The sequence below is a fragment of the Bos grunniens genome, chromosome 3, assembly GCF_055505025.1.
Source record: "Bos grunniens cultivar Pamir isolate PY7600 chromosome 3, Bosgru_T2T1.0, whole genome shotgun sequence".
Taxonomy (NCBI): domain Eukaryota; kingdom Metazoa; phylum Chordata; class Mammalia; order Artiodactyla; family Bovidae; genus Bos; species Bos grunniens.
The window spans coordinates 107389384-107446276 of NC_141167.1; the positions used below are offsets into that span (position 1 = coordinate 107389384).

General features: G+C 47.2%; 4 protein-coding genes across 30 annotated transcripts; 3 read left to right on the forward strand and 1 right to left on the reverse strand.

Moving 5' to 3' along the window:
- The first annotated feature begins 363 nt into the window (after positions 1-363).
- TTC24 (tetratricopeptide repeat domain 24) lies at positions 364-12413 on the forward strand. Of its 8 annotated transcripts, none has more exons than XR_015161169.1 (11): positions 364-504; positions 2313-3022; positions 3215-3418; positions 4016-4144; positions 4280-4392; positions 4732-4830; positions 7538-7635; positions 7771-7868; positions 8468-8564; positions 8754-8886; positions 8987-9123. XR_015161169.1 is itself a non-coding variant. In XM_086393344.1 (11 exons), exons 2-11 carry the CDS (start codon positions 2317-2319, stop codon positions 9066-9068), a joined length of 1782 nt encoding a protein of 593 aa, XP_086249470.1. In that variant the 5' UTR covers positions 364-504; positions 2313-2316; the 3' UTR covers positions 9069-9892. The 8 variants fall into 8 exon arrangements, 7 of the variants coding, with proteins under 7 accessions (XP_086249470.1, XP_086249472.1, XP_086249471.1 ...); XM_086393344.1 differs by having other exon boundaries at positions 8731-8886; positions 8987-9892; XM_086393346.1 differs by having other exon boundaries at positions 8734-8886; positions 8987-9892.
- Positions 12414-13613: 1200 nt separating this feature from the next.
- On the forward strand, positions 13614-19881 carry NAXE (NAD(P)HX epimerase). Of its 3 annotated transcripts, none has more exons than XM_086393362.1 (7): positions 13614-13829; positions 13964-14072; positions 14223-14333; positions 14412-14525; positions 15297-15444; positions 15782-15990; positions 18170-19881. In XM_086393362.1, the coding sequence occupies exons 1-6, from the start codon at positions 13648-13650 to the stop codon at positions 15982-15984; spliced, it is 867 nt and encodes a 288-aa protein (XP_086249488.1). In that variant the 5' UTR covers positions 13614-13647; the 3' UTR covers positions 15985-15990; positions 18170-19881. The 3 variants fall into 3 exon arrangements, with proteins under 3 accessions (XP_086249488.1, XP_086249487.1, XP_086249486.1); XM_086393361.1 differs by having other exon boundaries at positions 19507-19881; XM_086393360.1 differs by lacking the exon at positions 18170-19881 and adding an exon at positions 16304-16536.
- GPATCH4 (G-patch domain containing 4) lies at positions 16415-24484 on the reverse strand. Of its 13 annotated transcripts, none has more exons than XR_015161172.1 (10): positions 24422-24484; positions 23384-23462; positions 21105-21214; positions 20579-20652; positions 20379-20471; positions 20198-20284; positions 18679-18862; positions 18426-18517; positions 18146-18196; positions 16415-17622 (listed from the first exon to the last, which is right to left on the reverse strand). XR_015161172.1 is itself a non-coding variant. In XM_086393352.1 (9 exons), exons 1-9 carry the CDS (start codon positions 24450-24452, stop codon positions 16869-16871), a joined length of 1371 nt encoding a protein of 456 aa, XP_086249478.1. In that variant the 5' UTR covers positions 24453-24484; the 3' UTR covers positions 16415-16868. The 13 variants fall into 13 exon arrangements, 8 of the variants coding, with proteins under 8 accessions (XP_086249478.1, XP_086249477.1, XP_086249481.1 ...); XR_015161170.1 differs by having other exon boundaries at positions 21105-21241; XR_015161171.1 differs by having other exon boundaries at positions 17056-17622; positions 18146-18293; positions 21105-21241.
- Positions 24485-44392: 19908 nt separating this feature from the next.
- HAPLN2 (hyaluronan and proteoglycan link protein 2) lies at positions 44393-49660 on the forward strand. 6 transcript variants are annotated; one of them, XM_086393368.1, is made up of 8 exons: positions 44393-44515; positions 45068-45126; positions 47072-47258; positions 47340-47445; positions 47754-47998; positions 48196-48312; positions 48450-48632; positions 49039-49660. In XM_086393368.1, the coding sequence occupies exons 3-8, from the start codon at positions 47192-47194 to the stop codon at positions 49317-49319; spliced, it is 999 nt and encodes a 332-aa protein (XP_086249494.1). In that variant the 5' UTR covers positions 44393-44515; positions 45068-45126; positions 47072-47191; the 3' UTR covers positions 49320-49660. The 6 variants fall into 6 exon arrangements, with proteins under 6 accessions (XP_086249494.1, XP_086249490.1, XP_086249493.1 ...); XM_086393367.1 differs by having other exon boundaries at positions 44396-44515; positions 45065-45126; XM_086393364.1 differs by lacking the exon at positions 47072-47258 and having other exon boundaries at positions 47645-47998.
- Positions 49661-56893: the final 7233 nt, after the last annotated feature.

A 56893-nucleotide genomic window follows, 5' to 3' on the forward strand; every position in this document is an offset into this window, starting at 1 on the left:
CATTGCTGGGACAACCCACACCTCATTAAAACTTGCAATCACGGTTAGTGGAAAGGACCTTAGGCTAGTTAGCCCAGAATCAGAAAACCTGGGCTCTAATCTCAGCCTCATGACTGCTTTGTGACCTCAGGCACACCTGCTCTTCTGAGGTCCCTTCCTCTGTGAAATGAGGGAATGTGATAGATGATCTTTGAAGCTATAACTAGCAACAAGCCCTTGCTGCTTTGATTCTTGCTTGAAGTGAAGGACTTGAAGCATGTGTCTGCAAGAGTGGGGAGAGGTGAGGCAGGAAGGGCAAAGAAATCCAGGTATTCTGTGCCCAAGCACCAGCAGAGTTCAGCACTAAGATAGGATATTTGAGCTGTCAATCAAAGAATTCCCTAGGCATTGAGGGCGGTACCTGGTTGTCTGGTAACCCCAGGGGCTCTGAGCTAAGAGCTGAGAGAGGTAATCCTAGCCAGAGGGACCATTCCAGAAAGTCAGCTACAGAGAAGATCAAAGAAGGTAAGGCGCCTGTGCCTGGGGCCCCAAGGTCTGGTGTGGGGGTAGCCAGGAATGCCCAGGAAGGAGGGCCTCAAAGAGACAGAATTTCTGGGTGCTCTTAGGAGCAGGGGTAGTTTCTTTAAAAAGAGAATGTATCACGTTTGCTTGCTTCTCCTAAAAAAAAAAAAAAAAGCAGCAGGGAAGAAGAAGAAAATGGGAGGGACTGAGAACTGAGCTCTTGGGCCTTTTCCACTCCTTTTCCCATCTCTTGGGAGAAGAATTCAGGAAAAAGGCTTTGCCTTTCTTGGGGAGAGATACTAACGAGAAACACATGCTGACGCGAGAAATATACTTGGGTTTAACAGTGCCCCGGAGACAACAGCAGGATGTTAGGCGACCAAAACTAGCAAGCAGACAGAAAGTCAAGGAGGTAGCGGGGAGAGAGGTTCCCCTTGAGATAGGGAGTAGGCAGTAAACGGAGACACAGAAGCCTTGCTCCTGAAAGTTGGCTCGTCGCCAATTACATGGCCTAGTCAGCTTTGTGCCCCTAGTGCCTTGTATGGCACCTGGCATACAGCAGGAGTGCACTGAGCTTTTGTCGAACTGACTTGAACTCTACCTTGAGATTAGACAGCAGGAGTATGTAGATTATGAGTGGATGTCTTCGGATGCACCAAGTGAAGGAGATGGTGGAGCAGAGGCCCTGTATGTGCTCTGTTCGTTCATCCATTCATTTATTCATTCAGTATACCTTTTTTATTGTGGCAAAAATCTATATATAACATGAAATTCACCATTTTAAACCTTTTCTAAGCTTACAGTTCAGCAGCATTAAGTATACTCCCATTTTTGTGCAGCCTTCACCACCATCCATCTCCACAACTTTTTCGTCTCATTCGGGAAACATATTTTGAGAATCTACTGTTTTAGAACATTCAAGTTGCTCCAAATCTCGTAGGGGAAATGGTCAAGAAAGTCAACGACCCTAACCCGGTGTGAAAAATGCCATAAAAGACCTAAGGACAGATAAGCACTATGGGAGTACAGAAGAAGGACCCAGTTGGTTGAGGGGAGGGCCTTTCTGAAGGAAGCTGTTACTTGAAACTGTTGCAAGAAAGAGAGTGGTTCGAGAGAGGATGGTCACATCCCAGGTCCGAGTCCCTGGGGTGGATGCCAAGTATGTGTTCTTAGCCTCATGCAGGAAAGAATTCAATGTTGAGCCATAGTAAAGAGAAAGAAGGTTTATTCAGGGAAGAAACACCCTCCATAGACAGAGTGTGTGGGGTTGTCAATTTTTACATAGGCTCTTGGTGGGTATTGTTAGTATTGAGGTGATTACACAGGCTAATGATTGGGAGGAGTATTCCAGTTGTTTTGGAAAAGGGGTGGGGATTTCAAGGAATTGGGCCACACCCACTTTTTGACATTTCGTGGTCATCCTTAGAACCATCATGGCACCCGGGGTATGTTACATTGAGAGTATACTGAGGCTCAAGGTCAAGTGGAAGTTGAGTCCGCCATCTTGGACCCAGTTGGTTCTAATCAGTTTATGTTGTGTCCTCAGGCTAAGTCACTTTTTTAAAGACTGTGCCCTGCCCCCTCCTTGTCTTAAAATGAGTCTTGGAGGATGAGCAATTAGTCAGGACATTGGAGTGAGAGTTGATGTGGTGTCCAATGGGATAGGCGGAGCAAAGTGAGATGGCAGAGAGAAATCCTTGAAACCCTGAGGGTCACACCAGGGCAGAAGTAGAGCTGAATTGCTATAGAGGGACAGTGGTCCTTTGGAAGACCAAAGATAACATACTGACTCCTCTGCTCCCTATTGTCAGCACTATGTCTTCCCTCAACACTGAGGATACCCCCCAAGAACCCTCACTCTCGTCCTCAAGCTCCAAGAAGAAAAAGAAGAAAAGAAAGTGGCCTCAGCAAGAGGCCACCATCCAAGCCCTCACCAGGGCTGGCCACAGGGCCCTATTGGCTGGCTGGAACCATGAGGCCTTGACCAGCTTCCGGAGGGCCTTCCTCCTGGCTTCCAAGTCACCACAAACCAGAGACACCCCTGTTCTCCGGGCCTGTGCCTTCAACCTGGGGGCTGCCTACGTGGAGACTGGGGACCCAGCCAGAGGCCTTGAGCTGCTCCTACGTGCTCAACCTCAAGAGACAGCCCAGGGCGGGTGTCATGGCGACCAGTGTTTCAATGTGGCTTTGGCCTACCATGCCCTGGGTGACCTGCCTCAAGCTTTGGCCTGGTACCACAAGGCCCTGTGCCACTACCAGCCACTAGGTGACCAGGGACAAGCCCAGGCAAAAATGGGAGCCTGCTACCGAGCTCTGGGACAGCCTGGGCTAGCAGCCCACTGCCTGCAAGAAGCGAGCCAGGCCTATGCCCAAGCAGGGCAGCCCCAGGCTGCAGCCCTGACATTGGGGGCTGCAGCGGGGTGTATGCTGAAGAGCGGGCAGCATGGGGCGGGTGAAGTCATGCAGGTGCTGGAGGAAAGTCGGAGGCTTGCTGAGAGAAGCACTGAGCAGGGACTGCTGGGTGAGGCCTTGGGGCTGAGAAGGTGTGGGATCTGGGGGATTTCTGACCGGGTGATACTCTGAGACATGGGGTGGAAGCAGAGGCCTTTCTGAGGGCTGGGAGGGGCTGGGAGAACCCTGGGAGAGTGGGACAGAGGCTGCACCAGTACAGCTTCAGCAGCATCTGGCCAGTGACCTTGGCCATGCCCTCTAGGGCAACTCTATAACGATCTAGGCCTGGGCTACTCCCAGCTCCAGCTGTTCCCGCTAGCAGTAGAGGCCTTCCTGCAAGCCCTGCCCCTGTGCCGGGAGCCAGGAGAGGAGGCCACGGTGCTAAGGAACCTTGGGATGGTCCACAATGCCCTCGGCAACTATCAGGAAGCCCGGGAGCTCCACCAGAAGGCTGCCGACCTGCACGGTGGGTACCAGGGACTGGGGAGTGAGACTGAGACCGAGGGGCTAAGAGGGGGGTTCCAGCTGGGGCCCCAAGGCTGGAACTCTAGAGCTAATTGTGGTTATACTTTAGAACTAATTAGACTGGGAAGTCCAGAACCAGGGAAGAGAGAGTGGGGGTGGTATAGCCAGGCAGGACAGAGGGTTATGGGCCCAGAGGCTGAAGCCTGGGGTTGGGAAGGCAGCAATGGGCAGAGAGAAGAACCTAGCTGGAAGGGGAGGCCTGAAATGGAGCCCAGTGCTTCTTCTAAATGATTGTGTGACTTTCAGCACATTACCTTCACTTTCTGAGCTTCAGGTTGCACGTGTATAAAAATGAAGCTATTAATACCTGCCTTGCCTGCCTCCCTGGGTTTTTATGTGGCTCAGAGTAGCCTGGGGAGGCATTCAGACCAAAACTCAGGCTGGGTTTCAAGAGTTCAAGCCTTCATGGTGCCTCTAGAGGTGTGCCAGGGTTGCACACCAGGACTCCTGGCAACCCTCCCTTCCTCGTTGGGGGGCAGGGTTCTGATGCCCCAGCAGGCCAAGTCCTCTCTTAGGATGGTGTGGGCTCTGTCCCCAGGCTCTGTGGGGCAGCGGAGGGAGCAGGGCTGGAGCTTTGGCAGCCTGGCATTTGCAGTGAGCCAGCTGGGAGACCACAAGGCCGCCAGAGACAACTACCTACATGCTCTGCAGGCTGCCCGGGACACTGGTGAGGGGAGTGGCTTGCAGGCGGCTTGGGGTGGGGCAAAGCCTGAGGATCCTTGGGGCTGGTGGGAGGACCTCTAGAGGGGAAGGTTGGTGGGGTTGGGAGCCAGGGGAGGACTTCTCAGACTGTCTTCCCCAGGGGACGTGAAGGGGCAGTGGCAGGCCTGTGAGGGTCTGGGGGCTGCTGCAGCCAGACTGGGACAGCATGACCAGGCTCTGAAGTACTATAAGGAAGCGCTGGCCCGGAGTCCGGTGAGACCCTCCATCCCAGAATCGAACTGTTTCCCAATAGCCCTCCAGTTGCTCTCCTGACATGCTTTCTCCAGCTAATATTCCTGTCTCTCCCCACCATCCATTCACCCACCAAATGTGCACTGGGCACACAGTGTGCTGGGTCCTGGGACACTATTGTGAGGAAGAACCCACCTCTGTCCATGGTTCTGGGTAGGCGGTGGCAGGATGCTGGCAAAGGCATGGGGATGGGCTAGAGAAGAGAAGAGACAAAGGCCCCTCCCCTCCTCCTCTTCTATTTCCTCCCCGGTCCTGAAGCCCAGGCTTTTCCCACTACCCCATTATCCACTCTCTCCCCAGAAGGAGTCAGATTCTGTGCGAGAGCGGCTGGTGGCCAAGCTGACAGATGCCATAAGGACCCACTTGGCCCGGGGTGGACTGCTTCCAACTCACACCCTGGTGAGATGACACCTGAGACAAGCAGTAGTGGGTGGGGGGGAGGTTACCCGGAGAAAGGGGTGGTGATAAGTGGAGCTGATGTCAAGGATGCTGCACTTGACTGCTCATCTGTGTTCATCTGCCCCAGGGCCTACGTGTGGGGCACATACCACTTTCCAGAGGCCACCTGGGGGTGGGGAGGTGGGTGGGGGATTGTGGCACGTCCCCAACACCAGGGCTGTGCTAGGGCTTTGGCTGATTGGTAACTAGCCCAGTGGGTGAAGGCCAAAGGCCCCATTGAAGATGGGGCTTCCCAGGTGGCTCAGTGGTAAGCAATCCACCTACCAATGCAGGAGCCCCATGAGACACAGGTTCCATCCCTGGGTTTGGAAGATCCCTTGGAGGAGAAAATAGCAACCCATTCAGTATTCTTGCTGGGATAATTCCATGGACAGAAGGAGCCTGGTGGGCTACAGTCCATCGAATCCCAAAGAGTCAGACATGACTGAGCACACTTGTATGCACGCACACCATCAAAGGTAACTGAGCCAGACTTGCAGGACGTGGTTTTGTCTCTAGCTGCAGTTCCCCAAAGAGCCACAGGATGGGAGCAGTGCTCCAAGGATGTGCTCTCTCTCCTCTCATTCTCTAGGGGACAGTTCTCTGTGGGTCTCTACCCGTGTGCCTCCTTCTCTGAACTCCTCCTCCCTCCCTGTCTACCTCCCATCCTCTCTCAACAGGTCAATGTCTCTTCAACTGCCTCTTCCCTCACACTTTGAGATTTCTCAGGCAACCTACTTACCCAAGGAATTGAAATTATGGTTGAATATTTGTTATATTTATTTGCTGGGTTTTATGTCTCCACCACACGATTGCACTCATCTCACATGCCAGCAAAGTAATGCTCAAAATTCTCCAAGCCAGGCTTCAGCAGTGCATGAACTTCTAGATGTTCAAGCTGGATTTAGAAAAGGCAGAGGAACCAGAGATCAAATTGCCAATATCCACTGGATCATCAAAAAAGCAAGAGAGTTCCAGAAAAACATCCACTTTTGCTTTATTGATTACGCCAAAGCCTTTGACTGTGTCGATCACAACAAACTGTGGAAAATTCTTCAAGAGATGGGAATACCAGACCACCTTACTTGCCTTCTGAGAAATCTGTATGCAGATCAAGAAGCAACAGTTAGAACCGGACATGGAACAACAGACTGGTTCCAAATTGGGAAAGGATTACGTCAAGGCTGTATATTGTCACTCTGCTTATTTGACTTCTGTGCAGAATACATCATGCGAAATGCCAGGCTGGATGAAGCACAAGCTGGAATCAAGATTGCTGGGATAAATATCAATAACCTCAGATACACAGATGACACCACCCTTATGGCAGAAAGTGAAGAGGAACTAAAGAGCCTTTTGATGAAAGTGAAAGAGAAGAGTGAAAAAACTGACTTAAAACTCAACATTCAAAAAACTAAGATCATCTGGTCCCATCACTCCATGGCAAATAGATGGAGAAACAATGGAAACAGTGAGAGACTTTATTTTCTTGGGCTCCAAAATCACTGCAGATGGTGACTGCAGCCATGAAATTAAAAGATGCTTGCTCCTTGGAAGAAAAATTATGACCAACCTAGACAGCATTTTAAAGAACAGAGATGTTACTTTGCTGACAAAGGTCTGTCTAGCCAAAGCTATGGTTTTTCCAGTAGTTATGTATGGATGTGAGAGTTGGACTATAAAGAAAGCTGAGCGCTGAAGAATTGATGCTTTTGAACTGTGGTGTTGGAGAAGAAAGACTCTTGAGAGTCCCTTGGACTGCAAGGAGATCCAACCAGTCAATCCTAAAGGAAATCAGTCCTGAATAGTCATTGGAAGGATTGATGCTAAAGCTGAAGCTCCAATACTTGGCCACCTGATGCGAAGAACTGACTCATTGGAAAATACCCTGATGCTGGGAAAGATTGAAGGAAGGAGGAGAAGGGGACGACAGAGGATGAGATGGTTGGATGGCATCACGGACTTGATGGACATGAGTTTGAGTAAGCTCCAGGAGTTGGTGATGGACAGGGAAGCCTGGTGTGCTGCAGTCCATGGGGTCTCAAAGAGTCAGATACGACTTAGTGACTGAACTGAACTGATGTCCTCTCTTGGGAAGATCCCCTAGAGAAGGAAATGGCTACCCACTCCAGTATTCTTGCCTGGAGAATTCCATGGACAAAGGAACCTAGTGGGCTACAGTCCATGGGATTGCAAAGAGTTGGACACAACTGAGTGATTAACACTTGCACTTTTTCATCCATGTCCTCTCTTATTTGAAAGACTAGGATATCATATTTATAGTTTGCAGGTAAAATTATCTTGGTATAAGCAGTTGACTGGATTAGGCATCAGAAAACCTGGGTTCTATCCGAAGTTGGCCACCAACTTTCTATGACTTTGTCCCTGGAGGCCCCAGGAAGGATGAGGTGGTCATCAAGCTCTGGCTGGGTCTGATAGTCCATGAGCTTGAGTTCTAACTTGAGAGTTACTCCTGGGGACCTTAACAGAACAAAGGGCCTTGCCCTGTAGTTTCATCCTTAGACACAAGGCACAGCCCAGCTGTCTCTAGCACTTCTCTGTCTCTCTGGGGCCATTGTGTGTGGAAGGAACGTACATTCACACCACAACCACAGCTGGGATAGCCATTTTTCTCAAACTGATCCCATTTACCCCTCTTTATTCCTAGACCTCAGCTCCAGAGAGATCCCTGGCTCCAGGTGGAGGCGGCCTGGTGGAAGGGACCCCAGCCAGGGTAGGCAGGGGCACACCAGGAGTGCAGCATAGGTAAGCAGGGCGGAAGCAGAGCTTCAGGGATGGATGTGGTCTCAGGGTGTGTTGGGAGGTGTCACAGCCTGGCACAGTGGGTAGGAAGGGAGCTGGCCAGAGTACCACTCTGCCCCCTGTTTCCTGCCTCTACAGATCTTCTGGTGGGTGGGAAGATGAGTTAGAGGAAGACCACGAGGGGAAAGAGGAAGAATCCGTGAATGTTCCCACATCTCGGGCACCAAGGCTGGAAGGTGAGTCTAAGGAAGCTGCTTCTAGCATCGCCGCCCCCCAAATGCGAGTGCTCTTACTTCCTTTACCCCACCCTCCCACTCGTTGTATTCCCAAGGCCAGGACCAGCCCTCCCCGCTTTCTGCTCCTCTCTCAAGGCCCTGGACCATTTTGCCTAAACCCTTTCCTGAATCTGCCTCTTCCCACCTGCTCCTGAGGCTTTTCTAACATCTAGAACTCTGTATCTTGGAGCACCAAGGTTTCCACACCTACTGCATGCCAGGCACTGGATGCTTTTCTCACCTTGGCTTACTAGGCTCTTCCCCCAAAGGCTTTGCACTCTGAGGACAGAGTTCCTTGCTTCTTGGTGACTTGAATTCACTGATGTCTTCTTTTCAGTGTGTTTTCTTCCAGGCACCAGGCTCACTGGTGAATCATTCCCATCCAGTCAGTCCAAGTTTGCTAAGCACCTGCCCTATACAGGGGGATCCTCTGCATACAGTGACCAAAACATCCCCTGACACCCACCCTCCTGGTTCTTCTCCCAAAGATGTCTCTTTCCCCCCATGATGGTTCTTGGGGCAGCGAGGCCCGTGATGAATGTGTTTGTCTCTCCATCCAGACCCAAGACCCAAGGCTCATCTCTCATTTGGAGGCCAAGGCCCCCTCAGAATGGAGAACCCTGGCCTTCTGGTACCCAACGTGCCCCGTGGCAATAGGTAGGTACCTGGGAGGAGGGATGAAGCCTGGAGAATGGATAAAAGAAGTAGGAGAGGATGTGAATTTGGATGACTTTAATGGAACATGATCTCTTAAAGTTGGGGGAAGAGGTGGTCTGTTGCTTGGGGACATGGTGCTTTGAGCCTCTCTGACTTTGCCCTTTAGCAGTCTGCATAACCTTCACTCAGCTCTGGAGGTCCGGAGTGTCCCCCGCCTCCTGCATGGCCTGAGTGTAGGCCTCGGTGAAAGGGAGAATCCTGCTGAATGGGGGAACGCATGGCTTAAGCATACTCCCCACTGCCCTGGAGCCCACCAGCAGAGGTAGGGCCAGAAAGGGTTACAGAAGTTGGAGCCAGAGCAAGCTCCCTTCTCTTCTCTCCCTAGTCACTCTCACTGGCAAGCCCCTCTCTGCCTCCTTCAGGTCATTCAAACAGCCCAGGGAACCCCCTGGCAGGAACCCTCAGAGGAGATCCATGGAGTCTGGCTTCTGCATAATCATGTGACCATCCCCGGCTAGCCACAGCATGGCCTCTGCAGTACCCTCCCAACATGCACACTTCAGGGACTTCTAGGGCTGAACCCCTTCCCCGTCATTTCTGGTGAGCACTGCATGGGCATGGAATGCAATGTCTGCAAGTAGGCCCCCGAGCAGGCTGCACGAGGGCTTGCCGGTCTTAGCACCAAGGCGTTCTGGGTGCTTCTCATTGGGATTTTTGGATTCAATAGGGAAAAGAAAAAAGGAAAACGGATGGTACATTTCTCCCCTGTCTTTTTGGCATCAAACCTCACAATCTGGCCTTGCCAGTTCTTAAAAGCATGACATCTTGTTTAAGACACTTTAGGGTCACTGACTCCATTTTCTCATATGGGAAATGTGTATCTCATGCTACAGAAGATACACCTTAACGGAGCTTTTGATGTACTCCTCTTCCTCCACAAAATAAAAGCAGATGCTGGCTGCGGGGCCCCTCGGGCCTCTAGCAGCTTTACTGCTGCTGCAGCAACAACAGTATTTTGTAACATTGCTAACTTGGCACATGCCACACCCTGTTGTAAGTGCTTCACAAGTGTCTTCTCCTTTAATCCTCACAGCAGATGAATCCCCTTTCACACGTGAGGAAAAGTAGGCACAAAGGTTAAGTGGTCTACCTGCCAGGTCACACAACTAGTAAGTGAAGCTGAGATTCATACCTAGGCAGTGAGTACCTTGTAGGATGCTGTGCAGTTCAACTCCCCCAGTTAAGCCATTGCTTACCAACAGTTGTTCGTGTTTGATACCAAATGTGTTTATTCCAATTGTATGTGTTATCGTTGTTCGTAATTAAACTGATGAATTAAGAGTGTGGAAACAAGCTGTTTCTATGACAACTAAGTTGAATCTTTAGAAGACACAATTCAGGTGAGTGACTTTAAAAACTGCTGTTGAAGTAGATATGAGTGGAGAGACTATTACAAATTGGGGGAAATCATAAAAATCTAGGTGAATTTTGCACTCAGATTGCTTTAAATATACCATCAATTTTTTGTTCCACCTTAAGGAAGCAAACTTCAAACTGTTAGGTGATATGTAAGTGGTGAAGTTTATGCAAGAAAGAAGATGGATAACTACAATCTTTGTTCTTATCCTCAAAGGCAAGACCCTGGTCACACTTTGACAGATGGCAAATGAACGTTTGTTGAAATAAAATAATCTAGTCCCAGTCGTGTCAGATAAGAGGCATTCTACTGCACTGTGAATTACTTCACAGTGAGATTTTAAGGATTCATTAAAATACTTGTAGATAGAGGACCTACTAGGTTTCAGGCACAAAACCAGGTTTTGTTAATCTTCCTTATCTCAGTGGAGCTTATTATCTTGTCAGGCATTGGAGATGTCTTGACTGAGATGTAGATTACATGACTGTAAAGCCAATCAAACTGCCTTTAAATGAAGAAAGAAGAAAGGAGAATGATTTTGAGGGACAAGTAGCAGCATCTGCCACACTGTCAGGATCAAGCATCACTGGCTCTACCATTTTATAGCTATATTACCTTAGGGAAATTACTTTACTTCCCTCTGCTACTCAACTTCTCATCTATAACATAAGGACAAAAATACATCATAGGATAGACAGGATCAAATTACATAATATAGGCAGAGCATCTGGAACTTAGCAAATACTCAATCCTCATGCCCCCTTTCTTTAAAAATTTTTCATTTATTTTTTTACTGTGCTGGGTCTTCATTGCTGCACAGGCTTTTCTCTAGTTGCGGTGAGCAGGGGCTACGCTCTAGTTGTGGTACTCAGGCTTCTTATGGCAATGGATTCTCCTCTTGGCGCAGAGCACGGGTTGTCTAGGCACATGGGCTTTGGTAGTTGCAGCCCCTGGGCTCTAGAGCACAAGCTCAGTAGTTGTGGCACACGGACTTAGTTGCTCCTCTGTACATGGAGTCTTCCCAGACCAGGGATTGAACCTGGGTCTCCCACACTGGAGATAGATTCTTTACCACTGAGCACCAGGGAAGCCCAACATGCCCTTCTTAAATTGATTCTGAAAGCATTTTCTAGAGTACACTCCAAAATGTGAAAGGCAGCAAGGTGGAGTAGGTTGGGCACTGCCTTCCTGAAGATAGCCTTCATTGGTTGTTTCATAAATTCTAAGTGTGTATGGTGGGATATATTTTGTGTTATTATTTTATAGTTACATCTCATCTGAATGAAGTCAGCAGTTGATAACTGCTGACTTCAGATATATAGCTTCAGATATATAGCTCTGCATTTGGAGAGGCATTTAAGCATAGAATAATGCTTAAGACTTCAGACTTTAGGTCAAGCTGCTTGGGTCCTATCTCCACTGACAGCTATCAGTGTATCATTGGACATATCATTCAACATCTTTGAGCCTCAGTTTCCTAATCCACCTTCAGTGCAGGAGACCCAGGCTTAATTCCTGGGTCAGGAAGATGCCCTGGGGAGGGGAATGGCATCTATTCCAATATTCTTGCCTGGAGAATTCCATGGACAGAGGAACCTGGCCGGCTACAGTCCATGGGGTTGCAAAGAATCGGACACTACTGAGTGACTAACACTCTCACTTCCTCATCTGTAAAATAGGGATAATAACAGTTGTTGTAAGGATAAAATGAGAAGACTCACGTCAGCACTGGGTACATATACTCAAAATGTTATCTATGTCAAAGACACATTCTTCACATTGTGTTTTGGAAATGAATCTTCAGAATTGACCAATTTTCTCAAGTAGGCCTGTAGGGAGTCTTGTTGTTCAGTCACTAAGTCATGACTAATATATAAAAGTGAAGCTACTTATATACTGGTGAAGCTATAAAACAAAATTAGTGAAGTCTTAGATAAGATTATGCAATTATAATGTAAACTCTATTTCAATTAAGATGAATAAACTAAAAAACAAGAATGAGTAAACCACAAACATAGTCTAACCAAAGCAATTTTCCACCACAATCACAGTCTGATACATTCAATTTTCCACATCAGACATGTAAAATAAACATAGATGAAGGCAAGGTACAACCCATAGACGATCATAAGCCTCTTATAATAAAAAAAGGAGACTATCAGAGGAATGGGCTTCCCAGATGGCTCAGTGGATAACTAAATAATCTGCTTGTGATGCAGGAGACACAGGAGACACTGGTTCGATCCCTGGGTTGGGAAGATCCCCTGGAGAAGGAAAATGGCCTCCCATTCCAGTATTCTTGCCTGAAAAATCCCATTGACAGAGGAGCCTGGTGGGCTACAATCCATGGGGTTGCAGAGTCAGACACGACTGAGCACAGCACTCACTAAACAGCATCAGAGGAATACTTAAAAGTAAGAGGGGTTCTGGCTTCTCTTGAGGCTCAGTGGTAAAGAATCTGCCTGCCAATGCAGAAGACATGGGTTCGATCCCTGGTCCAGAAAGATCCCACATGCCGCAGAGTAACTCAGCCCACGTGCCGGAACTACTGAGCCTGTGCTCTAGAGCTGGGGAACCGCAACTACTGAGCCCAGGAATCGCAAACCACTGAAGCCTGAGTGCCCTAAAGCCCAGACTCTGAAACGAGAGAAGCAACCGCAATGAAAAGTCCAACTAGAGTAGCTCCCCCCCAGCCCCCCGCTGTGAATAAGGAAAAACCCTTATTCAGACTCAGCAATGAAGACTCAGCATAGCCGAAATAAATAATTTTTTTTTAAAGTAGGAGGGATTTTTGCTTTTCTCAGTAAACTAGCCAGGAATGGAATTCATGTTACAGAAAAAGAATAAACTAGCATAAAAACACCCCCCTCGATCCTGTTGTTGTTTAGTCGCTAAGTCGTGTCTGACTCTGTGACCCCATGGACTGTGGCCTGCCAGGCTCCTCTGTCCGTGGGATTCAAGAATACTGGAGTAGGTTGCCATTTCCTTCTCCAGGAGATCTTCCCCATCCAGGGATCCAATTCGCCTCTCTTACTTCTCCTGCATTGGCAGGCGGGTTCTTTACCTGGGAAGCCAGGTAAGCAGAGATAGGCGAGGCTAATTGAGTGGGGAGAGGGGTCCCAAGTTATATGAAACGCTTAGTAGTGTTAATAAGAACATTCACGTATTGAGCCCTATGTGCCTGACGCTGTCTACGGCTTTGCATGGAATACAGCCCCATATGTACTCGTATCCCATTTTATAGACAGGCAACAAATCTGGAGAGCCAAGTTCACTCAGTAAGTGGTAGGGCAGGAACCCGGGTTAACTGCTGTGCTGTACAGCTTAGCAGTAACAGAACTGCTACACAAAAACATGAAGAAATGACGAATTATTACCGACGGGCGCTTGAGAGCAAAGCACTTCGGGTCATTTGTGAGGCAATATGAAAATGCTTCGGCGATGGGCAGGGACCCAGACCGTAAGACCGGACGCCCTGACGGAGGCGGGGCCGGGGTGGGAAGGCGCCCGGGCGTTGGCGCACACGGTAACACGAGGAGAAGCGGCGGAGTTGCCAGTCCTAGGTCCACTTCCGGCAAGGGTGAGTGCGGGCCCGGCCCCTCGGGGGCAGGGCTAAGTGCTGCGCATGCGCCGGGCGGGTCGGAGGGCTCCCTCCTGGCTAGCTGGATGTCCGGTTTGCGGGCGCTTCTGGGGCTCGGGCTGCTGGTTGCAGGCTCGCGCCTGTCACGCGTCAGAGTCCAGGCCGGCTCCTGTCGCGCAGGAGCCACCTGGTGGGTACCGCAGCGACTGATCTCGGGTGGCCGCGGGGACTCAGAAGTCATGGCGAGTTCAGCAGTGAAGTACCTGAGGTAGGCGAGGTTCTGAGCGGGCAAGCGGGGCGTAGGACTTGGGTGGAACCCAAGGGGGCGGGACCTGGGGCGGCAGCGCCGCCCGCGCGAGGGAGCACCTGAGGGGTGGGGACTCAGGCCGTGGGTTTCCTCAGCCAGGAGGAGGCCCAAGCCGTGGACCAGGAGCTGTTTAATGAGTACCAGTTCAGCGTGGACCAACTTATGGAGCTGGCCGGTCTGAGCTGTGCCACAGCCATTGCCAAGGTCAGTGGCACAACTCTCGACCTTTGGGGCAAGCCATTGTACAAGCTCCCCTGGCCTAGGCACAACGAAGTGAGGGGAGGGACGGCCAGGCCAAGCCTGGTCTGTCACTGCCCAGAGTCCCCTCTGAATCCCCTTTGACTCTGCCTTCAGGCATATCCCCCCACGTCCTTGTCCAGGAGCCCCCCTACCGTCCTGGTCATCTGTGGCCCTGGGAATAACGGAGGAGATGGCCTGGTCTGTGCTCGACACCTCAAACTCTTTGTGAGTACGCAGGGAAGGGCTGTGGGGGAGAGGTTTCCAAGACCTGGGCTTGACTTAACCCCCTTCCTTTCCTCATAGGGCTACCAGCCAACCATCTATTACCCTAAAAGGCCTAACAAGCCACTTTTCACTGCACTGGTGACGCAGTGCCAGAAAATGGACATCCCCTTCCTTGGTGAAATGCCCCCAGAGGTAGGTGGCTCCTGTTCACTGCCCTCCTCAGTACTGCTGCCTGCATCCTGCTCTTCCCTCACCTTTCCAGGCTGAGCTCACTTAGGACTCTTCCTCTCTAGATTAACTCTTAGAGGGCAGGGAGAGTGCCTGACACAGGTGCTTAAAGTATGCTACCTGAATGGAATTGGTGTCATAGGGTGTACTCCATTTATGAGTTGCCGGGGGAAATAAATAAAGCTTTATTTCCCCTTAATCTCCCCTGGTCACTCTTTTCACACTGTAGCCAATTCCTCTTCCCCTAGCATGTGGTAAATACATTATGTGCCCCTCTTGGGAACTGAAGTGACTACCTTATCCTTATCCTAAACCCTTTCTTCAGATGATGGATTGAGGAGTGGGTAACTTGAGAACGTTTTAAAGTTCCTTAGCACGTTTTACAGATGAAGAGACTGAGGTGCAAAGGAAGGTTAAGTGATTTGTCCAGAGTCACACATCAGTTCACAGCAGAGGCAAGGCCAGAGCCTGTCCCTCCTGACTCCAGGTCTCAGGCTGTCCTACACTGTAGCCTCTCCAGTGGTTGGCAGACACTCAGAGCGGAAAATGTGACTGGACTCAGCTTGGCCTCAATCAGTGACTTGCACTGAACTCCAGGCCTCAGAATGCCATTAGAATGAGATTAAAAATTCTCCCTGTGCCTATGGCCTTTGGGTACAGAGGACAGCCCTTTTCTGTTAAGGGTTCTTTATGAAGCTGCTAGCTGTGACATCTCCTTCTCCTGCTCTACCACAGCCGATGCTGATTGATGAACTGTATGAGCTGGTGGTGGATGCCATCTTTGGCTTCAGCTTCACGGGTGAGGTTCGGGAGCCATTCCGCAGCATCCTGAGTGTCCTGAATGGACTCACTGTGCCCATTGCAAGCATCGACATTCCATCAGGTGCTGGGTTCAAGGAGGTTGGGGGGATCAGGGCCCTGCCCTGTCTTGAGGTAGGTAGGTACCTAGGAGTTCTTGTTTCTGATTCAAGGTTTCTGATTTCAGAGTCTAGAGGTGCAGAACAGAGCCAAAGTATGGCTGAGGAACAAAGAGTTTAGGAATGCCCTTTATATGTTGACTGTGAGACCAGAGCCCAGGAGTATGTGCAGCTCCAAGGACATGATTTCCTCATGGGGTCACCCAGGGGGCTTCCCACTCCTTTAAGATTAGACCAGAGCAAGGTGTGGAAGGGGACTGGACATCTTGGTCCCTTCTGCTCTGACTACCACCACCTTTTCAGGATGGGACGTGGAGAAGGGAAGCTCTGGAGGGATCCAGCCAGACTTGCTCATCTCCCTGACAGCACCCAAAAAGTCTGCAACCCAGTTTACTGGTCGTTACCACTACCTGGGGGGTCGCTTCGTGCCACCTGCTCTGGAAAAGAAGTACCAGCTGAACCTACCACCCTACCCTGACACGGAATGTGTCTATCGTCTGCAGTGAGAGAAGGTGGGGGGCATTCTTTTCAATAAAGACTTAGTGCCTCTCTCCCAGAACTGTGGAGTCCTAGGAGCTCTTCTGACAATAACGGTTAAGAGATGGCACAGCCAGAGAGCAACTCTGGAGAGATGGTGCACTCTCTCTGGGAGAACAATATGCATGAGAGGTTTCTATGGCATTTGGGGGCAATGACAGTTGACTTTAAGATGCTGAAAAAGGCTCCCAGCTGAGGTATGCGTCCTTTACACGCACAGAGTTCTTATTAGGGATGCAGACAGGGAGCTGAGTGAGGTTCTGTGAACTCTCTCTTTTCACTTAACAGCATAGCAAGACTACCAGACTTAGAAGGAATTTCTTCAGAGGCCTCTAAGGAAACTAGTTTGTATTCAAGACCTTCCCGGGCTGAGAATGGAGATGACAGTCACAACTTATCTACAGGCTAGACGACCAAGCTGATGTTTATTCAATTTGGTATAGTTAGAAACTGGCAATCTATGGGCTGAATTTACATGTTTTTCTTAGCCTTCAAAATAAAAAGTCAGTATATTTTCCATAGATCTACATTTTCAGCTTCTTTTAGCCAAGATGTCTCTTCAGATGTCTGCATTCCCATTGCCACAGCTCCCCGTATCCTGGTCCCTTAGCTGCCTGGCCCCTGCAGGTGCCTGAGTGCACCATCTCTGGGTTAGATGCTGTAAGGGGGACTTGCCTCTCCCTTGACTCGGACACGGCACTACCACTCTCCTCTCAGCAGACGGCTGTTCCGCAGCTGATTCCTCCTCAGGAGGGACTCCTCGCTGAGAGGGTGCCTAAGACTGCGTCAGCTCAGGCCCCTGAGGCCTCAGCTCCTGGAGGGGCATCAGTTGGGCCCCGCCGTGGCCTGGCCTTCAGTCTCTCTTCTTCTGTTTCTTCTTTTTTGCTTTCTGCGCAGTGTTGACTCCAGGTCCATCCAAGACTTCCTCCTCCTGATACTGCCGTCTTTTCTTCTTGCTTCTCCCCCTTTTCTGATCACTGCACGATCTGCTTTCTGCTTCTCTGGTCCCACTATCTACGAGAGCCTCTTCAACTTCTTCATCCTCTGTGTTCAAGTCTTCTTCCTCATGCTGCCGCCTCTTCTTGCTTCTGCCACATGGGTGAGTGTATACTCTCCTCTCTGCTTCCTCTGTCCCAACTCCACTGACAGCCACCTTGCCTCCCTCATTATCTAAGACCGCCAGCTCCGCCTTCTCCTCTTTATGGTGCTGCCCCCTCCTCTTCTTTTTCCTGAAGGACCGGTCGACGTGCTCTCTGTTTTTCAATTCCCCAAGCCCACCTGTTCTTATGGTCTCTTCCTCATTTTCTGTGGCTGTGCCCTCTCTCTCATCTGTGACTCTTTCTTCTTGATGCCGTCTTTTCTTCTTCTTGCTTTTTCTGATGCTCTCGTCAGTGTGTTCTGAGTACTTTTCTGCACTCCTTTCAGTTGTTGTAGGCTCTTCCTCCTCTTTCTGCTTCCTTTTCTTTTTCTTTTTTTTGGGGGACTTGCTCTCAGACTGCAGTTGAGGGACCCCAGGGTCCTGGCCTTTGAGCCGAGCCAGGAAGGCCTGCTCCTGGGCCTCTAAGCGAGCAAGCTTAGCTTTCATTGTGATCCCAAGACGGGCAGCCCTGAAATAGATGGGGCCCAAGTCAGAGGGGGAGAAGGCAATGGCAACCCACTCCAGTACTCTTGCCTGGAAAATCCCATGGACGGAGGGGCCTGGTGGGCTGCAGTCCATGGGGTTGCTAGGAGTCGGACACGACTGAGCAACTTCACTTTATTTTTTCACTTTCATGCATTGGAGAAGGAGATGGCAACCCACTCCAGCGTTCTTGCCTGGAGAATCCCAGGGACGGGGGAACCTGGTGGGCTGCCGTCTGTGGGGTCACACAGAGTCGGACACGACTGAGGCGACTTAGCAGCAGCAGTAGCAGCAGCAAGTCAGAGGGAGGCTATCAGGGAAAAGAGGCCTAATCTTTCCCTAATCAGGCAAAGTTGGTAAGGAGGAGCTACCTATCTTCAGGCAGCTTCAGAAATGGGCAAAGAGTAGGAATCATTTCCTCTGGGGTGAAGAGTGGCACAGGCCACCCTCAATGGTGGGCTTGTGATGGGGAGAACAGAAGGGAGCCCAAGAAGCCAACCACTACTTACTTGTGTGCTGTTCGTCCCTCGCAGGCCTGGAGCAGCATCTCATCGGTCAGACTGTTGGAGAGGGGTGGGAATCAGGAATTACAAGTGGTGGAAAGGCTTGACTTCTCCTTCCCTCTAAAACATTCACCAGTGAGTTCCTATTTAGAACCTGGAAGTGCCAAAGATTAGTACAACAGTTCCACCCACCAAGAAGACCACAGTCAAGCATTATACTGGTCCTTTCTTCTGAGATTTGAAGGCATCTCCTCCCATATGCCCCAGCACTAGAAAGAAGTCTCACACATTTGGAGGCTTGGGCTCCTGGCTGTCGTCATCACTGCAGCCTTCCCAGTCCTTGTCTGGCTTCTCCCCACTTGAAGTCAGTGTGGCCATCTAGAAGGAGGAATTGTGGGGATGGACAAGGCCCACTCAACACCACCGTCATCCCACTTCCCTCTGGAAACCACTCCCAACCACCATCTCAAGTAGCCAGAGGCACAAATCTGTCAGCCCCCGACGTCATTCCTTACAGACCCCCAGAGAGGTGTGCCAACCTGCATATGTCAACTTGGGCAGGAAGTGGGCTGCAGTTGGGAATGGGTGGGGCAGGCGCAGTCCTGGCTCCCTGGCCCACAGCCAGCTAGCTAGTGGGCAAAACAAGGAGAAGGGAGGGACAAGTGCTTGGGTCATCAGGTCTTCACAGTGGGACAAGTGCCCCCTGGCGGTCATCTCATGGTTCTAGCAACAGACAATGAAGATGGTTCTTTTCACAACCTGTGCGCCCCCTGACCCTGCCCCAATACCTATGCACAGTTCTTTATTTAACCAGGTTAAGAACCTACTATGGATTAAAAGGCTAGGGATACAGAGTGGAATAAGAATGAAATGGGTGCAGCCAACATAGATCCTACGTGCTTAACAGGGAAGGAGATGTGGCAGAACATAGGCAACTATGAAGAAAATACTGGCAGACTACAGTCCGTAGTGTCCCCAAAGAGTCAGACGTGACTCAGTGACTGAACAACAATTATCTCTGCCAGAGGAGGGGTACCTGACTCAGGCTTCAGGGTTTGGGGAATAGTTCCTACAACTAACTTGGCTTTGAAAGACAAGGAAAAGGTCAGCAGGTAAAGGAAGCAGAATGTCCCAGACAGAGGGAGCATATGCAAAAATTTGAAGGTGAAAAAACATGGTACCTGAAAAAGATTCAGAATCAATCTGGCTAAAGCGTAGACAGAGGTCCTGAGAAGTGGCAAGAAACAGGCTAGGGAAGAAGGCGAGGACAAGGCCTGAAGGGCCATCCGAGTCAGTCTGACACCTGTAGACTGTGTCATCCTAGGTCAAGGAGGAGCCAGTGACACAGTGAAACTTGTGTTTTACAGAGAACACTCTGGATGCTTTGTGGAGGATGAACTGATTGGCATGGGGATTGAGACTACAGTGAGGAGCCTAGCTAGTTATGAGGCTGTGAAAGAAATCATGCAGGAGATGATGGACTGAACTGGGGCTGAAGATGGCCACAGGATGAATGGGAGAGATCTGCTGGATAACATGCAGAGCCCTTAAGCGGGTAATGGAAGATGGTTAAATGTCAGCTCCCTTCCATTGGCACGCCAGAAAAGGGAAGTCTGAACACCTGGGTTCTAGTCCTTGGCTAGAACAGGTTTTTATTGTTACTAGCCACCTGTGGGCTCTTCGGTGAGCCACCTGCCCCCTTCTGGCCACATCTGCAAAATAAAAGACAATGGGTCCAATAATCTCTCAGGTCTCCTCTGGCTTCTAAGTCCTTTGAAATAGATGTCCCCACCCTGCTCTCCTCTGGCAGCTCCTGACTGTCCCCCACCTCCCACTCCCTGTTTCAGCCCCCTCAGCAGATGGCAGGGATCCATGCAGCCTGAAGATTTCAATTCTTGCTGAGGATCTGGGCAGTCTGGGTCAGCAACAGCGAGGTTAGTCACAGGACCCCACTTAGGACAGTCCTGAGAACAGGTAGGGCATGCAAGGCAATTGTTCAGACCCCAAGAGACCAGGGAAGGGGAAAGGGTGAGCCCTCTCACCCCCAGCCTCTAATACCTTCACAAACTTCTGATACAGCAAGTTGGGCTTGGCATGATCCTGGCGGGTGGTCTCCTTAGATAGGCGTCTTATCTGTACTCCGTCCTGGGGGAAGTATGTGTGAGTGGATGCCACGTCACCCTCACCCCGACGTGTCCCAGGCCCTCATGTTTTACATGCCTACTATTAGAGCTTATACCTGCCGAGTTTCCACCACCAAGTTGGCTGCAGTCTTGTTGAACAGATCATTCCACCAGTGATTTGTGAACTCCTTGGCAGGGTCGTGTCCCACCTGCCAGAGAAATGTGAACTCAGGGCTTGTCATTCCCCTCCCTCATCCTATTTTCAAGGCCCCCATCTCCCATCCCCACTGACCTCCCGCAGTCTGTCCAGTCTTACCCCATAAGTGTCCTGCTTCAGCGTCACCCTGAGGGCCTGGGTGATACCATTCTCCTTCCGGCCCAGGCCTTTGCCTGCAGAAGACAGCGAATGACCTGGCTTATTCCACTGCCTGCCCTAAGCCCTCACAAAGCAACCCTGGCACATGCCACTCCTTGTCATTCCACACACCTAGCATTGGGCGTGCCCTGTCCCTCTCAGAAACCCTCCCAGTTCACTCTTTCTAGTACCTCTCCATACGGTCTGCATGTCTTTGAGCCCAAACTCTCTTTTCCCATAATTCTCTCAGGACAGAGGTCATCTCTTTCCCATTCCCAGTTCTCTCAGCCACTTCCTTCTCACTATCCACAGTCATATTTCTTCCCTTTTCTGGAAATGTCAGCAATTTTCTTCTGCAAATTTTCTCTTTAACTTTTCCTCTTCCGTTGAACAGACTACACAGAGGTTAATCCAGGATAACGCCTCTCCCCTGGGCACAGGGTAGTGAGGGAGTTGGGGGATGTGGAAGGGGCCCCACGGGAATCACCTTGAGTCCATCCATGCTTTAGCAACTGCTCCTCAGCAAACTTCATCCCCGGACTCTTGACCTCGGGGGTGATACTCATGGTGAGAAAAGTCACTGTCTTCAGGCTCTCACTGGAGAAGAAGCAGTCACTGTCATCCCTTTAAGAGCAGAGGAGAAAGTGCTCAAATCATGTACCAAATCCGTCCTGACTGCTCTTAGAAGAATTCTTTCCTGGAGCTGAAGCAGAGACCAAGCTGGGAGGCCTGGTCCTTAGGGAGCTCCCTGACCACTGAGAGGTCAACATGCTGAAAGTCAAGGAGGACCAATATTAACGATAATACCTAAATTTATGGAGAGCGCACCACACGCTTTGCTAAGCTTTGCACGGATCATTTCATGTAATCGTCCCAGTCCAAGAAGATTTCCTAAACTTTGCATTCAGGAAAGTATTACTACCCTTTTGTACCAATGAGGAAACTAAAGCCTAAAGAGGTTAGGTGACTTGCTCAAGGTCACACAGCTGATGCACGTAGAATTCAAACTCAGGCAGCTGGTCTGCAGAATTTCCACTCTTTACCGCTACCTGACAACATCTCCCATGATTTATTACCATGTTAAAAACAAAGCAAAGCAATGAGATGTTTGTTAACCTGAGTGATGTCTGTCTGTGCTCAGCTGTGTGATTCTTTGTGACCCTTTGGTCTGTAGCCCGCCAGGTTCCTCTGTCCATGGGGTTCTCCCAGCAAGACTACTGGAGTGGGTTGCTATCTCCTCCTCCAGTTATAAGACAGCAGTGCTTAATAGAGCCTGTATCCTATACCTGTGCCCAGCATTTACACTGTCCTCTTACTTGGTGTGGGGGCTTCACCACCACGGTCTTTCCATCTTGTTGGAGCACCCTTTTTGAAACTGTCCAGCTTGGAAAGGTGCTCTTATATTTAACAGGAGGATTACACATACTATTATACTGTCTCATTTAACCCTGACAGTTCTATAAGACAGATATTATCCTTATTTTATAGAGGAGAAAAATAAAGTCTCAGTTTCTTGCCTGGCTTCTTATACAGCTGGTAAGAGATGCAGCTAGAAATATGAGCCCAGGATGCATGACTGTATAGTAGCCCTGCTTCTATTACATTCCCAGCTACAAGTCATCCCTTAGTTATCAGCGGGGGACTTGTTTTAGGACCTGCCATTGATACCAAAACCCAAATTCTATACTCAGCCTTCCACATGCCAGGATTCAACTAACCACAATGGTACTACTGTAGTATTTATTGAAAAAAATCCACATTTAAGTGGACCCATGCAGTTCAAACTCATGCTGTTCAAGGACCCACTGTAGCTGCATTTCTTTATAGTCATTCAGGTGTTCCTCCTTTTTGGACTCCGCAATGCCATTATCCAATGCCATCATCCAATGCCATCATTGGAGGGACCGATGTTGAAGCTGAACCCACCTGATGCGGAGAGCTGACTCATTTGAAAAGACCCTGATGCTGGGAAAGATTGAGGGCCAGAGGAGAAGGGGAGGACAGAGGATGAGATGGTTGGATGGCATCACCGACACAATGGACATGGGTTTGGGTGGACACGGGGAGTTGGTGCCTAGAGTGCTTCAGTTCATGGGGTCACAAAGAGTCAGACACGACTGAGCGACTGAACTGAACTGAACTTATATATCAAAATCTGCCTTGAAATGGTTAAGATGGCTTATTACACAGACATTCAAAACTAAGACAATCACTGCTGCTTTGAGTTACTAAAGTTAACTTTTGTATTAAGATCACTTATTAGAGGCATTGCAGAACCATTTTAAAAGTTGATTAATGGCAAAACTGGGGCTTCCCTGATGGCTCAGTGGTAAAGAATCAGATTGCCAATACAAGAGACGCAGGTTTGCTCCCTTGTCTGGGAAGATCCCTTGGAGAAGGAAATGGCAACCCACTCCAGTATTCTTGCCTATAAAATCCCATGGACAGAGGAACCTGTTGGGTTACAGTCCATGGGGTTGCAGAGAGTCAGACACAACTTAGCAACTGAACAACAACAACGGCACTACTGGAGTAATCCTCTAGCGTCCCCAAGTGAGGACTTTGAAAGCTAAAATTTTCATTTGTGTTTAAGAAGGTTTACTAAGTACGCTAGTAAAAAAATCAGACACATCGTTAAGTTACCTACCCCTCCTAAACATTACATATTAAGCTTAAGAATGATGACTAGTCTGGTTAGATATGAAAAGTAGCAAATTTAGGGTGACTCACATTTCTGTTCACACTTCTACTTTGAAGGATGATTACCTGAAAACATAACTTTCACCCTGAGAGTCCCAACAGAGAAGCATTGAGTGAAGAAATTGCCCTATCCTGCTTCTTGATACTGCAAGAGAAATAAAATTCAAACACTGAGGGCTTTAAGGACATTTCAAAACTCTGCCTCTTCTCATAAGTTATTTCTGATCTATTATAACAAAAACAACTAACATGCATTTACTCAGTGCCAGCATGTTGCTGTTTCACGCATATTATCTCATTTAATCCTTCCAACAACCCCACAGGGAGGTGTTTTGGGTTTTTGTTTTGGCTGCCCCAGGTTCCTTGCAGGATCTTAGTTCCCCAACCACGGACTGAACTCTAGCCCTCTGCAGTGAAGGTGCAGAGTCCCAGCCACTGGACCACCAGCGAATTCGAAGGTGTTTTTACTGTAACTTACAACTGAAGAAATGGCACTGAGAAGTTTAGCTACCTGCACAAATCAAATAGCTGGTTAAGTAGCGGATCTAGGATCTCAGGCACTCCAGAACTGGTGTTCTCAATCACTACACACAGGTTCATAGCCATTTACGCTTTAAACTCTAAGACTTACCACAGCCTATGCCTTGTCGCATTAATTCGAAATTATATTATATACCACAGCCTATGCTTAGTCTTATTCTGCAATCCCTGATGCACTTAATGCAGCTCCTGAATGCGTTCAGTCCTTAATTGTTGAACTGAATGACACAGGTAGGAATTTCCTTAACCGACCTAGAACAGGTAACTGTGGACAGAAGCTAGATCTCAGGCTGTGCTCCGCAGTCTTTGCGAAGGCTGGGAGCACATTTTCAGGAACTGTCTTCTTTCCAGTCAACGTGAGTTTTCTGGAGAAGGGGCCCTGGGCTACCATTCTTACAGAGGTTCTTAAGAGCTGGCTCCTTTCCCTAGGGTTCCTTCCTGTGGAGGTTAAAACTCCAGCCCTCCGACCGCAGCTTCACTTGAGTAGAACTATTCCCTTTCTGTCACATTTGCCCCTGAGCCCGGGCTATGACAGTCACCATTCGGGGGACTGTAGCCCCTTACCGTCATTGCGAGGTCCTCTCCGCAGAAACATGTGACAAACGTGACTTGTGCGCAGCCATCTTCCCGGAAGTGCTGTTTCGACCCTTCTAGGCTGTGGAAACCATAGAGATGCACGCTGGATCTGAGTCTCTGTGGTTCCCAGAGAAACTATTTCGGAGAGGCTGGCTAGCCATATGGTTGCCATAGAAACTCCGCCCCAGAGCGAGCCCATTTCTGGAGATTCGAGTGGTATTCTACTTATTGCCTCCCAGCAGGCCCTGAGCAGCTAAGGGACTTCAGTCCTACCTGGCTTTGTTGGGGTTCGGAGAATAGCTTTGGGTCCGACATTGACTAGTCCCAGGCACAAATACGAGAAAGGAAAAATTTAGGTGAAAGCATTGAGAGTGGCCTGAGAGGTTCGTGGAGGCAGAGAAGGAGGTAGTACCTCTGAGGTGATTAATAATTCAGGGGATGAATACTCAGCCTACGGGGACAGTTTTTTGTGTGTTTTTTTTTTTTTTTTTTAATAAAATCCTAGAGGTAAGAGGTTTCAATAGGTTCATCAAACACATTTTGATTCACCACTGTGTGCCAGGACCTGTTCTTTGGTACTGGTGATACAAAAATGCATAAGAGACGAGTCCTGACTTCGAGGAGCACTTTGTCTAGCCCAAGCAAAGTTGGAAGCTCGAGTGGGACTGGAGAGGCAAAATCCCGAATGCATGATAGGTTGAGGAGTTCAGACTTGGCTTGTAAGTATGAGAATCCATTGAACAGGAGAGGGAAAGAACATATTGCAAAGAAGTCAGCAAGAGAGGTTGCACATCCTCTCATCCCCACAGTGTTCTTAGGGGCCACTGAGCCACCCAGGAACTAAAATCTGAAGGGAAAAGTTTTCCCTTATTTGCGTCCCTATATCAATATTTACGGTAACTTAGCACCGCCCCCCGCCCCCCCTCCCAGGATCTTCAAAGAGAAAAGCTGCCATTTCACTCAAGCTTTGTCACAATTGCTCAGTATGTCATACTACCTCATTCCAGTAAGTTTTTTTTTTTACATGAAATTAATTTTCCTTTTAAAATGTGCTACATGGGAACAATACCTTAAACAATGGATCTTGGTTAGTGGGCTTTTAGATGCTTTCATAAGTGATGTGGAATGCTTCAAACATACTGTTCAGAGGTTGGATTCAATAGAGGAACATTTCGTGAATGGCAGTCAGATCTGAGTCCTTTTCCTGCTCAAGAGCAACCTTTCCCTGGTCCATAAAATTAGAATGTTGGACTAGTGCAATCATCTTTACAAACTTGGTTTTATTGTAGTGTCTCAGGAGCCACTGAGAAAATTCCATAGATAGGGTTTCAATTTCCACCATTTCCTCACTCTATCTCCCCTGTCTATCTAATATTACATATTATACTGTGGTCATAAAAGAAGTTTGAACACTCATGAATAGGGCAAGGGCCCTTTTCAGCCCACAATTTCTGTTCAGTATACTCTTTGTTGGCCATTCTGAAAACCTAATAGCCATAATTTGTTGAATTGAACATTCAGAAAACTAAGATCATGGCATCCAGTCCCATCAGTTAATGGCAAATAGATGGGGGAGGAAAAATGGAAGCAGTGACAGACTTCATTTTCTTGGACTCCAAAATCACTGCAAACAATGACTGCAGCCATGAAATTAAAAGACACTTGCTACTTGGAAGAAAAGCTATGACAAAATGACTGCATATTAAAAAGCAGAGACATCGCTTTCCTGTAAAGGTCTATATACTCAAAGCTATGGTTTTTCCAGTAGTCATGTATGGATGTGAGAGTTGGACTATAAAGAAAGCTGAGTACCAAAGAATTGATGCTTTCAAACTGTGGTGTTGGAGAAGACTCTTGAGAGTCCCCAGTCAATCCTAAAGGAAATCAACCCTGAATATTCATTAGAAGGACTAATGCTGCAACTGAAGCTCCAGTACTTTGGCCACCTGATGAGAAGAACCAACTCTTGGAAAAGACCCTGATGCTGGGAAAGATTGAGGGCAGGAGGAGAAGGGGGCAACAGAGAACGAAATGGTGGACAGTATCATCTACTTGACGGACATGAGTTTGAACAAACTCCAGGAGATAATGAAGGACAGGGAAGCCTGGCGTGCTGTGGTCCATGGGGTCGCAAAGAGTTGGGGACGACTTGTTCAGTCGGAGCAACTGAACAGCAACAACAACAACATAACTTGTTGACTCGAGATTCCGAGTCTGGCCTAGGAACTTGAACGCCTGCTCTGCCTGGCTCACTCAGTTGATAAACATTTATTAAGGGTCTTCTATAGACCAGGGACTAAAGGTCCAGCCCTAGTTCTGTTGGGCTTCTTGATCATGTGGGGGTGTAACAAGTTACCATGAATTAATGTCAGTGAGTGATGAGAGCTGTGGCAAGGTCGGAACACAGTGCTGACGGGGTAAGAGGAGAAGTCAGGGCCCCTGCAGGCCTGTCCCTGGGGGCTATGTGAGGTTGCCAAAGAAGAAATGGGCCTCCAGGAGTTCGAAATTTCAGGGGGTTCAAACTTCTCACAAGAGTTGTACAAAATAAAAGCCATTATGAGAAAGCAAGAATACATGACTATTTATAAGGTAAGCTCGGGGTCTTTCTACTCCTCCATCTTGGCCCCTCCCAGTTCTGAATGCTGGGAAGTCCAAGATCAAGACACCAGGTTGATGACCTTCTGGTGAGGGCCCTTTTCCTGATTCATATCTGGCAACTTCTTGCTGTGTTCTTTCATAGTGGAAGGGGCCATGACTACTTATAAGAAAATAATCTGAAATGCAGACATATAAAGATCAGCAGAAATATTTATTACAGGAATATTTATAAAATGGGGGGGAAAATGTAAAGAACCTAAATATTCCGCAACAGGAGAATGGCTAAATAACTTACAGTGAGACCACTCTTGCTTACTGCCCAGTCACTGAGTCATGTTTGATTCTGTGACCCCTTGAACTGCAGCACACCAGGTTCCCCATCCTTCACTATCTCCCAGAGTTTGCTCAAAGAGTGGAACTATACAGTGCCCTAATACATAGTCTTAAAAAATGAATTTGAAGAAGGATTCTTAATAATTTGGGGGAAACGTCTATGATATGATTGAAGTGAAAAAAGCAGGTACAAATTGGTCCCTAAATAGTAAGAGCCATCTATGTTAAAAAAATTAATCGACTATGGCATCAAAAATAAATAAAACACTTAGTAATTTACAAAATATAGCAAAAAAAATACAATAATTATACACTGAAAATTCCAAAATGGCATTGAAAGAAGCAAAAGAAGACCTACATAAATGGAAAAATACCTGTGTTTATGGATTGTCAGACTTAATAAGATCACAGTACTCTCCAAATTACTTGGCCAACAAAGGTTCGTCTAGTCAAGGCTATGGTTTTTCCTGTGGTCATGTATGGATGTGAGAGTTGGACTGTGAAGAAATCTGAGCACCGAAGAATTGATGCTTTTGAACTGTGGTGTTGGAGAAGACTCTTGAGAGTCCCTTGGACTGCAAGGAGATCCAACCAGTCCATTCTGAAGGAGATCAGCCCTGGGATTTCTTTGGAAGGAATGATGCTAAAGCTGAAACTCCAGTACTTTGGCCACCTCATGTGAAGAGTTGACTCATTGGAAAAGACTCTGATGCTGGGAGGGATTGGGGGCAGGAGGAGAAGGGGACGACAGAGGATGAGATGGCTGGATGGCATCACCGACTCGATGGACATGAGTTTGAGTGAACTCCGGGAGTTGGTGATGGACAGGGAGGCCTGGCGTGCTGCGATTCATGGGTCAACTGAGCGGCTGAACTGAACTGAACTAAACTGACTCTCCAAATTGGTCTACAGATTCAGCACAATCTCTATCAAAATCCTAGTCAGATTTTTGCATCACTCGACAAGTTGATTTGAAAATTCAAGTGGAAATGCCAGGGATCCTTTTTCTTGAAAATGAGCAAAGTTGAAGGACTAACACTTCCTAATTTCCAAACTTACGACAAAGTTATAATCATCAAGACTGTGGTTCTGGCACAGGCTTGATATAAAGATCAACAGAATAGAAATGAGGGTCCAGAAATAAATCCATACATTTACAGACAATTAATTTTCCACAAGAATGCAAAGACGATTTAATGAGGAGAGAAAAGTCTTTTCAACAAATGGTACTTAGACAATGGGATAGCCACATGCCAAAAAATGAAGATGGACCCCTACCTCACTTCATGTGCAAAAATTAACTCAAAATGAATCAAAAACCTACAGTTAGAGTGAAACCTCTAAAACTCTTAAAGTACAGATGTAAATTTTCATAACTTTGGATTAAACAATAGTTTCTTAGATATAAATCCAAAGGTACAAGCAACCAAAGAAAAAAACAGATAAATTGGACTTCATCAAAGTTAAAACATTTGTGCTCCAAAAGACACCATAAAGAAGTAAAAAGAAGGAGTTTCCCCAGTGGCCTAGGGGTTAGGATTCCACTATGGCCTGGGGTTCAATCCCTGGTCAGGGAAGTAAGAACCTACAAGTGTTGCAGTGCAGCTGGAAAAAGAAAGAAAGAAAGAAAAAAAGTAAAAAATTTCTCTACAGAATGGAAGAAAATACTTGTAAATTTAAAAATGGGTAAAAGATTTGGATACACATTTCTCCAAAGAAGATTTGCAAATGGCTAATAAGCTCGTGAAAAGATACCCAACATCACTAGTTATCGGAGAAAGACAAGTGAAAACCACGATGCGGTGTCATTTCACACATGCTCGGATAATTGTAATTTAAGACTTTTTAAAAAAAAATGTGGACCATCTTTAAAATCTTTACTGAATTTTCTGCAGTATTCCTTCTGTTTCATGTTTTGGTATTTTGGCCATGAGGCATGTGGGATCTTCGTTCCCCAACCAAGGACTGAACCTGTGCCCCCTGCCTTGGGAGCACAGGGTCTTAACTACTAGATCATCAGGGAAGTCCTGGGTAATTGTCGTTTTTAAAATAAGCAATAACAAGTGTTGGTGAGGATGTGAAGAAATTGGAACCCTCATACACTGCTGGTGGAGAGGTAATATGGTGCAACTGCCTTGGGAAACAGTTTGAAAGTTCCTCCAAAAGTTAAATGTAGAATTACTGCATGATCCAGCAATCCCGCTTTTAGGTATACACCCAAGAGAACTGGAGACATATGTCTATACAAAACCTATACACAAATGTTCATAGAAGCACTATTTATAATAATAGTTTAAAAGTGGAAAAAATCCAAATGTCTCTCAACTGATGAATAGATAAACAAAATATGGTAAATTCACAGTGGAATATCATTCAGTCATCAAAAGGAATAGGGTATTGCTACATTCTACAACATGGATAAACTATGAAAATATACTAAGTGAAAGAAACCAGACAGAAAAGGCCACATACTGTTTAATTCCATTTACGTGCCTTTGTCTGAGTAGGCAAATCCATTGACATAGGTCAATTGGGAAGAGGAAAATGGAGTGACCACTAACAGATACAGGGTTTCTTTTGGGGTTGATGACATGTTCTGGAATCAGTGGTGATGGTTAAACTTGGGACAATACTAAAACTCACTGAATTGTACACTTTAAAAGGGTAAATTTGATGTTATGTGAATTATCTTTTAAAAATTCATATATACAGTAAAAGAACAAGAGAAGAATGCTAACATGTTATAGGCAGTCATTCTGAGATGAAAGAGCTGTGGGTGTGTCCCTTTCTTTATAACTTTTTTCTGAATTTTAGTTTTACTATAATTAACCTATTTTATCAGGAAAAATGACTTTAAAACAGCAAATGGATACAAATCAGAGTTACTTGGTGCTAAGAAACTTGGTATGAAAATAAGGAGAAATATCATTGGAGGAGGGAATGGCTACCCACTCCAATATTCTTGCCTGCAGAATTCCATGGACAGAGGAGCCTGGCAGGCTACTGTCCATGGGATCGCAAGAGTTGGACACAACTGAGCAGCTTACATTTTCACTTTTTTCATGATTGGTAACAGGGGGATCTTCAAGAGGAGGTAAGTGTGGCCCTGAGATGACCAACACTTGAATTCCTTTCTAAATTTCTGGAGCAGAATGAAATCCTAAAAACTAGGTATTAGGTTATTTTTCTTTACTCTAAGTCTGCCCAATGTCATAAAAAATCATACTCTGCTAACAAATACCTTTGGTGCATAAACTTATATAACATTTTCCTCTACCTCTTCTCATTTATTTATTTGTTCTATTACTGAACTGCAAGATTGAGGGAAGAGAAAAGAACTTGTGGTTGCAACTACAGTATGGGGATTTTTAAAAAGTTTGTATCACAAATATTGACAATGTTTATCTAGTATAATGTGTGTGTGTGTGTGCGCGCTTTGACTGTGCTGCAAGGCTTTCGGGATGTTATTTCTCCCACCAGGGATTGAAACCAGAAGTCCTCCAGTAGAGAAAGCGAGGAGTCCTAACCACTGGACCACCAGGGAATTCCCTAACATAATATTATTTTTCTGTCTCTTAGAGTTTTTCTTTAGGCTGATAGTATTTCCTAATCTTCAGGCCTAGGCAGTTTCTAATTTTCCTACTCCATTAACCATTTGGAATTTATAACAATAAAAATAATACAATTTCTTGTGTAGAGTGCTCTGCTATTTAAAAATAGTGGATTTCATTTAAAACAGTGGTTTACAGTTTGAAATATTTTCACAAACATTAATATATTTGATTCTCAGCCTAATCCCATGTTGTACACAATCTTCCCCATTTGTAAGTAGATAACCTGAGGGCAATGAGAAGGCAATGGCACCCCACTCCAGTACTCTTGCCTGGAGAATCCGATGGACAGAGGAGCCTGGTAGGCTGCAGTCCATGGGGTCGCTAAGAGTCGGACACGACTGAGCGACTTCCCTTTCACTTTTCACTTTCAAGCATTGGAGAAGGAAATGGCAACCCACTCCAGTGTTCTTGCCTGGAGAATCCCAGGGACGGGGGAGCCTCGTGGGCTGCCATCTAAGGGGTCGCACAGAGTCGGACACGACTGAAGCGACTTAGCAGTAACCTGAGGGCCATTCAGCACAGAAAAAGGAAATCGAATGGTCTCAGCCACAGGGGGTTGTTCTTTGACGCAGTTTAGTGTGTGTTCTGCTTAACAAACATTTATTTCTCTTTGAATCATCACTGCCACTGCTCCTTGGTCCCATGCTTCTCTCCGGTCTGGATCAAGACCTTTCTCTGAGTCTGGCATCACGGTCCCTATACTTCTCGTCTCTGACTCTCCCTGGCCTCAGTGTCCCCTGTGAAGGGGCCTGAACACCCCAGAGCCTGTCCATGCTGGTTGTGGTCGGGGGTGGGGAGAATGGGTGAGGGGAGAACCACTGAAGAGGTCTTCTTTCCTCTGTAGTGCTTGCTGCCCCTTATAGAGTCAGCTTAGAGGATTAAAGTTTTCAAGACAGCAGATACTTCCAACTTGGGTTGCTTTTTATATTTAAAAAATGAAATGGAAAAATTTCAGTAAAAATGTCATGGAAAATTTTCTGAACGGGGGAAGTATGAAAGACACCAACATGAGTGGGAGCAGAAGTAGGAAAAAGGACTGAGCTGAAAAGAGAAACACCTCATTGCTTTGACACTGCTGCTGCATATATCAAGAAGAAAAACACTCTGAGAAACTGGAACTCTCCCTCTGAACTGAATCTTAGCTAAGCCTTGGCAAGCAAGAGTCTGAAGGGCGCTCTGAGTCTGGTAGACGCCCCCAGAACTTTAAAGTCCCTGCTGTAGCATTCCCATTTCAGAATGTTCTCCGCCTTAAACAAACGGTGATTTTCCATCAGGGCCCAGGACGCCAGCTGAGTGCGGAGTCCCTCGCTCTGCAGGGCCTGTCAGTGGGTAATGCAGCCTTCTCCCGCCACCTGCTGGCTATGTGATGTATTGCATATTAAATCATGAAAAAAGTCAAAACAGTTCAGTTCAGTCGCTCAGTCGTGTCCGACTCTTTGCGACCCCATGAATCGCAGCACGCCAGGCCTCCCTGTCCATCACCATCTCCTGGAGTTCACCCAAACTCATGGCAAAGGTCATGAGGAAGGAGGCTTGACATACGCAAAGGCGGGATCAAGCCTCAGGAGTCTCCCTGGAAATTCTCGAGCAATCTACCCCCAAAACCAGAGTCTGCCTACTTTCTGCTTTGTGCTTTCACCTACACCTCTGACTTTACGGGGGGCTGTCTCCCACTACCTCTCTGAAAAAAGTTAGCTTACAGCTCCAGTTAATAATTCCTGGGTGTGACAGTGTTTAACCTACAAACTCCTTTGGAAATCCTCTAGCCTGCCTGAATAGGTTTTTCCGGCCACGTGTGATTGTTCAGAGCCTCCCAACTGTGAGAGGCAGGAGATGTTCTAAACTGTCTAAACACAGATTCTTTTGAGTAGTTAAAAGATTGATTAGAAATTGTATTGGTGAAGGGATTTTCACTTGTTGGGCCAATGTTTGCTGCTAAGTTTCCATATCCCTTACCTGCTGTGTCCCTGGCAGTGTATTGATTAATATAATTGGTGTAAGTAGTAGCTTTAATGTTTGTAACCTGGGACCCTTGAGTTAATTCTTTTTCTTGTTATAGCCCACCACACCTTTGCTCTGTAGGAATGCAACTTTATCTAATGCTTTTGGAGGGTGGCTCCTGACCAATCACCTTTAGAGAAAAATAAGTTTTCTGAAGAAAAGGTCTTAAAATGTTAACAGGCCTCCGGGCCAGAAGATGATGCAAATCACCTAAGCTTTTGCATATGATAAGTTTGCAGGAAGAAAGCCTGGTTTGCTGCAAGACTCTACCCCTTCCCCCATTATCCTCTATGCATAACTTAAGGTATAAAAACTACTTTGGAAAATAAAGTGCGGGCCTTGTTCACCGAAACTTGGTCTCACCATGTCGTTCTTTCTCTTACCTTCTGGCTGAATTATTCAGCCTCTTTTCTCCACTGAATTTCCTCACTGAGCTATCCTTATTTCAGCCTCTTTTCTTCACTGAATTTTACTGAGCTATCCTCATTCTATTACTCTTTATATCCTTAATTAACGTTTAATTAAGCAATTGTTTCCTGATCTTCGCCTACGCCGTCTCTCCTTCGAATACCCTGGATCAGCCGGGGCTGGTCCCCGGCAATGTCCATCGAATCGGTGATGCCATCCAGCCATCTCATCCTCTGTCGTCCCCTTCTCCTCTTGCCCCCAGTCCCTCCCAGCATCAGAGTCTTTTCCAATGGGTCAACTCTTCGAATGAGGTGGCCAAAGTATTGGAGTTTCAGCTTCAGCATCAGTCCTTCCAATGAACACCCAGGACTGATCTCCTTTAAGATGGATTGGTTGGATCTCCTTGCAGTCCAAGGGACTCTCAAGAGTCTTCTCCAACACCACAGTTCAAAAGCATCAATTCTTCGGTGCTCAGATTTCTTCACAGTCCAACTCTCACATCCATACATGAGCACTGGAAAAACCATAGCCTTGACTAGACGGACTTTTGTTGGCAAAGTAATATCTCGGCTTTTCAATATGCTGTCTAGGTTGATCACAACTTTCCTTCCAAGGAGTAAGCATCTTTTAATTTCATGGCTGCAATCACCATCTGCAGTGATTTTAGAGCCCCCAAAAATAAAGTCTGACATTGTTTCCACTGTTTCCCCATCTATTTCCCATGAAGTGATGGGACCAGATGCCTTAAGAAACAAAAATGCCTTGAAAATCTGGAAGGACAGACAACAAAATGTAAAAATTTAATTCTTTCTGCATGGTAGGATTAAGAGGGATTTTCCTTTTTAAATGTTTTTATGTTTGTTAAATTGCCTGCAATTAGGAGCCTCATTGTGGGATCAGTTTTTAAGAAAGCAATAAAAAGTGGTCCTCCAATTTAAAAATTATTATTCTGTGACTTATTCTGGCTTCACTTTTTAAAATTTATTTATTTTTAATTGGAGGATCATTGCTTTACAATGTTGTATTGATTTCTGCCATACATCAACATGAATCAGCTGTAAGTATACACATGTCCCCATCCTCCTGAACCTCCTTCCCACCTCCCACCCCATCCCACCCCTTTAAGCTGTCACAGAGCACCGGGTTGAGCTCCCTGCATCACACAGCAAATTTCCACTGGCTCTTTATTTTATATATGGCTTTGTTGTTGTTCAGTTGTGTTTGATACTTTGTGACCTCATGGACTGCAGCACACCAGGCTTCCCTGTCCTTCATTATCTCCTGGAGTTTGTTCAAACTCATGTCCATTGAGTCTATGATGCCATCCAACCATCTTATCCTCTGTCATCCCGTTTTCCTGCCCTCAGTCTTTCCCAGCATCAGGGTCATTTCCAATGAGCTGGTTCTTCATATCAGGTGGCCAAAGTATTGGAGCTTCAGCTTTAGTGTCAGTCCTTCCAATGAATATTCAGGCTTGATTTCACTTAGGATTGATTGGTTTGATCTCCTTGCAGTCTGAGGGACTCTCAAGAGTCTTCTCCAGCACCACACAACTCAAAAGTATTGCTCAGCCTTCTTTATGGTCCAACTCTCACATCTGTATATGACAACTGGGAAAACCATAACTTTGACTATATGGACCTTTGTCACAAAGCAATGTCTTTGCTTTTTGATATGCTGTCTAGGTTTGTCATAGCTTTTCTTCCAAGGGGCAAGTGTCTTAATTTCATGGCTGCAGTCAATGTTAGCAGTGACTTCAGAGCTCAAGAAAATGAAATCTGTCACTACTTCCACTTTCCCCCCTTCTATTTGCCATGAAATGATGGGAACAGATGCCATGATCTTCGTTTTTTGAATGTTGAGTTTTAAACCAGCTTTTTCACTCTCCTCTTTTATCCTCATCAAGAGGCTGTTTAGTTCCTCTTCACTTTCTTCCATTAGAGTGGCATCGTCTGCATTTCTGTGGTTGTTGATATTTCTTCCAGCAGTCTTGATTCCAGCTTGTGATTCAACCAGCCCAGCATTTCACATGATGTACTCTGCATAGAAGTTAAATAAGCAGGGTGACAATATACAGCTTTGTCGTACTCCTGTCCCAATTTTAAACCAGCCCGTTGTTCCATGTAAGGTTCAAAACGTTACTTCTTGATCTGCATATAAATTTCTCAGGAGACTGGTAAGGCTATCTGGTAAACCATATCTTAAGAATTTTCCACAGTTTGTTGTGATCCACACAGTCACATATCATGCAATAATGGATATGATAAAGGACAGAAATGGTAAGGACCTAACAGAACCAGAAGAGATTAAGAAGAGGTGCCAAGAATACACAGAAATATACCAAAAAAAAAAAAAAAAAGGTCTTAATGACCTGGATAACTATGATGGTGTGGTCACCTACCTACAACTGGACATCCTAAAGTGTGAAGTCAAGTGGACCTTAGGAAGCATCACTATGAAAAAAGCTAGTGGGGGTGATGGGATTCCAGCTTAGCTATTTCAAAATAATGCTTAAACTGATGCTGTTAAAGTGCTGCACTCAATATGTCAACAAATTTTGAAAACCCAACAGTGGCCACAGGACTGAAAAATATGTTTTCATTCCAATCCCAAAGAAAGGCAACACAGATAAATGGTCAAACTACCATACAATTGTGTTCATTTCCCATGCATGTAAGATTATGTTCAAAATTCTTCAAGCTAGGCTTCACCATTCTGAAGTTCTTGTACCAAGAACTTCCAGATGTACAAGCTGGGTTTAGAAAAGGCAGAAGAACTAGAGATCAAATTGCCAACATTCGTTAGATCATAAAGAAAGCAAGAGAATTCTGGAAAAACATCTACTTCTGCTTTACTATGCGAGAGCCTTTGACTGTGTGGATCACAGCTGGAATATTATGCAGACATGGAAAAGAATGAAGTTTTATGTCACGCACTAATAGGAACAGATGCTCACAACATATTATTAGGTTAAAAAAAGCAAAGTAGGGAACAGTTTGTATAATATAATCTCAAATAGTTTTTAAAAAGAATATATACCTGATGTATATTTCTATTTATCTGCATTCTTGTAGTTTCTTTACAACTTTCTGGGCATTTACAGAAGAAGCTTAACAATAGTTTAATTGCTCCAGGAGAAGGTAAGAAGAAGGAAGGATTTTGCTTTTCATTTTATTCCTTTGTTTGTAGTTTAATTCTTTTTTATTCTGTTCATGCATTAATTTTGTTGTATTTTGGTGTATGGATGTGAGAGTTGGACTGTGAAGAAAGCTGAGCGCTGAAGAATTGATGCTTTTGAACTGTGGTGTTGGAGAAGACTCTTGAGAGTCCCTTGGACTGCAAGGAGATCCAACCAGTCCATTCTGAAGGAGATCAGCCCTGGGATTTCTTTGGAAGGACTGATGCTAAAGCTGAAACTCCAATACTTTGGCCACCTCATGTGAAGAGTTGACCCATTGGAAAAGACTCTGATGCTGGGAGGGATTGGGGGCAAGAGGAGAAGGGGACGACAGAGGATGAGATGGCTGGATGGCATCACCGATTCGATGGACATGAGTTTGGGTGAACTCCAGGAGATGGTGATGGACAGGAAGGCCTGGCATGCTGCGATTCATGGGGTCGCAAAGAGTCGGACACGACTGAGCGACTGGATTGAACTGAACTGAACTGAACTTGGTGATAGAAATAAGCGGAACACTGACTTATATGCGTTCATGGTATTTGTGTTCTTAAGATCAGGTGATCCCTTAGAATCAATCAATCAGTATCTGTGTTTTGATTGATTCTGTTCCCTTTGGCACTTCTTCCCCTTACCAAAGCTAAGGACTAAAATATATTGAGTGCATTATATGAGTCAGTTTATTTTTGTCGCTAAGTAGTATCCAATTCTTTTATGACCCCATGGACTGGAGCCCACCAAGCTCCTCTGTCCATGGGATTTTCCAGGCAAGAATACTGGAGTGGGTTGCCATTTCCTTCTCCAATATGAGTCAGGCTCAGTTCTAATTACTGATGTTGTTATCCTCATTTTCCTATGAAAACAATGAAGAGAAGGTAAGGTGCCTAATGTTATCCAGCTAGTGGGTTGCCTGAGATTTATCTCCAGATACTCAAATTCCAGAGCCTGTGAAACTCCAACATTATGCCCTGCCTTTTGGTTAAGCTTGCAGAAATTAGAGAAAGAAGACCTCAATTTTATCTATCTACTCAGTCAACATTTTCTGAATGCCTCCTATATGCCATGTGAGAAAGCTGTCAAATTTGGGGGAGGTGATGACTTCCTGGAGGAAGCACAGGGATGCATTATGATGTCTCTGATGTAGCTAATGAAACTGAGTTGCTGTACCAGTGGCGGCCCACTGGAGCCGCAGCCTTAACTACAAGGAGGCACTGTAGGGGACTCTTGCTGAGAATGGCCACCCCATGCTCGTGCCTTTGCTGGTTCTCTGCAGGCTGGCGACACAAAGGAGCCTACCCTCAGAGAGGTTCAGGCTGTCAGGACACTCCTGTGCCAGTTCTGCAAGTGGATCTGCAGTTGGAGGGAAAACAGCCAGAAGTATAGGGAAGCTGAGGAGTGGAAAAACACATTTCTCTAAGTTATTTGTTAACACACATTGAAGATTGGCTTAACTCATTAATGAGGGAACTAGAAGAAGACAAAGGAGCTGCTTTGAAGAGCATTTGAGAAACGGAATTTATATAGTCAATAAGCAAAAGGAATACTGAAATAAGACTGCTAATTTAGATATGATTGGTCAATTTTCCAGGACAATAGAACCAAAATACCTTTGTGGTTAATTTCTCTATTGGGCAATAAAACCCTATTGTTTTAGCAACTTTAGCAAGTTAACCACTAACCATGGTTGTGGTAGTTTAGTCACTAAGTCTTATCCGACTCTTTTAAGACCCCATGGACTGTAGCCCGCCAGGCTCCTCTGTCCATGGCATTTCACAGACAAACATACTGGAATGGGTTGCCAGTTCCTTCCCCAGGGGATCTTCCCAACCTAAGGATCAAACCCAAGTCTCCAGCACTGCAGGTGGATTCTTTACCAACTGAGCCTCCAGGGAAGGCCAACCACTAACTATCAGATCAGATCAGATCAGATCAGTCGCTCAGTCGTGTCTGACTCTCTGCAACCCCATGAATCGCAGCACGCCAGGCCTCCCTGTCCGTCACCAACTCCCGGAGTTCACTCAGACTCATGTCCATAGAGTCAGCGATGCCATCCAGCCATCTCATCCTCTGTCATCCCCTTCTCCTCCTGCCCCCAATCCCTCCCAGCATCAGAGTCTTTTCCAATGAGTCAACTCTTCGCATGAGGTGGCCAAAGTACTGGAGTTTCAGCTTTAGCATCATTCCTTCCAAAGAAATCCCAGGGCTGATCTCCTTCAGAATGGACTGGTTGGATCTCCTTCAGAATGGACTGGTTGGATCTCCTTGCAGTCCAAGGGACTCTCAAGAGTCTTCTCTTGAACACCACAGTTCAAAAGCATCAATTCTTCGGCACTCAGCCTTCTTCACAGTCCAACTCTCACATCCATACATGACCACAGGAAAAACCATAGCCTTGACTAGATGAACCTTTGTTGGCAAAGTAATGTCTCTGCTTTTGAATATGCTATCTAGGTTGGTCATAACTTTCCTTCCAAGGAGTAAGCATCTTTTAATTTCATGGCTGCAGTCACCATCTGTAGTGATTTTGGAGCCCAGAGAAATAAAGCCTGACACTGTTTCCACTGTTTCCCCATCTATTTCCCATGAAGTGATGGGACAGGATGCCATGATCTTTGTTTTCTGAATGTTGAGCTTTAAGCCAACTTTTTCACTCTCCACTTTCACTTTTATTAAGAGGCTTTTGAGTTCCTCTTCACTTTCTGCCATAAGGGTGGTGTCATCTGCATATCTGAGGTTATTGATATTTCTCCCGGCAATCTTGATTCCAGTTTGTGTTTCTTCCAGTCCAGCGTTCCTCATGATGTGCTCTGCATATAAGTTAAATAAACAGGGTGACAGTATACAGCCTTGACGAACTCCTTTTCCTATTTGGAACCAGTCTGTTGTTCCATGTCCAGTTCTAATTGTTGCTTCCTGACCTGCATACAAATTTCTCAAGAGGCAGATCAGGTGGTCTGGTATTCCCATCTCTTTCAGAATTTTCCACAGTTTATTGTGATCCACACAGTCAAAGGCTTTGGCATAGTCAATAAAGCAGAAATAGATGTTTTTCTGGAACTCTCTTGCTTTTTCTATGATCCAGGACTGTAAATGTTTTATCTTTTTTGATTGTAGATTATTTATCAAATACACTTCAACAGCAAAGTTACAATCTCCAAGAGAACCAGTTGAGTGTTAAGCAAGCTTTTAAACAGTCTACCAGAGCAACACCAAAAAAACCCCCAAACTAATAAAAACCCCAATAATCAAAACGACTCTGGGCAACCCTATGGACTGTGCCCGCCAAGGTCATCTGTCCATGGTATTCTCCAGGCAAGAATACTGGAGTGGGTTGCCATGCCCTCCTCCAGGGGATCTTCCTGACCCAGGAACCGAACCCATGTCTCTTATGTCTCCTGCAATGGCAGGAAGGTTCTTTACCACTAGCACCACCTGGGAAGCTCTAATCAAATCAAAACAAAACAAAACAAAAAGAAGCAATCCTCCTTTTACCTCTTCTAGGTTTCGAGGAATTATTCTTCTGCAGAAGGGAAGAACTCATCTAACTCTGGAGATGAGCTACCTGGATTACTTACTAACAATTTAGTAACTTTCTTTCGATATTGATTTCTTCATCCATAAAATGGGAATGACACTGTGAGAGTATTTGTATCTGTCAGTGACAGAATGTAAAGCAATAATTTGGTGCTTGCTTTTTTATATTTGTTTTTTATTTTTAAAATTTTCGGCTGTGCTGAGGCTTCGTTGCTGCACGCAGGCTTTCTTTAGTTGTGAGTGGGGGCCGCCCTTCGTTGCACTGCCCTGGGTTCTCACCGCAGGGGCTCCCGTAGCTGCAGCTCGCTGGCCCTAGAGCGCAGCCTCCGTAGTTGCCCCGAAGCACGTGGGATCTTCCCGACCAGAGATCGAACCTGTGTCCCCTGCATTGGCAGGCAGATCCTTAACCACCGAACCACCAGGGAAGCCCAGGGACTTAACTTTTTAAAATTATTCACATTTGGGTCTGAGAACGGTTGATTAATACCTGCAAATCTTCTTACTTCTGGGCTTAAATTTGAGCCACGTGAGACTGAGACTATGTACAAAATCGAGTTAGATCCTGCCAAGGCTGGCTTGAAGGAGGACAGAAGCAGGAATTTGAGAGAGCAAGCCTGAGGCCCAGGGGCATGAGAAGGGATGATAAAAATGAGGCCTCGGGAGCTCAAGGAATTTGCAGAGGTCAAAACCACAATTTTTTAAAAAAATTATTGAAGTAGAGTTGATTTACAATGTATTAATTTCTGCTGTAGAGCAAAGTGACTCAGTTACACACATATATACATTCTTTACCATATTCTTTTCCATTATGTGTTATCATCAGCTGTTGAATATAGTTCCCTATGCTATACAGTAGGGCTTTGTGGTTTATCTGTCCTACATGTAACAGTTTGCATCTACTAACACCAAACTCCCAATCCTTCCCTCCCCAGCCCTCCTCCCCCTTGGCAACCACAAATCTATTCTCTATATCCGTGAGTCTACTTCTCTTTCATAGATAAGTTCGTTTGTGTCATATTTTAGACTTCACGTATGGTATTTGTCTTTCACTTTCTGACTTCACTTAGTTTGATAATCTCTATGTTCATCTATGTTGCTGCAAATGGCATTATTTCATTTTTTTATGGCTGGGTAATATTCCATTGTATATATGTAACACACCTTCATCTGTTCATCTGTAGATGGACATTTAGGTTGCTTCTTTGTCTTGCCTGTTGTGAACAGTGCTACAGTGAACATTCTCAAATTATAGTTTTCTCTGGATATTTGCCCAGGAGTGGGATTGCTGGATCATTTGGCAACTCTAGTTTTAGTTTTTTGAGGAATCTCCATACTGTTTTCCACAGTGGCTGCACCACAGAAATACAATTTAAATGGCCCACTTGGGCTTTCCTGGTGGTCCAGTGGCTAAGACTCCTCACTCCCAATGCAGGGGGCCCAGGTTCAATCCCTGCTCCAAGAACTAGATCCTACATGCTGCAGCGAAAGATCTTGCATGTCACAGTGAAGATCGAGGATCCTGAGTGGCACAACTAAGACTCAGCACAGCCAGAAGAGAAGGCCCACCTGAGTACAGCCACGAAGTGACTGTGACAAACAGAAGGGCAGGTAACGTGGCTGCTGCTGCTGCTAAGTCGCTTCAGTCGTGTCCGACTCTGTGCGACCCCAGAGACGGCAGCCCACCAGGCTCCCCCGTCCCTGGGATTCTCCAGGCAAGAACACTGGTGTGGGTTGCCATTTCCTTCTCCAATGCGTGAAAGTGAAAAGTGAAAGTGAAGTCGCTCAGTCGTGTCCGACTCTTTGCGACCCCATGGACTGCAGCCTACCAGGCTCCTCCGTCAACGGGATTTTCCAGGCAAGAGTACTGGAGTGGGGTGCCATTGCCTTCTCCAAGGTAACATGGTTAGTGATATGTAAAATATAAATCTTAGTAATCATGAAAATACCTTCTAGATATTTGTTTTTTGTTGTTCTCTGCACTTTCCATCATTTTATTTTACCCTCATCTACCTCTGAGGCTGGAGAAAGAAATGGCAGAGTACGCTGAGGTGTCCTGAGAGGAAAACATGTCTTTCCACAAGACTGAGTCCCCCAGGTTCACCCCCTACAACGTCCTGCAGTGCAGCCAGGATCCAGCCCCATAAGAGGCTTGAGCCTGGGTTAGGGAAAAAGGGAGGCCTGGGGCTCCCAGGCAGGAGGACAAGGGTGAGAGCCGCCAGAGAAGGGGCACGAGACTGCCCTGAAACGTCTGCCAAAGACAGCACTGCAGGGAGACAGGAAGGTGGGCAAGCGGTTGGGTGTGAATGTAAATTCTATTGGAAGGAGAGGGAAGCCCCACTAGACATGCCTGGTCCCTCTCTGCTATGCCCCCTGAAGTACCATTTTGCCAACTCCTCCAGTCCTCCATGCAACAATCCCGTAGAAAACTGGGCCCCTGCTTGCTATCACCAAAGATCCAGCAAATTGGTCAGCTGAATGAGCCTGGAAGGCGGAGGCTGACCCTGGGGTGTCAGGAAAAGAGGTGTTGGAACTCCAGGCTCATCCCAGATGACTCCACTTCATCCTGGTTGGTAAGCAGTGAGAATGGCAAAGGCCTGTCCTCAGAAGATGCTAGAAAAGATGCCATCTCAAGCCTGAGCAATCTTACCGCATTCTTATCTCACAGTGTCTTTCGGGAGAACTGAGAATGAGCGTGACCTTGAGCAAACTCAACACAGTTTGGTTACTCAGGGTATATTTATTCCTGGTCTGTTCCTTTCTCATTCCACACTCAAAGGGTTCTTTGGCATCTATCACAGTTCTAACCCTCCCTCCTTGCCCAACTCAGCCTTTTACGAATTTATACACCAGAGACTTCCAAACCACGACTCAGAAGCGGTGGGAGAAAGAGGTGAGCTGGAGAACAGGAGCACAACCACTGGCTGTGGAGCCTTTTTATGCTCCCTCTCTGCGGGAGGCTGTTTGTGTTGGGCTGAAGCCAATCAGATGCACGGGATCAGGGTGTCCTGGCAGAGGAGACAGGCAGCTATTTGTCTCTTCTCATCTGTCCCTTTCTCTGGGAAGAAGAGGGAAGAATTTAGGAAGAGATGGAGGAATGAGATAAGACAATCAATCCAGTTCCTAAAGAGCATCATCCTGGTGGGCACCATGCTGTCAAATATGGCCCCAGGGGAGACCTTGTAGCTGGGGGGCTGACTCCAAAGGTTGAAGAAAGGAATGCAAGAGGAATCAGCTGGAGAAGCAGAACATTCTAGGCTTGAGTCAACAACTGCATTGTGTGGTCTTGGACAAGTCACTTTCCAATGAAATTAAATGAGGACGCTAATGATCCCAAGGTCCCCTCCAGTTTTGAAAGTGTAGGATTAGTCATTTGAAGCCACTAATGTTGGGTGGCAGAGGAAAAAGAAGGCCAAGAGGCAATTTGAAGCTTGAACCTTTTCAAAGTGGCTATTTACAGAGAGAGTGCTCCCTTTGCATCGATAGCATACAAAAAAGAAATGGGCTATTCTGGGTGTTAGAGAGATTCTATGTCTTGACCTGGGCCTGGGTAGTTCCAGGGTATGTACACATGTCAAAATTATTAAGCTGTACACTTATGATCTGCACTTTGCTGTATGTAAATTCTATCTCAATAGGTTTTAAAAATGAGCTTAAGCTCTAGTAGGAGTTTAGACTTCAGAAAGAACTTCCTAATAAGGGGAATTTTAGAGAAGTCAATCTCTACTTAGGGAAGTTAAGGATATCCCTTCTCTTGAGAGCTTCATGCATCTGCTGAAGGAGGAAGGGGGAATGAAGGAACAAATAAAATGACCTCTCTGAGAGCTTTCCAAAGTCTTTCCATCCTCAGAAATTCCTGAGTCCTTCCCAGAGACGGAAAATTTTCCTTACTCTCTAATTTCCATCCTCTCCTATTGCAATGCTAACTAGTCACTCTGCCCTCCTTGGCACCCAGCCACCTCCCTGGCCTTACCCCAAATCTCTTTCGAGACTTGAAGCTTGAGTATTAAGGCAGATCCCATTTCAACCTTCTCACCAACTTTCTCTCTCCCCATTTTCTTCTCCTTGGGGATGTCAGTTCCTGTTCTGAACCCGCCCCTACCCGGGCCCTTTTTCCGGTGGTGTGTGCCAGCCGGTCCTACATCCCACATCCCCAGCTGTTGACATTTCGTTGCCATTACCCAGAGGATAAAGAAAGGGCCCCTGTTATCCAACAATAGGGGAAAAGAAGGAGACAATGGGAAATTGTGCTTCCGATGGGGAGGGGACAGAGAAAGAAAGGACAGACAGATGACAGACAGAGGGGGCTGGACAGAAGGGGTCAGGTTTCTTGAAGCAAGTGGAGGTCCTGGAAGTCTGGTTCCCACCTTGACAGCCTCTTCCCATAGGCAATGCGCACCCAGGCGCCGGAGGGCAGAGGTGAGGACTTTGCTGGGGGAGGGAGAGGGGTGCTGCTTAGAGGAGGATCATATAGAAAAGCAGAGGCAGCTGGAACTCGACACATAGATCTTTGAACATCATTTGTAATGCATCCCCCTGCCCAGCAGTCCAACATCCTTATACCCACCAATCAATCTATCCCTTCTCTGGTCCAAGAGCATCTAGAAGAAACGAGGCACCCCACTGTCTGCAACATTTCAGGCAATCATTCCTGGGTCGCCTCCTTCACTCCATCCCTCTTCATGGGTTCCCGTTTCATGCTGTGTCTTCCCCTGGGCCCAGGGCAGTGAGTACCGCAGACACAGTGCCCTGTCACAAAGCTGGATCTGAGTCACTTAACGTGGCTTAGTGGAATGATGAGTGGGGGAGTTTCTGGTACCTTGGCTTCTTTGAACTCAGGGCAGAAGCATTTCCTCAAAGTTGCAAAAGGAGAGACCACACTGATCAGGGGCCCAAGTCCTGAGGCTCTTAAGTGCTTGGACCTCCCCGGACCCAGGCAACTCCTTCACCTGGAAACTCTTTCTCCAGCAGGACCAAAAGCTGCCAATCACTGCACCTGCCATCTCTGTGAAGAGGCCCACTTCTAACAGGTCAGTGTCAAAGTATCTTACAGCATATTATTGATCAGAATGTTCATAAAATAATTATCAGAGAAATGATTTTGTATTATATCTAAAAGTATCCCATAAAATTTTTGAATATTTATCTTAAATAAAGCTTTATAAGTGAAAACAAAAAGGGAGTAGGCACTGGAGCTGTTGGCCACTCTCTCATTCTCTGTAAGGGACATGAAGAAGGAATGTGTGTGCCTGCTTTGAGACACAGAAATACAGGCCAGTGACTAAGAGCTTGAACCTCATGTTAAGCCTGGACCCAAGTCCCAGCAAACCCCTCCCCTTAACAGCTGGGTGACCTCATTCAAGAATCCTGACATGGCAGCTCCTTCGGGCATGTATAATTGGGATTCATAACCATTCCCAACTCATAGGATTGCTAGGGGGAGTAAATATAAAAGTGTACTTGAAAAGTGCTTAGAGCAGGTTCAGGCACATTTAACTTTTAGTGTGTTGGTGCTGGTTGTGGTTACTATGGATCCCTCAACTGATCTCAGTTCCCACTCTCTCTTACCAGTTCCCACTGTCTCAACCAGGTGCTTACCAGGTTGTCCTGTACAGGAGACATGTTCTGTCACTGACTTCCCTGTTGCAGATGCTTTTCTTCTTAACCACTGGGAAGTCCTTTCTGCACCTAACCTCTGTCTCCTGCCGCATACTCAGCTCTGACCTTCATCTGCAGGAAGATGGAGCTTGGCTCCTTAGCCTTCAGAGTCCTCCTCCAAGTTTCCTTCCTCTTGCCATGTCTCTGCTCTTCTTCCCAAAAGTCCTTCATGTGAGCTCATTCATTAACACACATATTTATTTAGCACCGACTGTGTGCCAGAAACTATGCCGGCAGTTGCAGGTAACAACTAACATATACATAGCACTTATCCATAGATATCAGGACCTATTTAAGCATTTCATGTATGTTACTTCATCTAACTCCACAACTACTCAGTGAGGTAGTCATGCTACTGTCTCCAGCATTTTACTGATGAGGACATTGAAGCAGATAGAGGTTAAGCAACTTGTTCAAAGGAAGTAGAGGAATCAGATCTTAAAAAGGGATAAAACTAGGTTAAGGGGTCTTTAGCCCAATTATTTAAAAAAATGGCCAAGGTGATAAAGAATAGATAAGATAAAGAAGGGGGGATATCAACTACTGAAATAGACAGCTGTGTTCAAAATAATTTTTAGTAGCCTTATAATTTCATACTTTGTAACTTTATAATTACGGGAAAGCTCACTGATGTAGTCTACATATGCATATGTATTTAACTTTCAAATTCACACTGCTAATTTAGCTGCTAATAGAAATACTTCTAAGGGAAAAAGTTCCGAGTCCAGAGCAGTAGGAAAACCAGAGTGGTAGATCACAGTGCATGGCAGTGTGATGAAGTGGAGGCGAGAGGAAAGGTTTCCCAGTGGAGGTGAAGCCCAAACTGATTGCCTGTTAAGAAGAAGGTGAGGGTGAACTCGGACTGAGTTGGAGCCGGGACATGTCTGGAGCATAATGCCGAGGGCACAGGTGGTGAGGAGTGGGGTAGGGGGGCAATGCTGGAGGTGCCCTGTGAGGCTGGATCACAGAGAGCCTTGGAAGTTGGGTTAGGACACTGGATTTGATCCTCATTGGCAACGAGGAGTCACTGCTTTAAGCAGGAGAGTGACAAGATCATATTTACTCTGGCTTCAGATGGAGAATGGGTGTTGGCTGAAGATAGAGGCCAGAGATGGCAATCCAGAAAGGAAGACTTGAGAAGTAGTACTTGTGCTGAAAATGGATAGGTAGAGGAGGCTCAATCAGGACCTGCTGACTGAAGGGACAAGAGAGGAAAGAGGATGGGCCCAGGAGTCCTGGGTAGGGGGGAGCGTGGGGGCGGGGAGGAGACTTTGTTACTGCCCCTTCCCCATCACCATCCTTTGCTAACAATTTCAGCCCCTTTATCTGCTGCCCTGGCTTCCAGCTGAACAGTCCCCTCTGAGGAATCCCGATGGGAGTTCATCATCTCCCCACCCCATTTCCTTAGTGCTAAAGTGAAAGTGAAGTCGCTCAGTCATGTCAGACTCTTCACGACCCCATGGACTGCAGCCCTGCAGGCTCCTCCATCCATGGGATTTTCCAGGCAAGAGTACTGGAGTGGGTTCCCATTGCCTTCTCCGAGGAAGGAGAGTGCTAAGGAATGCCCAACCTTGTGCCCCCACAGACTGGGCTGACTCCCATCATGCAAGGCAGGATCAGCCTCCCCACTCTCTGCCACTTCCTTCTCCCTTGGGCCTTCACCACCTTCCACGGAGCCCTGGGGAGCCAAGGTAAGACCTTAATTCGGCCCAGAATCTGGAGAACAGTGGTGGGGAAAGTGGGAAGGGTTGTTGGAGGTCCTCAGGGACTGAGTCATTTCTGAGTGAGCAATGGAGAGAGGTTTGGGGGGTCTGGGGAACGCTGGCTTTGGACAGGCACTTGGGCAGTGGGGGTCAGGGGGTTCCTGCCACTGTGGCCCCCTCTGCTCAGCACCCCACCCTGGCCCCCACTACCTCCTGCCCCCCATCCACGAGGTCATTCACTCTCGTCGTGGGGCCACGACCACGCTGCCCTGCGTCCTGGGCGCCCCGCCTCCCAGCTACAAGGTGCGCTGGAGTAAAGTGGAGCCCGGGGAACTCCGGGAAACGCCCATCCTCATCACCAACGGACTGCATGCCCGGGGCTACGGGCCCCTGGGGGGGCGCGCCAGGATGCGAAGAGGGCATCGGCTGGACGCCTCCCTGGTCATCGCGGGCGTGCGCCTGGAAGACGAGGGCCGGTACCGCTGTGAGCTCATCAACGGCATCGAGGACGAGAGCGTGGCGATGACCCTGCGCCTGGAGGGTGAGGCCCTTCGGTTGCTGCCGCTTTCCTCTCTGGCGGTGGTTCGGCCGTATCGTCTCAGGTCTCCCGGGGCTCCTCTCCAGCCTCTCCCCCTCCCTGCTCCCGGAGCCTCCAGCCCTTTCTCCTAGGTTGCACCGCCCTTCCTTCCCCCTCTCCTTCTGCCGGCCCTCTCCAGGCTGTCTGCCCCCCACTCCCAGGTGTGGTGTTTCCGTACCAGCCCAGCCGGGGCCGGTACCAGTTCAATTACTACGAGGCGAAGCAGGCGTGCGAGGAGCAGGACGGACGTCTGGCCACCTACGCCCAGCTGTACCAGGGTGAGTGGCCGGGTACCGCCCAGGTTCTCTCCGGGCTGTCGCCTGGACCCCAGGGGAGGCAAATTCCGGGTTTGGCTCCCGCCTGTGATGCGTTTGATCCCGCTACCCGCCTTCCTTCCCCCGCCATCTCCCGCCAGCGTGGACCGAGGGTCTGGACTGGTGTAACGCGGGCTGGCTGCTAGAGGGCTCCGTGCGTTACCCTGTCCTTACGGCGCGCGCGCCCTGCGGTGGCCGAGGTCGGCCCGGGATCCGCAGCTACGGGCCCCGCGACCGGAAGCGCGACCGCTACGACGCCTTCTGCTTCACCTCCGCGCTGTCAGGTAAGGGGGCGGGGCGAGCCATCCTCCGCGTTAGGAGCGGGCCGGGCCTGTCCTGCACGCGACAGAGGAGGATCCGACCTGAGAATGAGGCGGGGGGATGGGGGGGGGTGGTGCGGGCGGCGGGGCCAGAACTCGGGCCTCAAGAATGCGGCGGGGAAGGTTACAGGCCAACTCCTTTGAAGGCCTCGCCCCTCCGTCGCTCTGCCCATCCAGCCTCCAGCCTGTCTTTTACAACCTCACCTGCACCCCCAGTCTCTATACTCCCACTCCTCCTACCCAGGCTCGGACCCACCGATCCACACCTGCCCCTCTCCCCCACCCCGACTCTGCCCCCTGGGAGTCTGAATTCCGCCACGCCCCGGCCGGCCCTGCCCTCGGTCAGTTGGTGACCTGCTTCGGTTCCCAGGTCACGTGTTCTTCGTGCCCGGGCGGCTGTCGCTGTCTGAAGCCCACGCGGCCTGCCGGCGGCGCGGGGCCATGGTGGCCAAGGTCGGGCACCTCTATGCCGCCTGGAAGTTCTCTGGGCTGGACCAATGCGACGGCGGCTGGCTGGCGGACGGCAGCGTGCGCTTCCCCATCACGACGCCTCGGCCGCGCTGCGGGGGCCTCCCGGATCCCGGAGTGCGCAGCTTTGGCTTCCCCAGACCCCAGCAGGCGGACTATGGGACCTACTGCTACTCCGAATAGGGGCCCACCGCACCCCCTCCAGCGCGCGCGACAAAGTCTGGGAGTCGTAGTGGGGGTCTCTCGCCATTTTCCCGAGAGCCTCCCCTTCCATCGGACGAGGAGCAGCTCCTCCTGACCCGCCTTCTCGACCGAAGGCTGCGGGCCAAGGATCCTGGCTGGCCCGGCGTCGGGGAGGGGAAGTGGTGGCACCCCGGGTGGTAGTGCGCAGCTACGAACCTCTGACCCGAGACGGTTCGCGCCCCCCCACCCCGCAGCAGACGACGCAGCCACGGCTAGGTGACGGGAGAGGCGTCCAAGGGGCATTAACTGACTTCTATCCGGCAATAAAAATAACCTGAGGACTTTTTGTGTTGGGTGAAGCTGTCAGCGAGGCATGGGGCTGGGGATGCGGGGGTTGAGGGGGATCACGTTGGATCCAGCGTGCTGAGCCAGCGCCTCGGAATACAGAGGAAAAGGAGGGGCTACTGCCCCTGAGGTATGAGGCTACAAGAGAGTCGGGATTTCGAGGTGCTGTGCTGTGCTGTGCTGTGCTCATTTGCCTCAGTCGTGTCCGACTCTTTGCGACCCCATGATCTGTAGCCTGCCAGTCTCCTCCGTCCACGGGATTTTCCAGGCAAGAATACAGGAGTGGGTTGCCATCTCCTCCTCCAGAGGATCTTCCCGACCCAGGAATGGAACCCGTGTCTCCTGCTTCTTCTGCACTGCAGGCAGATTCTTTACCATGGAGCCACCTACTGGAAGGAGGAGAGGGCACCAAAAGGCCTTAGGAGAGTTGGACACATCGTGGGCGGTCTGGCCTTGGATAGAATTCAGAGTGATGTTGTGCCAGGCACCACGCGGGGGCGCCACACGCCTACCTAAGGTTACTGGCTAGGAGCGCTCCAAAGCCCCAGGCCTAGCCCCTGGGCACCGCAGAACAAACAGAAGGTGGACCTAAATATATTTCAAAATGTGTTTGTATCCTGCCAGTCTCCCAGAAGAGTTCTCATGACTACTATTAAAGGCAGGAAAGTCACTCCGTTGTTACAACTGACAGGAAATAAACTCGGAAGGAGGAGGTGGCAAACGGACACAATAAGGTCGTCAGAGGGCTGATACTTCAGGGGGTTGTGCATTTGGTTTAGTGTTCACCGCCGCTGTGGCTGCCAGGGCAGAAGGGGTAACTGAACCGGGAGCACTCTTAACATCAGGCTAAAAGAAACACACCTGTAACTCAAGAGACAAACTCCAATATCATTAATTCATTTTCCTTAATGTATATTATATATTTTATTTACTTATTTCTGTTTAAGCAATCTTTTCTTTTTGGGCCATGCCACAGTTCCCCCACCATCCAGGCAGTGAACAGTGGGGAGCCCTAACTACTGGACTGTTAGGAAATTCCCTGTTCAAGCAATCTGTACCACAAAAAGCCTGGGCTAGAGAATAATCATGACTGGAGCAAAGAGTAGAACTTTCTTTTCTTTTCTTTTTTTTGAGTATGAGTTTTCAATGATGCTTGATCCATGTTGTAAAATGGCTTTCCAAGAGGATTCTTGAAATCATTGATAAAGAGAATTGATTCCATGGGACCTTATATAAGGGACAAAGAATGATTGAATGAATATAATCTTCAATAATTGGCATATAGCAAATGAAATATTTGTGACAGTTCCTAAGCTTTGATTTTCTCATCTTGGTCATGGGATAATAATAACTGCCTCCTGAATTTGTTGTGAGCAGTAATTGAGACAATGCATGGACTGGGTAGTACATGCCTGATACACATAAGAGGCACTCAGTAAGTGGTGCCTTTAATAATTAATGAGTAATAATGATGGTAACAGAATAACAATAATAATTATTATTCAAGTTCTTACCAGGTAGCCCATAGAATTTGTTGCTGTACAGCAATGATTAGTCAGGATGAGCTAAATTATGCTTTGATAACAAACAACCCCCAAATCTCAGTGATTTAAAACATAAAGATTTATTTCTTAATTGGCCACATGTTCGTTATGGTCAATAAGTGGACTCTTCTCATTTTAGTCATTCAGGTATCTATCCGGATTGATAGAGCAGCCACCATGTCATATGCCATCAATCACCATACCAGAAGGAAAAAATAAAAGAGCCCTGCTGCTGCTGCTAAGTCGCCTCAGTCGTGTCCGACTCTGTGCGACCCCAGAGATGGCAGCCCACCAGGCTCCCCCGTCCCTGGGATTCTCCAGGCAAGAACACTGGAATGGGTTGCCATTTCCTTCTCCAATGCATGAAAGTGAAAAGTCAAAGTGAAGTCTCTCAGTCGTGTCCGACTCCTAGTGACCCCATGGACTGCAGCCCACCAGGCCCCTCAGTCCATGGGATTTTCAAGGCAAGAGTGCTGGCTCTAGACGGTCTTATACAAGCAATTAAAAGCTACAGATCCCAGGGACACCAGTCTTGTCTACAACTCATTCTCCAGAACTAATCACAGGGCCCCGCTCCACCACAAGGGGGCCTAAAAGAATTGGAAATACCTGGTGAACAGAAACAGCACCCATGTCTACCAGCAGCAGCAAGGAGAACAGTCTAAATTCTGGGACATACTGGTAGTCACCCACTCCCTTACTCTTCTGGGTTTCTAAGTTCTGGCCTATTATGTAGTCAGAGTCCCAGACTCAATACCTGAGGCCTCGCAACTCAGACTGTAAGAAGATAGCTTTTCCCCTTCAATATATGAGAAATGGTCATGGGAGAAGCTTTTCATTTGCTGCAAAGCTTTGTTTCTTTGCCCATTAAATATATATAACCATGAATTCTTACAACTATTCATATTGCTAATAATATTATCTTTTTGTTATAGACAATTTAAAACATACACAAAATAGAGAGAATAGAATAACAAACGACTCCATCTTCTAGCTTGACGATTTCAAAATTCTTTTTTTTTTCAAAATTCTTATCTCTTGAGTCCTCTCATCTGTGTTTGCTTTTTGCTGGAGTATTTTAAAGCAAATATTAAACAGCCTATCATTTCACCTGTAAATACTCGGTTTGTATTTCTAATATATAGTGACTTAAAAATCATAATTCTACTATCACAGTCCTCAATAAAATTACATTAATTTTATCTAATATTTAGTTCATTATAACTTTCTTCTGAATGTCTAAAAATATAACTTTATAGTTTATTTGCTCAAGCCGGGATCTATACTGCATTTGATTTTTTTTGGTTAAGTATCTTTTAAACCATAACACTTCTTCCTCTTTCATTTTGTTTCTATGCCATCTTGTTTGCTTGTTTATGAAACTAGGTCACTTTCCTGTCGAGTTTCCCACCTTCTGGATCTGGCTGAGTGTATCCTTGAAGTGTCATTAAATATATTCCTCCACCCCCTGTAATTACATTTGGGAGTTCGATTAAGCTTATATTCACTCCTTTCCCCAGGAATATTTCATAAGTGATAACTGGCGTGCTGCAGTCCATGGTGTCGCAAAGAGTCAGACACGACGCAGCAATTGAACAACTGTGTACTTCCTCCTTCATCACATCAGGAGGTACATGGTGTCTGGTTGTTGCACTAGAATACTGATGCTAAGATTGATCAGTTAATTCAGGTACTGTGAGTCTGATCCATTCATTGTAAAGTTCTTCACTGTATTAGTTCCTATGGCTGCTGTAACAAGCTACTACCACAAACTTGGTGGCTTAAGACAACAGAAATTGTTCTCTTAACAACAGTCTGGAGGCCAGAATTCCAAACTAAAGGTGTTGGCTGTGTCTCACTCCCTCTGGAGGCTCTGAGAATTCTTTCTTGTCTCTTTTATCTTCTGGGGGCGAGTGGCATTCCTGGGCTCTTTTGGCTGCATCACTGAAATCTCTCGGCTTCCCTGGTGGCTCAGCTGGTAAAGACTCTGCCTGCAATGTGGGAGACCTGGGTTCAATCCCTGGGTTGAGAAGATCCCCTGGAGGAGGGCGTGGCCACCCACTCCAGTATTTTGGCCTGGAGAATTCCATGAACCGTATAGCTCATGGGGCCGCAAAGAGCCGGACACGACTGAACGACTTTCACTGAACTCTGCTTCCTCCCTTTCAAGTGCTTGTGTCTCCTCCTCTCCTGTCTCTCCTTAGGATACTGGTCATTGCATTTGCCTTACCTGGCTAATCCAGGATGATCCCTTCTCAAAAACATTAACCAAATTTCAGGAGTGAATTCATGTAATGAACCACACCCACAAAGGCCCTTTTCGAAACAGGTTAACCCTTGCAGTTTTCAGGGATTAAGATGTGGGCATATCTTTTTGTAGCCATCATTTAACCCACTACACTCCTCAACTTCTTATCTAATGGCTACTGAGGATCACTTTCTAGATCTATTATTTTATTAGGAGTGTGAAATGGAGATGTTCTAATTTTGCCATTCCCCCTTCACTTATTAGCTGTGAATTGTCTATAAAGAAAAATGTCCCTTATCAACTATTTTGTTAACCTGACAGATGATAAGCCATTCAGGAGGGTAGGATTAATGTTTGATTCTCAGGACTTCCCTGGCAGTCCAGTGGTTAAGAATCTGCCTTCCAATGCAGAGGATGTGGGTTCAATCCCTGGTCAGGGAACTAAGATCCCACATGCCGTTGGAGCAACTAAAACCTTCGCACTGCACCACATGCCTCAACTGCTGAGCCTGTACACTGCAACAAAGACCCAGCACAGCCAAATAAATAAAAATTTTAAAATGTTTATTTCTCTTCCACTTGTCTTAAGTGTCATGGAGTGAATGTTTGTGTCTCCCTGCTCCTAAAAATTCCTATGTTAAAATCCTAATCCTGGATGTACTGGTATTTGGAGATGGGATCTTTGGGAGATAATGAGGTCATGAGGATGGAGCCCTCATGATGAGATTAGTGCCCTTAGAAGAAGAGACTTGGGAGACCTTGTTTCCTCTCTCTGCTCTCTACCATGTGAGAATACAATGAGCAGACAGTTGTCTGCAAACCAGGAAGGAGGCCCTCACCGGATGCCAGATATGCTGGCCTCCAGTACTGTGAGACATTTAAGCCACCCCAGCTATGGTCATTTGTTTTAGCAGCCTGAACTGACTAAGACAACAGGGTTCCCTACATGTAGAGGTGAGTCAAGACTTGGAGTGCAAGGAGTTTATCTGGGAGGTCATGCCAAGGGGCACTGGTTGAAGACAGAAAAAGGGAGACAGGAAAAAGGAGAAAGCTGATGAGAAATTGTGATAGAGCCAGCGGAGGAACTGGGGCTGGATCCTGCTCAGGAATTCTGGAAGGCGGTGCAGAGCCTGTCTCAGGAAATACCACCTGAGGAGCAAAGAAACTAAAGTACGTAAGTCCCCAGATACGAACCTTCAAGTTGTAAGCTTTCAAAAATGCAAACATTCTTCACTAGATTGTTGTTTCAAGAGGGTAGATAGAATTGACACTGTAGAGGAACCAGAACCCGTGCCATCAACGCCAGGTGAGAGTGAAACTGTGGCTTGCCCTCTGTCTCCTGTTGCTGACAATCTTTCAGCTTTACCATCTCCCACCTCCTCTCCCTCCTCCAGTCAATAATTCCTCTTGCCTGCTCACTTGATGCCAGCCCGTGTGCCAGCTGTTGTACTACTGTACTTTTCAAGGTGCTGTCCTATAAAGTTAAAAAGGTTACCTTTACTTTTTGTGTTTGTTTTTTATGTACATATAACTAGTGTGTAAAGTATTATAAACCTATTACAATACAGTACTATATAGCCGGTTGTGTTAGTTGGGTACCTAGGCTAATTTTGTTGGACTTACGAGCAATTTGGACTTATGAAGTGCTCTCCGAATGGAACTCATTTGTATGTAGAGGACTTATTGTATTACTGGTCAACTTCCTGTCTGAAAGCTGAGGGCTGCTTCTGGGAGCGTTAACCCTTTCGCATTCCTGGCTAGCCCTGAGCACGGACAGGCTCCCACAGCCAGAAGAAGACACCCCCAGGTAGAGTCACAGATGCTCTCCCAGAAGCCTTCCACTTCGGGGGTGAATGCGAAGGATGTGGGCCGCAGCCAGGCTCTGCCCTTTGCACTGCTCAGATCCATGTGTGTCTCCATAACAAGATCACTTTGCTCCTTCACGGATTCTTCAAGGTGGTAGCTGATCACAATTTCTAACTCTTTAAAAAGAGAGTATTGGGAATACTTCTGGCAGTCTAGTGGTTAGGACTCAGCGCTTTCATTGTTAGGGCCTGGGTTCAACCCCTGGTAGGAAAACTAAAATCCTACAAGCCCTGTGGTGTGATCATACAATTTTTTAACAAGAAAGTCTTACAAAAGGAGGGTTAGTGGGACAAACAGCTTCTGCAGCTGGTTCCAAGGCTGAAATCAATACTCAACATCTCCCTCCTCTACGATTCATTCTGTTGGTCTATGAGGCTTTAACAATGGAAAAACCCTGATCTTCATCCCCGCAGGCCTCAGTCTTTCATTATCATGCCCTTAACAGGCCAACATTGCTGGAACTGCCTATTTATGATTACCACTGGACATGGGATAACCAAGATCAAACATCTTTGCCAATAGAATTCTTTCTTTGCTTACTGGTCAGTTGGCACGAGGTGCCAAAGCTGACCCAGAAGCTGCTACAGCCTTAGGTTTAGTGATTCCCTTCCCAGGACACCTGGTAGTTGCATCTCTTGCCCTAGGAACTAGGACTGCTAATCCTGCAGAGCCTAAATTGATAGGGACAGGAGGCACAAATTCCCTAAGTGGGTCACTGGTGAGAGGGTATTGCTTCCTCCATATCCTGGTTCCTGTACCCATGGTTTCTAGCTATCTGGGACATAGCACCACGTAATGGCCACTGGTTCAAAATACATATTCTTCGTTATAAAGCCAGTACCCCAATGCCAGAGGACATTTTCCCCAAGCTGGTATTTAGATATGCTGTAAAGAGGCCACATTAATGTACCACTGGGTTGGCAGTTTCAAAGAGACGTTGTATATTGTAGGGTCAGTGGACCCCTGTGATCCTGTGCCCACTGGCACATTTACTTCACTGTGAGTAGATCCCCTTGGTTAGAGGTGATACTACATGGCGTCTCATATGGATAAACCCTTTCCTTTATGTCCTTGGATATAGATATTGGTGATGGCCAAGGTACTTGGGCAGGGAAAACAAAGCCATATCCAGATATGCATTAATCCCAGTAAGGAGTTACTGCTCCCCACCGCCAGACTGCAAGAGGTATGTTGTAATCAGTATGCTCCCCAGTGGCTGGTTGGTGTCCTTGAGGGATGGTACCATGTTGAGCTAATATCTGTCTCTGCTGCTGACAGGCTGAACATCCAGCTTTGGCAGCAGCTAGACCAGCCTTGGTGACAGGGAGCCCATGCTGGTGAGCCCTTATCTAGTCTCCATATTCATTGCCACAGTTACTCCATTCATAGGCCCATTGTGCAAGCCCTGGCATGGTGGAGGACAAAGGCTGGCTGTTATCCACTGGAGTCCTCTGTGCCCCTAGCTCTTCAATGTCTCCTCTGCAGTGAATGCTCTTAAATGGGACTGCCATCAGACACAATGCCCACCCCTGTAGGTCCATCCATTACGGCTCTTGCCTAGACTTCCTTAC

Excerpts from the sequence above, each read along its gene's own strand:
- TTC24 (XM_086393344.1), top strand. The coding sequence starts at position 2,317 with ATGTCTTCCCTCAACACTGAGGATACCCCCCAAGAACCCTCACTCTCG. Across the intron at positions 3,023-3,214 it reads CACTGAGCAGGGACTGCTGG|GGCAACTCTATAACGATCTA; the intron begins GTGAGGCCTTGG and ends CATGCCCTCTAG. Across the intron at positions 4,831-7,537 it reads TGCTTCCAACTCACACCCTG|ACCTCAGCTCCAGAGAGATC; the intron begins GTGAGATGACAC and ends CTTTATTCCTAG.
- HAPLN2 (XM_086393363.1), top strand. The coding sequence starts at position 47,214 with ATGGACTGCAGCCCTGCAGGCTCCTCCATCCATGGGATTTTCCAG. Across the intron at positions 47,259-47,339 it reads CCATCCATGGGATTTTCCAG|ACTGGGCTGACTCCCATCAT; the intron begins GCAAGAGTACTG and ends GTGCCCCCACAG. Across the intron at positions 47,999-48,195 it reads GATGACCCTGCGCCTGGAGG|GTGTGGTGTTTCCGTACCAG; the intron begins GTGAGGCCCTTC and ends CCCCACTCCCAG.
- NAXE (XM_086393362.1), top strand. The coding sequence starts at position 13,648 with ATGTCCGGTTTGCGGGCGCTTCTGGGGCTCGGGCTGCTGGTTGCAGGC. Across the intron at positions 14,073-14,222 it reads GTGCCACAGCCATTGCCAAG|GCATATCCCCCCACGTCCTT; the intron begins GTCAGTGGCACA and ends CTCTGCCTTCAG. Across the intron at positions 14,334-14,411 it reads CTCGACACCTCAAACTCTTT|GGCTACCAGCCAACCATCTA; the intron begins GTGAGTACGCAG and ends CTTTCCTCATAG.
- GPATCH4 (XM_086393351.1), bottom strand. The coding sequence starts at position 24,452 with ATGTTTCTGCGGAGAGGACCTCGCAATGACG. Across the intron at positions 20,653-21,104 it reads AAAGCATGGATGGACTCAAG|GCAAAGGCCTGGGCCGGAAG; the intron begins GTGATTCCCGTG and ends TGTCTTCTGCAG. Across the intron at positions 20,472-20,578 it reads TGAAGCAGGACACTTATGGG|GTGGGACACGACCCTGCCAA; the intron begins GTAAGACTGGAC and ends TTTCTCTGGCAG.